Source organism: Bos mutus, chromosome 3, assembly GCF_027580195.1.
Source record: "Bos mutus isolate GX-2022 chromosome 3, NWIPB_WYAK_1.1, whole genome shotgun sequence".
Taxonomy (NCBI): domain Eukaryota; kingdom Metazoa; phylum Chordata; class Mammalia; order Artiodactyla; family Bovidae; genus Bos; species Bos mutus.
This window is the reverse complement of record NC_091619.1, coordinates 3,842,403-3,895,518: the sequence shown is the minus strand read 5'-3', so window position 1 is coordinate 3,895,518 and position 53,116 is coordinate 3,842,403. Positions and strand designations below refer to the sequence as shown.

At 39.2% G+C, this 53,116-nt stretch overlaps 1 pseudogene; it reads right to left on the bottom strand.

Moving 5' to 3' along the window:
* Window positions 1-32,821: 32,821 nt before the first annotated feature.
* LOC102275923 (small ribosomal subunit protein uS14-like) lies at window positions 32,822-32,991 on the bottom strand (annotated as a pseudogene).
* Window positions 32,992-53,116: the final 20,125 nt, after the last annotated feature.

Below are 53,116 nucleotides of genomic sequence, written 5' to 3'. Positions count from 1 at the left end.
CATTTCTAATTTTGTTGATTTGATTCTTCTCCCTTTGTTTCTTTTTCTTATTTTTTTAAATTTTTATTAAATAAATAAATCCTTTGTTTTTGATGAGTCTGGCTAATGGTTTATCAATTTTCTTTATCTTCTCAAAGAACAAGCTTTTAGCTTTGTTGATTTTCGCTATGGTCTCTTTTGTTTCTTTTGGATTTATCTCTGCCCTAATTTTTAAGATTTCTTTCCTTCTACTAACCCTGGGGTTCTTCATTTCTCCCTTTTCTAGTTGTTTTATGTGTAGAGTTAGGTTATTTATTTTACTTTTTTCTTGTTTCTTGAGGTAAGCCTGTATTATTATGAACCCTCCCCTTGGCACTGCTTTTACAGTGTTCCGTAAGTTGGAGTCATTGTGTTTTCATTTTCATTCATTTCTGTGCATATTTTGATTTCTTTTTTGATTTCTTCTATGGTTTGTTGGTTTTTCAGAAGCATGTTGTTTAGCCTCCATATGTTGGAATTTTTAATAGTTTTTTTTCCTGTAATTGAGATCTAATCTTACTGCATTGTGGTCAGAAAAAGTGATTGGAATAATTTCAATATTTTTTTTAATTTACCAAAGCTAGATTTATGGCCCAGGATGTGATATATCCTGGAGAAGGTTCCATGTGCACTTCAGAAAAAGGTGAAATTCTTCAGAAAAAGAAAATTGTTTTGGGGTAAAGTGTCCTATAGATACCAATTAGGCCTAGCTTGTCCATTGTGTCATTTAAAGTTTTTGTTTCCTTGTTGATTTTATGTTTAGTTGATCTATCCATAGGTGTGAGTGGGGTATTAAAGTCTCCCACTATTATTGTGTTATTGTTAATTTTCCCTTTCATGCTTGTTAGCATTTGCCTTACATATTGCAGTGCTCCTATGTTGGGTGCATATATATTTATAATTGTTATATCTTCTTCTTGGATTGATCCTTTGATCATTATCTAGTGTCTTTCTTTGTCTCTTTTCACAGCCTTTGTTTTAAAGTCTATTTTATCTGATATGAGTATTGCTACTCCTGCTTTTTTTTGGTCTCCATTTGCATGAAATATCTTTTTGCAGCCCTTCACTTTCAGTCTGTATGTGTCTCCTGTTTTGAGGTGGGTCTCTTGTAGACAGCATATATTGGGGTCTTGTTTTTGTATCCATTTAGCTAGTCTTTGTCTTTTGGTTGGGGCATTCAACCCATTTACATTTAAGGTAATTATTGATAAGTATCGTCCTGTTGCCACCTACTTTGTTGTTTTGAGTTCAAGTTAATACACCCTTTCTGTGTTTCCTGTCTAGAGAAGATCCTTTAGCATTTGTTGAAGAGCTGGTTTGGTGGTGCTGAAGTCTCTAAGCTTTTGCTTGTCTGTGAAGCTTTTGAATTTTCCTTCATATCTGAATGAGATCCTTGCTGGGTACAGTAATCTGGGTTGTAGGTTTTTCTCTTTCATAACTTTAAATATGTCCTGCCATTCCCTTCTGGCCTCAAGCATTTCTATTGAAAGATCAGCTGTCATCCTTATGGGAATCCCTTTGTGTGTTATTTGTTGTTTTTTCCTTGCTGCTTTTAATATTTGTTCTTTGTGTTTGATCTTTGTTAATTTGATTAATATGTGTCTTCGGGTGTTTCACCTTGGGTTTCTCCTGTTTTGGACTCTCTGGGTTTCTTGCACTTGTGTGACTATTTCCTTCCCCATTTTAGGAAAGTTTTCAACTATTATCTCCTCGAGTATTTTCTCATGGTCTTTCTTTTTGTCTTCTTCTTCTGGGACTCCTGTGATTCAAATGTTGGGGCGTTTAACATTGTCCCAGAGGTCCCTGAGGTTGTCCTCATTTCTTTCAATTCTTTTTTCCTCTCTGCTTCATTTATTTCCACCATTCTATCTTCTACCTCACTTATCCTATCTTCTGCCTCCATTATTCTACTGTTGGTTCCCTCCAGAGTGTTTTTTTTATCTCATTTATTGCATTATTCATTATTGATTGACTCTTTTTTATTTCTTGTAGGTCCTTGTTAAACATTTCTTGCATCTTCTCAATCCTTTTCTCCAGGCTATTTATCTGTAACTCCATTTTGTTTTCAAGGTTTGGGATCATTTTTATTATCATTATTCTGAATTCTTTTTCAGGTAGACTCCCTATCTCCTCCTCTTTTGTTTGGTTTGGTGGGCATTTATCATGTTCCTTTACCTGCTGAGTATTTCTCTGCCTTTTCATCTTATTTAGACTGCTGTGTTTGGCATGGCCTTTCTGTATTATGGTAGTTTGTGGTTCCTCTTTATTGTGGAGGCTCCTCCCTGTGGGTGGGGTTGGACGAGTGGCTTGTCAAGGTTTCCTGGTTAGCGGAGCTTGCATCGGTGTTCTGCTGGGTGGAGCTGGATTTCTTCTATCTGGAATGAAATAAAGTGTCCAGTAGTGAGTTTTGAGATGTTTATAGGTTTGGTGTGACTTTGGGCAGCCTGTATATTGAAGCTCAGGACTATGTTCCTGCATTGCTGGAGGATTTACATGGTATGTCTTGCTCTGGAACTTATTGGCTCTTGGGTGGTGCTTGGTTTCAGTGTAGGTATGGAGGCTTTTGGATGAGCTCTTGTTGATTAATGGTCCCTGGAGTCAGGAGTTCTCTGGTGTTCTCAGGTTTGGGGCTTAAGCCTCCTGCCTCTGGTTTTCAGTCTTATTCTTAGAGTAGCCTCAAGACTTCTCCATTCATATAGCCCTGATAATCAAACTTCTATGTTAAGGGTGAAAAGATTCTCCACAGTGAGGGACACCCAGAGAGGTTCACAGAGTTACATGAAGAAGAGGAGAGGGACATGGGCGATAGAGGTGACCAGGAGGAGAAGAGGGGGAATCAAAAAGGGGGAGAGCAATCTAGCCAGTAAACAATTCCCTATGTGCTCTCCACAGTCTGGAACCCTCAGAGAGGTTCACGGAGTTACATAAAGAAGAGAAGAGGGAAGAAGGAGATAGAGGTGAGGAGGAGGAGCAAAGGAAGAATCAAAAGGAGAGAGATAGATCTAGTCAGTGCTCTGTCCCCTAAGTGTTCTCTGCAGCCCGGAACACCCGCAGAGATTCACAGAGTTGGGTTGAGAAGAGAAGGGGGAGGGAGGAGATAGAGGTAACCTGGGGGAGAAAAAGGAGAGTCAAAAGGGGGAGAGAGTAATCAAGCCAGTAATCACACTCCTAAGTAAAAATGGGTACTGAAGATTGGATTCTTAAATATACAAAACTGATAACAAATACTATAAAGCAAAGATTAAAAATCTAGAGCAGAAGTTAGACTCTCAAAAATACAATATTAAAAAAAATCACAAAAAGTATAAGAAATATATATGAAGTTTGCTTTAAAAATAAGGTCTTATTTTTTTTTTGCAAGGTAATAGTTATACGAAGAAGGCAATGGCACCGCACTCCAGTACTCTTGCCTGGAAAATCCCATGGATGGAGGAGCCTGGTCAGCTGCAGTCCATGGGGTCGCTAAGAGTCAGATATGACTGAGCGCCTTCCCTTTCACTTTTCACTTTCATGCATTGGGGAAGGAAATGGCAACCCACTCCACTGTTCTTGCCTGGAGACTCCCAGGGATGGGGGAGCCCGGTGGGCTGCCATCTATGGGTTCGCACAGAGTCGAACACGACTGAAGCAACTTAGCAGTAGGTTATAAAAATGAAAATTAAAGGAGTAATTGAGGGCTTAAAAAAAAGAAAAAAAATTAAAAATTAAAAAAAAATGATAATAGTAAAAATATATCTAGGAATTGCTCTGGTGCTGTTGCAGGCAGTGTGGGGTCAGTTCAGTTTCAGATAGTTCTTGTTTCAGCTTATACTTCTCAAGATCTATAGGCCCCTTCCGATGTAGTCAGTGTTAACTACAGGGTTTTAATCTGTTGCACCTGTCACTTCCAAAGCGGTTCCCTCTGTTTATTCAGCGTCTTCTGTTTGCAGGAGTCTTCAGTGTCTAATTTCCGCCCTGACACAAGGGGGCGGAGATGGTCTCTTGTTTAGGCTCACTTGTTCAGTCGTGCTGTGGGGAGGGAGGAACACTGCAAACAAATATCACTGGCGTGTGTGGGGAGTGCTCGCAGTGTCTCAGCCAGACTGGGTTTGCCCCCGCTCACGGCGTGCGTACTTTCCCAGTCTACACTGCTTAGGCTTCAGGTTGCTCTGCGGGGAACGGGCCCTGGATTGTGTGCACTTCCCAGGTCTAAGCCGGTCAGGTTCAGGTTCTTGGGTACTCCACAAAGGCGCAGACTCGGTTGGGCCTGCGTTTTGTGCCATTCCCCAGTTAGAGCAGCTCAGGCGACCAGGTGCCGTGGCGAGCACACTTTCCTCAGGTGCAGTGCATCTTATCACCTCCCTGGTCCCAGCTGCTCGGGTTTCCGGGAGTGCCCGTCTCTGGTGTGCCATGTGTCTCTTCTGGGGAGCTGATCTCTGGCTGCGACCCTCCCAGCGGATGTCAACGGTCCAGAATCCCAGGAAGTCTTTGGTTAGAAACTGGAAGCCGGTTTGTAGTTTGGTAGGGGATGCCCTCTCTGGGGCCAAGTTTGCCCCCTTCCTGCTCTGGCTGGTGCCCGCCTGCCCCCTGTGTCCGGTGAGGGATGGGCTGGTCTGCAGCCGGCTAGCTCTCCTCTGGTATTCACTCAGTCCTTTGTTCTGTGAGAGACCTGGCAGTGCCTTAGGTTAGGGCTTTTTGCAGGATAGTTCTCTCTCTCTTCCCCCTCTCTGGCTATCCTACAGTTTAGGTTGCTATCCCACGTTAGCTCCCTCAGATTGCCCTCAGGGCATTCAGGCCCAGTCCTTACCCTAAGCAATGCCACCTACTCTTCTCTGTTCAGCCCCCACTGGCTGGTGGCAGATGCGAGCGTCTGGGCTACTTCTTTGCTGGGAGTTGCCTTTAGGCATGTAATCTGTGGGTCTTATTTATTTATTTTTCCTCCCTGTTATGTTGCCCTCGAAGATTCGAAAACTTACCCCAGACCCGCCCATGAGAGGGTTTCCTGGTGTTTGGAAACTTCTCTATTAAGACTCCCTTCCCTGGACGGATCTCCATCCCTAACTCTTTGTCTCTCTTTTTATCTTTTACATTTTGTTCTACCTCCTTTCGAAGATGATGAGCTGCTTTTCTGGGTGCCTCGTGTCCCCTGCCAGTGTTCAGAAGTTGTTTTGTGGAGTTTGCTCAGCGTTCAAATATTCTTTCAATGAATTTGTAGGGTAGAAAGTGGTCTCCCTGTCCTAGTCCTCCGCCATCTTAGGACCCCCCCCCCCACCATTACAGAGTATTGAGTAGTTTCCTGTGCTATTCAGTAGGTTCTTATTAGTTATGCATTTTATATAGAGTAGTGTGGTTATATCAGTCACAATCTTCCAATTTATCACTCCCTTCTCCTAATCTCCTGGTAACCATAAGTTTACTATCTACAACTATACCACTTCTGTTTTGTAGATAAGTTCATTTGTACTTTTTTTTTTTTTTTTTTACAATCCACATATAAGTGATACTATCTGATATTTGTCTTTCTGTGTCTGACTTACTTCAGTCAGTTTAACAATCTCTAGGTCCAACCACATTGCTGCAAATGGTATTATTTTGTTCTTTTTACGACTGAGAAGGAAAGTTATGACCAACCTAGATAGCATATTCAAAAGCAGAGACATTACTTTGCCAACAAAGGTCCATCTAGTCAAGGCTATTTTTCCAGTAGTCGTGTATGGATGTGAGAGTTGGACTGTGAAGAAAGCTGGGCGCTGAAGAACTGACGCTTTTGAACTGTGGTGTTGAAGAAGACTCTTGAGAGTCCCTTGGACTGCAAGGAGATACAACCAGTCCATTCTGAAGGAGATCAGTCCTGGGTGTTCTTTGGAAGGACTGATGCTAAAGCTGAAGCTCCAGTACTTTGGCCACCTCATGCGAAGAGTTGACTCATTGGAAAAGACTCTGATGCTGGGAGGGATTGAGGGCAGGAGGAGAAGGGGACGACAGGATGAGATGGCTGGATAACATCACCGACTCAATGGACGTAAGTTTGAGTGAACTCTGGGAGTTGGTGATGGACAGGGAGGCCTGGCGTGCTGCAATTCATGGGGTCGCAAAGAGTCGGACACGAGTGAGAGACTGAACTGAACTGAATATTCCATTGTATATATGTACCATATCTTCTTTATCTATTCCTCTGTTGATTGAGTTCAATGGAACAGGTTAGAAAGCACAGAGATAAACCCAAGCAACTATGGTCACCTAACCTATGACAAAAGAGGTAAGAAAATATAATGGAGGAAAGACAGTCTCTTTAATAAGTGGTGCTGGGAAAACTGGACAGCTACAAGTAAAAGAATGAAATTAGAACACGTCCTAAATTCAAAATGGATTAAGGGCTTAAATGTAAGGCTAGATACTACAAAATTCTTAAAGGAAAACATAGAACACTCTTTTTTAAAAAATAATTTTTATTTATTTATTTTTATTTTTGGCTGCACTGAGTGTTGCTGTGCAGGCTTTTTTCTAGTTTCAGAGAGTGGGGGCCACACTCTAGTTGCAGTTTGCGGGCTTCTCACTGCAGGGGTTTCTCTTGTTTCAGAGCCTGGACTTTAGGGTGCACAAGCTTCAGTAGTTGTGGCACATAGATTCAGTAGTTTCAGCTCTCAGGCTCTAAATCACAGGCTCGGTAGTTGTGGTGCATGGACTTAGTTGCTCCATGGCATGTGGGATCTTCCCAGATCAGGGAACGAACCCCTGTCTCCTGCACTGGCAGGTGGATTCTTACCACTGAGCCACCAGGGAAGCCCTGGCAGAACACTCTCTGACATAAATCACAAGAAAACCTTTTTTTGACTCACCTCCTATAGTAATAATAAAAAAAAATAGATAAACAAATGGGGCACAAACTGAAAAGCTTATGTACAGCAAAAGAAATCACAGACAATATGGAAAGACAACCCTCAGAATGGGAGAAACTATTTGCAAAAGAAGTCATTGACGAGGGATTAATATCCAAAATACACAAATAGCTCATGCAGCTCAATATCTAAAAAACAAACAACCCGGTCAAAAAAGAATTGGAAGACCTAAAGAGACATTTCTCCAGAGAAAACATGAAGATGGCCAAAAAGTACATGAAAAGATGTTCAACATCATTAATTATTAGAGAAATGAAAATCCCAAAGCTACAATGAAGTATCACCTCACACCAGTCAGAATGGCCATCACCAAAAAATCTACAAACTATAATACTGGAGAGGGTGTGGAAAAGGGGAACCCTGCTACACTGTTGGTGGAAATGTAAACTTGTGCAGTCACTATGGAGAACAGTATGCTATAAAAAGCTAAAAAGAGAGTTACCATATGATCCTACAACATATATCCAGAGAAAACCATGATTCAAATAGATACATGCACCCCAGTGTTCACTACAGCGCTATCTACAATAGTCAGGACATGAAAGCAACCTAAATGTCCATCAACAGAAAAATGGATTAGGAATGTGTGATATAGATATATAGCTGGAATATTACTCAGCCATAAAAAAGAACAAACTCTTCACTTTATTATTTGTGCTTTTTATATTTTGGTTAAAAAATTTCCTCACTCTCAGAGCTATAAATATATTCTTCTATTTCATCATCTAATAGGTTTAGTACATCAAATTAATTTTTAATAGATTCAAATTCTCTATTGAAGTTCTTCAATTTTTCACCTATTATGTACATTTTCCCCTCTACTTTCTTCAAAATATTAATCATAGTTGTTTTTAAGTCTTTAACCTATATATGTAAATCTGTTTCTAATGTCCACTTTCTCTCTTTATTATCAATTATAGCTGTGTCTGCCTAGAATATTTTCAGTGTCATGTATTCTCATTTAGTTGCTAAATGGTATCTGACTCTTTGTAGCCCACCGGGCTTTTCTGTCCATGGAATTTCCCATGGAAGAATACTGGGCTGGCTTGCCATTTCCTTCTCCAGGTGAACTTCCTGACCCAGGGATCAAACTTGCATCTCCTGCATTGGCAGGCTGAGCCACCAGTTTTTGTAAAAGAACCAAAGAGGCTTCAGATTATGTTATCTTTCAGCAGAAAGGGTTCCCTTGACTTCCTGTTAGCCAGGCAGGGTAAAAGGCTGATTACCTCAGTGCAATCAGGGAGTTAGTTTGTTTGGGCTGGATTTCAATTTAAACAAGACAATTTATCTCTGCTTTACCCTATTCTTGGGTGTGGCTCCTACAGGTCTCTGATCGAGGGACTGTCAGGTATCACTCTGCACCCCATGGACTGTAACATACCAGAAAGGACAGGAGTCACAAAGAGTCGGATACAACTGAGCGACTGAACAACAACAGGTATCAATCTCCTCAGATCCGAGAGACAATCAGAAGATCTAGTTTTCAGCCTCCATCCCACTCAGTTTCAAAATCTGGAAAGTGAATTAGGGAAAAGACCATCACAGTAGGTCTCCTTCATAGAACTGCAGGACTGAAAGAGTTCACTCTTCTTTAAGAAGATGTCAGTCTAACTCATCATCATCCAAGGCACTCCTGGAAATAAGCAAATGTCTGTTGAGAAAATCAGCCATGTATTAGAGACTGCCTCAGTTTTCCAATTTTCCATTTAGATTTACAGAGTAAAAAAAAAAAAAAAAAACTTTCTGTCCCTAGCTTGCTCAACTTGGACCAAATTCAATATTTAGCTTGTGAATGGAGTAGGTCAATCTACCCTACCTCCAGGTAGAAAAATGGCTGGTGATGATCAGCTCACCTCAGAAAAGTCCTACCTCTCTGGAATTTTATGTCATGGAATCCCATTGTTTTCACAGTTCACTGATACCTCTAAGAATAAGATTTTTGTAATTCATCTGGCCTTTTAAAATTTGTTTAAAATTTTTGCAGCATTGACCTGGTTCAAACTGCTACATCCCACTTAGCGATGTAAGGTGGAAGACATGTTTTGTAACGTCCTCACTTCTACAAAGAATTTCTGAGTCAAATTCTTATTTTCAATTGGATATATTTTTACTATACCAGACTCGAATGGAATTAATAAGGCCTATAATTTTGTAGCATTTAACTTTAGCAAAATAACCAAAGACTTATAACCAGACACAATGTATTTGACATTATATCATTCTGTACTCCAAGGCCAAATTTGCCTGTTACCTCAGGTGTTTCTTGACTTCCTACTTTTGCATTCCACTCCCCTATAATGAAAGGGCATCTTTTTGGGTTGTTAGTCGTAGAAGGTCTTGTAGGTCTTCATAGAACCATTCAACTTTAGCTTCTTCAGCATTACTAGTCGGGGCATAGACTTGGAAAACAAATAGGTCTTTCAGAAGGGACAATACGGTGAGTGAAAAGTCAATCTTCATTCTTGTTCTCTGGACTCTATCCTTTTCTCCCCTCCCCAGCCTGCATCATCAACTTCTGCCTCATTACTGAGGTAATGTAGACACACAAATATGCTTTATAAAAAAAAAATCACCACAGTATCATATCCTGACCTCATATCCTCTACCATATACCATTTCATTTTCTTTCCTCCTATTAAAAACAAAACTTATTGAGCTATGAAAATATTCTACTTAATTTCCATGATTATGTCTTTTTTGTAAGTCACATAACTATAATAACATATAGAATAATTATTCCTGGTACATAGTCACAAAATTTCATCAGTTTTTCATTTGTATCTGTTTCTAATTCCAGGTTGCTGGAATTTTTTAGAAGAATATATATTCTAAACTAGCATTGATCTTATGGTTTTAAATTAGTTCTTTTCTCTTCAAATAATTTTTGAAAAAAAATAGAAGAGAAAAAGAATAAGAGAGATGAGGAGAGAAGAAGAAAAAAACGAGTTTTACCTGAGAATTGAATCTGTCCCTATGCACTAAAAGTACGGATTAGATGCTAATAATGGACTCTGAGCAAATACCTTAAGGAGGATGTGCACATGAGTGTGTGTATATGTTTGTGTAGGGGGGCTTGCTGTTTTTCACATGAATTTTTCTCAATTAGAGAGAGCACTTGTGAACTTTAGGTGTTTCACACACTCTCTCTCTGATTAATAGTTAAACATAAGCATCTTTGTTTTTTATGACCCTAAACTAGATTTCAATATGTTGATATAAAAAGTTATTGATTCTTTTCTATTTCAGCCTGAAAGCTGAGAATATCAAAACTGTTGCAGAATTTATCCCCTCCTCCACTGATATTTATCATTTTAGGTTACCCACAGGCTGCTGATGATTTTTAAAGCCAAGTTTAAAAACAAAATCTATTAGATAAACAACTTCTAAGTTCATGGCATCACACACTAGGTAGCTGGGAGAATTTCATAACAATGAAACAGAGAATTTAAAAACTTTGGGTACATTCATGATTCAACTACAAAATGAGACATTTCCACAATTACATCTGCCTTCCAGAGGTCCAGGTGAAGTCCTTGTGGAATGAAATGCTTGTAAGTAGACACGGGGTTGGGGAGAGGGGGGAGAGGCGATCTGAATGTTGAACTGAAGTCAGCTTCCTGGAACCAGATCCTTTGTGACTAGTTTGGCCTTATAGACACACCTTGGTGCCATCATCCAAACAAAAGGTTTTCAAATATCTGACCATAGTTATTACGCTGTTTCACTTGTTGCCTCAATCCCAGCCCTTCTCACCATATTTCCTCTTTTCCAAGCTAATCACCTCCAATTTCTTCAACCGTTTCTCACTAGGAAGTATTTAACATAGCTTTGAAACAAATTCTACAATCAATAAATGATAATTATCTTTCTTAGTGTTACCAGTGCCTAATATTTCACCATCAGTTACCCTCTGGTGGACAGTTCCCTGATCATTAATGTTGTTCAAATGCTATTTATTATTCATTTCTTATCATGATAATATTAAGAACTAACATTTATGGAAAGCTGACAGTGTATCAAGCACTTTGCTTGTAAACAATTTGTTTACAGACAAATTGTAAAAACAATGTGTTTACAAACATTCTAAATGAATGTGCAGAACACACATGGGGTACTATTATGGTTGTCCTCATTTTACAACCAGGAAACCAAGGCCTCAGTTCAGTTCAGTTCAGTCACTCAGTCGTGTCCAACTCTTTGCGACCCCATGAATTGCAGCATGCCAGGCCTCCCTGTCCATCACCAACTCCCGGAGTTCACCCAGACTCACATCCATTGAGTCAGTGATGCCATCCAGCCATCTCATCCTCTGTCGTCCCCTTCTCCTCCTGTCCCTAATCCCTCCCAGCATCAAAGTCTTTTCCAATGAGTCAACTCTTCACATGAGGTGGCCAAAGTACTGGAGTTTCAGCTCTAGCATCATTCCTTCCAAAGAAATCCCAGGGCTGATCGCCTTCAGAATGGACTGGTTGGATCTCCTTGCAGTCCAAGGGACTCTCAAGAGTCTTCTCCAATACCACAGTTCAAAAGCATCAATTCTTTGGCGCTCGGCCTTCTTCACAGTCCAACTCGCACATCCATACATGACCACAGGAAAAACCATAGCCTTGACTAGACGAACCTTTGTTGGCAAAGTAATGTCTCTGCTTTTCAATATGCTATCTAGGTTGGTCATAACTTTTCTTCCAAGGAGTAAGTGTCTTTTAATTTCATGGCTGCAGTCGCCATCTGCAGTGATTTGGGAGCCCCAAAAATAAAACACTGTTTCTACTGTTTCACCATCTGTTTGCCATGAAGTGATGGGACCACATGCCATGATCTTCGTTTTCTGAATGTTGAGCTTTAAGCCAACTTTTTCACTCTCCTCTTTCACCTTCATCAAGAGGCTTTGTAGTTCCTCTTCACTTTCTGCCATAAGGGTGGTGTCATCTGCATATCTGAGGTTATTGATACTTCTCCCGGCAAGCTTGATTCCAGGTTGTGTTTCTTCCAGTCCAACGTTTCTCATGATGTACTCTGCATATAAGTTAAATAAGCAGGCTGACAATATACAGCCTTGATGGACTCCTTTTCCTATTTGGAACCAGTCTGTTGTTCCATGTCCAGTTCTAACTGCTGCTTCTTGACCTGCATACAGATTTCTCAAGAGTCAGGTCAGGTGGTCTGGTATTCCCATCTCTTTCAGAATTTTCCACAGTTTATTGTGATCCACACAGTCAAAGGCTTTGGCATAGTCGATAAAACAGAAATAAATGTTTTTCTGGAACTCTTGCTTTTTCCATGATCCAGCGGATGTTGGCAATTTGATCTCTGGTTCCTCTGCCTTTTCTAAAACCAGCTTGAACATCTGGAAGTTCACGGTTCACGTATTGCTGAAGCCTGGCTTGGCGAATTTTGAGCATTACTTTACTAACGTGTGAGATGAGTGCAAACAGATGCTAAAGCTGTTTGAGCATTCTTTGGCATTGCCTTTCTTTGGGATTGGAATGAAAAGTGACCTTTTCCAGTCCTGTGGCCACTGCTGAGTTTTCCAAATTTGCTGGCATATTGAGTGCAGCACTTTCACAGCATCATCTTTCAGGATTTGAAATAGCTCAACTCGAATTCCATCACCTCCACTAGTTTTGTTCGTAGTGATGCTTTCTAAGGCCCACTTGACTTCACATTCCAGAATGTCTGGCTCTAGATGAGTGATCACACCATCGTGATTATCTGGGTCGTGAAGATTTTTTGTACAGTTCTTCTGTGTATTCTTGCCACCTCTTCTTAATATCTTCTGCTTCTGTTAGGTCCATACCATTTCTGTCTTTTATTGAGCTCATGTTTGCATGAAATGTTCCCTTGGTATTTCTAATTTTCTTGAAGAGATCTCTAGTCTTTCCCATTCTGTTGTTTTCCTCTATTTCTTTGCACTGATCGCTGAGGAAGGCTTTCTTATCTCTTCTTGCTATTCTTTGGAACTCTGCATTCAGATGCTTATATCTTTCTTTTTCTCCTTTGCTTTTCGTTTCTCTTCTTTTCACAGCTATTTGTAAGTCCTCCCCAGACAGCCATTTTGCTTTTTTTGCATTTCTTTTCCATGGGGATGGTCTTGATCCCTGTCTCCTGTACAATGTCACGAACCTCATTCCATAGTTCATCAGGCACTCTATCTATCAGATCTAGTCCCTTAAATCTATTTCACACTTCCACTGTATAATCATAAGGGATTTTATTTAGGTCATACCTGAATGGTCTAGTGGTTTTCCCTACTTTCTTCCATTTAAGTCTGAATTTGGCAATAAGGAATTCATGATCTGAGCCACAGTCAGCTCCTGGTCTTGTTTTTGCTGACTGTGTAGAGCTTGTTCATCTTTGGCTGCAAAGAATATAATCAATCTGATTTTGGTGTTGACCATCTGGTGATGTCCATGTATAGAGTCTTCTCTTGTGTTGTTGGAAGAGGGTGTTTGCTATGACGAGTGCATTTTCTTGGAAAAACTCTGTTAGTCTTTGCCTTGCTTCATTCTGTATTCCAAGGCTGCAACCGCGCACTAAGTGTGGCAGAAAAGAGCTACCCCACGTCCGAGGTCAGGGGCAGAAGCCGGGAGGACCCCATTCCTGAAGGGCGGCAGCCAAGAGGAGTTACCCCACGTCCGAGGTCAGGGGCAATGGCCAAGAGTGCCAGACTGCGATGGCACAGGAACGGCTGAGAGGAGCTACCCCGCGTCCAAGGTCAGGGGTGACGACGAGAGGAGTTACCCCGCATCTGAGGTCAGGGGCGGTGGCCGGGAGGAGCTACCCCACGTCCAAGGAGCCGTGGCTGCGTGGGCACAGGAGGGCCTAGAGGAGCTATCCCACATTGAAGGTTAGGAAGGGCAGCGGTGAGGAGATACCCCTCATCCAAGGTAAGGAGCAGCGGCTGCGCTTTGCTGGAGCAGCCATGAAGAGATACCCCACGCCCAAAGTAAGAGAAACCCAAGTAAGACGGTAGGTGTTGTAAGAGGGCATCAGAGGGCAGACATACTGAAACCATACTCACAGAAAACTAGTCAGTCTAATCACACTAGGATCACAGCCTTGTCTCACTCAATGAAACTAAGCCGTGCCCATGGGGCAACTCAAGATGGGCGGGTCATGGTGGAGAGATCTGACAGAATGTGGTCCACTGGAGAAGGGAATGGCAAACCACTTCAGTATTCTTGCCTTGAGAACACCATGAACAGTATGAAAAGGCAAAATGATAGGATACTGAAAGAGGAACTCCCCAGGTCAGTAGGTGCTCAATATGCTACTGGAGATCAGTGGAGAAATAACTCCAGAAAGAATGAAGGGATGGAGCCAAAGCAAAAACAATACCCAGCTGTGGATGTGACTGGTGATAGAAGCAAGGTCCGATGCTGTAAAGAGCAATATTGCATAGGAACCTGGAATGTCAGGTCCATGAATCAAGGCAAGTTGGAAGTGGTCAAACAGGAGATGGCAAGAGTGAACATTGACATTCTAGGAATCAGCGAACTAAAATGGACTGGAATGGGTGAATTTAACTCAGATGACCATTATATCTACTACTGCAGGCAGGAATCCCTCAGAAGAAATGGAGTAGCCATCATGGTCAACAAAAGAATCCAAAATGCAGTACTTGGATGCAATCTCCAAAATGACAGAATCATCTGTGTGCGTTTCCAAGGCAAACCATTCAGTATCACAGTAATCCAAGTCTATGCCCCAACAAGTAACGCTGAAGAAGCTGAAGTTGAACAGTTCTATGAACACCTACAAGACCTTTTAGAACTAACCAAGGCCTAGAATCGTTAACAGAGAAGGCAGTGGCACCCCACTCCAGTACTCTTGCCTGGAAAATCCCATGGATGGAGGAGCCTGGTAGGCTGCAGTCCATGGGGTCGCTGAGGGTCGGACATGACTGAGCAACTTCACTTTCACTTTTCACTTTCATACATTGGAGAAGGAAATAGAAACCCACTCCAGTGTTCTTACCTGGAGAATCCCAGGGACAGGGGAGCCTGGTGGGCTGCCCTCTATGGAGTCGCACAGAGTCGGACACGACTGAAGTGACTTAGCAGCAGTAGCAGCAGCAGAATCATTAAAACAAAACAAAACAAAAAAGACTGTTGAGGTAACATAGCCAAGGGGTTGCAACTGTAGTCTTCTGCATCTTCTCCCATGCTTTCAACTATTTGTACAGCATTGCCATCTTATAACTTTCCCCTTGTTTCTCACTTAAATTGTGGTAGCCTCCATTCTCTTTCCACTTAACAGTGTTTTTGCTAAGGTCAAAACTATGGCCATATAGATAGATGGATTTGGAGCCTTTTTATGCTACTTGGTTATTTGGCTTATTTCTTTCTCAGAATCTAACTTTTGCTTGTGGTGCATGCATGCTCAGTCATGTCTGACTCTTTGTGACCCCATGGACTGTGGCCACCAGCCTCCTCTGTCCATGAAATTTTCCAAGCAAGAATACTGGAGTGGGCTGCCATTTCCTTCTGCAGGTGATCTTCCTAATCCAGGAATTGAACCCAGGTCTCTTATGTATCATGCATGAGCAGGCGGGTTCTTTACCACCAACACTACCTGGGAAGCTTACATTAGCTTAAAAATTGCATATACTCTTTCATTTCTCTTTTAATTATCTGCAGAATTAAAAATGTTTCAATATTCCTTTCTTATGTAAATCCTTCTTTATTTGAATTTTATGACATTTCCTCTCCTGTTTTCCTCTGACTACTGTAACAACTTTATCTCAGTTCCCTTCTCTTCCAATCATAGTTCTTTCCCTCAGGATTTTGTCAGTATGTTTTATTTTTTACTCTACACTTTCATTAGCATAGAGAATTTCCAAACATAGAATTAAAGATAATCATAAATCAAGAATTAAGTGTGACTGGAGGCTAAGAAAAGACTCTTGGAAATAAATTTATATTAGCAAAATTTAAAACTCAAGCAAAAAGCTGAAGATCAGTATGAATATGGTTGAAACCCATGTTTGGAAGATGTCCCATAAGATATCTATAAATAAATATATCAGATAGAGGCTGATGCATGTTGGTGTACGGCAGAAACCAACATAATATTGTAAAGCAATTATCCTTCAATTAAAAATAAGTAAATATTAAAAAGAATCATGTTGGAATGTAAAATAGAAAGACAAAAAGAGAAAACCAGGATGTAGTAATTAATCAATATGGAAGATACCTACAGATAATTTAATAGTAATTTCAGGAAGAAAAATTAGAGAGGCCAGAAAAGAAGTAATAATCAAGGAAATAGAAGAGAATTTTTCTTTATTGAAAAAAATACAATCAATGCCATACAAGAATATGTAACACACTTGAACACATTCTGGTGCAATCTTGGTTACATTCAAGTGTAACCAAGTAGGACCATACAGGCCCTTCTCAGAATAGTTCCCATCTCCACATCCTCTTCCTGCCTTTTGTCTGTAGAAAAACTTTAATCAAAGATCAAATTTAGTCAAAGAATTAATAAAACATAGAAAAAAAGGAAAATACTCAAGCAAGACAAAATATTAATACTTTAGCCATTTAGTTCCAAAAACTCAAGAACCTTTAGTTCTTCCCCAAGCACTACAGATAATATTCTGAGCCAAGTCCTTTGAGTTGTTTTGCAGATGCTGAAACCCCCACTAGGTGGAAAAAGTTAACTGTATGCTGCCCACAAGCATGTAGACCTCAGACCATTTGGAACCAGAAGGTTGATGATATTGACTCCCAATTACCTCACCACCAACCAATCAAAAGAATATCCATGAGCAGATCCCATGCCCTACAATCCTTTGCTTCACTCAGTCTTAAAAAACCTTTCCCCGAAAGCCTTCTGGGAGTTTAGACGTTTTAAGTACTAGCTACTTAGACTCCTTGTTTGGTCAGTCAGTCAGTTCAGTCGCTCAGTCGTGTCCAACTCTTTGCGACCCCATGAATTGCAGCATGCCAGGCCTTCCTGTCCATCACCAACTCCCGGAGTTCACTCAGACTCACGTCCGTTAAGTCGGTGATGCCAACCAGCCATCTCATCCTCTGTCGTCCCCTTCTCCTCCTGCCCCCAATCCCTCCCAGCATCAGAGTCTTCTCCAATAAGTCAACTCTTCGCATGAGGTGGCCAAAGTACTGGAGCTTCAGCTTTAGCATCATTCCTTCCAAAGAAATCCCAGGGCTGATCTCCTTCAGAATGGACTGGTTGGATCTCCTTGCAGTCCAAGGGACTCTCAAGAGTCTTCTCCAATACCACAGTTCAAAAGCATCAATCCTTTGGTGCTCAGCCTTCTTCACAGTCCAACTCTCACATCCATACATGACCACAGGAAAAACCATAGCCTTGACTAGACGGACCTTTGTTGGCCAAGTAATGTCTCTGCTTTTGAATATGCTATCTAGGTTGGTCATAACTTTTCTTCCAAGGAGTAAGCGTCTTTTAATTTCATGGATGCAATCACCATCTGCAGTGATTTGGGAGCCCCCCCAAATAAAGTCTGACACTGTTTCCGCTGTTTCCCCATCTATTACCCCTGAAGTGATGGGACAAGATGCCATGGTCTTCGTTTTCTGAATGTTGAGTTTTAAGCCAACTTTTTCACTCTCCTCTTTCACCTTCATCAAGAGGCTTTTTAGTTCCTCTTCACTTTCTGCCTTAAGGGTGGTGTCATCTGCATATCTGAGGTTATTGATATTTCTCCCAGCAATCTTGATTCCAGCTTGTGTTTCTTCCAGTCCAGCGTTTCTCATGATGTACTCTGTATGGAAGTTAAACAAGCAGGATTACAATATACAGCCTTGATGTACTCCTTTTCCTATTTGGAACCAGTCTGTTGTTCCATGTCCAGTTCTAACTGTTGCTTCCTAACCTGCATACAAATTTCTCAAGAGGATACCTTGTTTGGTATCCTGCAATAAATGTTGCATTTCCCTTCACCACAACCCAGAGTCAGTAAATTGGCTTTACTACACACAGGCACGTGGACCAAGTTTGGTTTGGTAACAATGTTGGCAACCCAGATGGGGCAGAAGTCCCAAGTGGGCATCTTGTCCATGACACATCAATTTCTGGATGATGGTAGTTCTTGCATACTGTCCAGAAGCTGCCTGAGCTGCTCACCTTTGTCTTGGGGACAGCCCCAAATGCTTGCCATTGACCAGGCATTGCTGGCTCACAGTGCTTTCAATTCTGAGATGAAGGAAGCAAGGCCCTGGTTTTGATTTGTCTCTACAAATGAACATTAGCAGACATTTAGGGGTTGACAGACTCAGTGTAGGAGGGTAAGTCGCTTTTGTATGTACAACCAAAACCTCCCTTCCTCTCTACCCTGGGCTTTCCTCCTCAGATAAGCCTGTTTGTTTTGTATTCATGTGGGGTACCCTGTTGGAAAGAAGAATAGCTATTGGACTTCTATCCTATTTGTGAAATGATTCCTTGCTTATTTAGATGCTAATGTTTGGCTTTGGAGCCACCATTTATGCTTTGTTTTTCATTTCTGGGGAGCATGCCCTCCAGGTCACATTTTGGAAAAATAATCTTATTATAGCTATGAACCTATGACTAAGAAATATTATTTAAAACTGTGTGGTCACAATATTGTTTAGACTCTGGAAAAAATTGGTTAAGATGAAACTCTTTGGAAATTCCAAAACTGGTTCTTTTTGCAAAAAGAAAAAGCTAGTTTGATAAAAATCAGAATTCTGACCCTGAGACAACAAAAATATTCCTAGGAAAAATCTTGAAGTTTCAATTCTAATCATGTCTTTGAAATACAAACACAGCCCACTTTGCCTGAGAACTTTGGCCTTAGAACTGCAAACCAAAGGTAAAATGTGTAAAGTGACTCTTTAAGCTCAAATAAGTAAATTTAACCTGTTCTGAATGTTATTTTTGGTTTTGCATTTGCCAGTTAAATTGCCATGATATCCATGGTCATGATTCCCCTATCTTTCTATTTACATTTTGTTTGTTCTTTAAAAGAGGGCTTCTTGCTTGAAAAACTTGAAAAAATTGCTCAACTTCGCCCTTTTGTTTTTGTCCTGAAGAAATTAGATTTTGGTCTTTGTGTGTTGCCGGGGTCCAGCCCCGGCTGGATCCAGGGATTCCCTCAGGAGGACGGCATTGGCAAAAAGGATAGAAATAAAGAAAGAGATAAGGAAAGAATTTTGCAGTTGAGAAAATAGAGGAGAGAAAAGAGGCTGATATTCCTTGGTTTACGCAGAAAGCCGATAAAGCCCCAGCACGGGACTTGCTCTGTTCACGTAGGCCGCAGGCGCCCTCTCGAATCACAGGATGTGCCCCACCTTAGGCACCTTCTCAAGTGGGTCTTAGAAGCCCAGGCAGGAAAGTGAACGCAGAGGGCCCCTGCGCTCCAGGGGATCAGCCTGAAAAGGAAAAGGAAAGAGAAAGAACAACACGGGGAGACCAAGCCTGATGAGCATGGCCCACACTTTATTTTCCAAAGTAGTTTTTATACCTTAAGTTGTGCATAGAGGATTATGGGGCAGTGGGGAGGGGTAGAGTCATGCAAGGTCAGCAGTCGTTGATCCTTATTGAAGCCAGGCTTTCTTTCTGCAAACTTATCATATGCAAAATCTTTAGGTGATTTACATCATCTTCTGGCCAGGAGGCCTGTTAACATTTTATGACCCTTTCTTCAGAAAACTTATTTTTCTCTAAAGGTGATTATTCTAAAGTCAGGCGCCACCCTCCGAAAGCATTAGATAAAGTTGCATTCCTATAGAGCAAGAGTGTGGTGGGCTATAACAAGAAAAGAATTAACTCGAGGGTCAAAGGTTACAAACATTAAAGCTACTACTTACATTTCTATACACTAACTATATTAATCAATATACTCTCAGGGACACAGTAGGTAAGGGATATGGAACCTTGGCAGCAAGCATTAGCTCAACAAAGAAATCTTCTACTAGTTCTATTCTAACAATTTTAACTCTCTGAGAAGCTCTGCATTGTTAGAATATCTTAAGCTTCCCATGCCTCTTGTGGTTGGGAGGCTGTGAATCTGAACAACCTGTCAGGCAAGCTAGAAAGTCATCAGAGGGGTTTGAATTGAAACACTCCTATTATGCCCAGGAGAATTATTAACTAGAGCTCTAAGTTAATTTTCTTCAGAGAAAGGTGGTCGGGGATAGCCCCCTGTTAATGTCAGGGGAGTTGATAAAAGTCATAAAATAGTAAAACAGACAGATTCTGGTTTTGGGGTAGACGCTCAGGCAGGTCCGGCGGGGCGGGGGCCCTTGAGCTCTGACTCGCCTTGCCCGTCAGAGCTCTCCCGCATGACTTTGTCTTGAGTGGGGACTCCCGTGCTGGCTCCCGGCAGTGTGTATGTCTGCATTTGTCTATGTGTAAGTGTGCCAGCTGTGGGAAACTCAAATTTGTTTCCCAATGCAACCCCTTGAGGTACATTTTCCAGAAATGGAGAATTTCAGCTGTAAGCCAATGAAATATGAAAAGATGATTTTCCTTTGTAATATATCCTGCCATAATACTCCCAGGATTCACGGGGAAAATATATCTCTGAACTAAGTTTATCTACTTTTGCCTTTGATTAAGAGAAAAAATTTAAGATATTTGGATTTATTAGACACATGTCTTTTACCACATTAAAAATTATTCTATAAAAATGTATGTTTTTAGAGTTAATGATATATGTTTGTTTGTTAATCCCAAAATACTGGTATGACATACAGTTCACAATTACTTGCTTCTTGATTTTAAATTGATATTAAGGCTTTTACAGGTTACAATGATAATATATGTAATTAAAGCTACTAAAATGATCAAAAAAAAGTATCTTGATGTCTAAAGAAATCAGTATATATGTTGTCAATGGTAGAAGATAGGAAGACTGGAAATATATTTGTTGGAGAATGGGTGGAAAAAATGGGAGCAATTAAAATGGATTTAGAAAGCTATGAAAATTTTGTAGAAAAAGAATCTTGAAAAAAGAGTTTTGTACATGGCCAGAATTTATTATGATTAGACTGAAATTAATTAGTTAAATGAATATTGCTATTAACAGTAAGCTAATACAGGTTGGAATTTGGTTCTATTATGAACACAAAGTTCTGTTAGAATGCTGCTTTTGATAACACACTGAATTTCTTTCTCTAGCTAACTTTAAGATACTTCAGGCAACTCAGAAAAATATTAAACTAACTGGGATTATTTGGTAGATTAAATTACAGGGGAAACATCATCAAGTAAAAGGTAACATTAAGCTTTCTTTATGCTATGTCTATAAAAATATATTTTATAGGTGTTCCAGAAATTATATGAAATTCCTGGAGATCATATATGTCCTGACATAAAATGTTGTCTGTCATCAAAATTGAGGCCCACACTAAATAGACTGAACACAAGTCTTAAGAAAATGTCCTAATTGGCTTTCATGCAAAGGCAATAACAGAATCTGTTAAGATTGTGGCACAGGTAGATAAAGTCCATTATACTCATTAAAAAAAATTAACCCCTCATGTCAGACTTTTGCCATCCTGATATCCTTGAATCATAGCAACAGTTTCTCCTAGATCAGAGGAGTTAGGATGGGTAAACAATAGCTGTGAATTAAACAGGGCTATGGCACACCCAGCATTTCTCACGATGTACTCTGCATGTAAGTTAAATAAGCAGGGTGACAATATACAGACTTGATGTATTCCTTTCCCTATTTGGAACCAGTCTGTTGTTCCATGTCCAATTCTAACTGTTGAATGCTTCTTGACTTGCATACAGATTTCTCAGGAGGCAGGTCAGGTGGTCTGGTAGTCCCATCTCTTTCAGAACTTTCCAGTTTATTGTGATCCACATTGTCAAAGGCTTTGGCATAGTCAATAAAACAGAAATAAATGTTTTTCTGGAACTCTGTTGGTTTTTCCATGATCCAGTGGATGTTGGCAATTTGATCTCTGGTTCCTCTACGTTTTCTAAAACCAGCTTGAACATCTGAAAGTTCACGGTTCACATATTGCTGAAGCCTGGCTTGGAGAATTTTGAGCATCACTTTACTAGCATGTGAGATGACTGCAATTGTGCAGTAGTTTGAGCATTCTTTGGCATTGCCTTTCTTTGGGATTGGAATGAAAAGTGACCTTTTCCAGTCCTGTGGCCATTGCTGAGTTTTCCAAATTTTCTGGCATATTGAGTGCAGCACTTTCACAGCATCATCTTTCAGGATTTGAAATAGCTCAACTAGAATTCCATCACCTCCACTAGCTTTGTTCATAGTGATGCTTTCTAAGGCCCACCTGACTTCAAATTCCAGGACGTCTGCCTCTAGGTGAGTGATCACACCATCGTGATTATCTGGGCCATGAAGATCTTTTTTGTACAGTTCTTCTGTGTATTCTTGCCACCTCTTCTTAATATCTTCTGCTTCTGTTAGGTCCCTACCATTTCTGTCCTTTATCGAGCCTATCTTTGCATGATATGTTCCCGATATCTCTAATTTTCTTGAAGAGATCTCTAGTCTTTCCCATTCTGTTGTTTTCCTCTATTTCTTTGCATTGATCACTGAGGAAGGCTTTCTTATCTCTTGTTGCTATTCTTTGGAACTCTGCATTCAAATGGGAATATCTTTCCTGTTCTCCTTTGCTTTTTGCTTCTCTTCTTTTCACAGCTATTTGTAAGGCCTCCTCAGACAGCCATTTTGCTTTTTTTGCATTTCTTTTCCATGGGGATGGTCTTGATCCCTGTTTTCTGTACAATGTCACGAACCTCCATCCATAGTTCATCAGGCACTCTATCAGATTTAGTCCCTTAAATCTATTTCTCGCTTCCACTGTATAATCATAAGGGATTTGATTTAGGTCATACCAGAATGGTCTAGTGGTTTCCCCGCTTTCTTCAATTTAAGTCTGAATTTGGCAATAAGGAGTTCACATGCTGCGATTCATGGGGTCGCAAAGAATTGGAATGACTGAGCGACTGAACTGAACTGATGGCACACCCAAGACAGTCAATTGATTCTTTCCAGCTCCCTGAACAACTCCATTTTTCTATCTGATGGGTTAAATCCTTCCCGTGATGCAAAGCCAATGCTCTCGCAGTGAAAAAGGAAATGACTTTCTACTTGGGGTATACTTTCTACAATCTCCAGTGACCAAGGCACTCACTTCACTGGACAAATTACACAAGCCTTAACAAAAACCTCACAAACTTATTAAAATTATCTGTCATTATCATCCTCAATCATGAGGCAAGGTCAACAAAACTAATGGAAAGAAACAGACTTGAGCAGAACAAAAATTAATTACATAGGATTGAATGAACAAAAAAATATAATTATAACTTGTATGACATTTTGTCTGACATATTACTGACTTGATCCTTGTTTTTCAGATTTAAAGGAACATTTGCCCTTAAGCTGATTATGATTTATAGCAACTTGGTAAATTATACCTTGTAAATAGAATTAAAATGTTTCTCTTTCCTCCCTACCTGATCCCTCCAGAAATTAGAAACTCTCAGGTGCCAGAAGCCTTATTAGTGAGTAAGGAAGGTCACCTCCTAACAAGTTCAAGAATCTCAAAGGAATTCCCTGGTGGCCTAGTGGTTCGTATTCAGTGCCATCACTGCTCTGGCCCAGCTTTGATCCTTGGTTGGGAACTGAGATCCTGCAAACTGGGATTATACATAGTACAATTATGTGTGTGTGTGTGTGTGTGTGTGTGTGTGTGTGTGTGTCTGTGTGTATATCTGAAGATATTTTGAGGACCTTGAGAAGAGAAGAATTCACCCAAATCTATAGATACTGCAGGCAGAATCTGTTACAAACCATTGGTGTGGCTTGACTGACCTTGACACTCCTTTTAAAAGTTCATTCTGAGAGGCTTTTAAAAGCTCAATGTGAGATTCCTTATGAGTTTCAGCACAGCCAATATTTTTTCAAAGTCTATGTGATCAGATAACCAGATTTATTTTGCAAACAAACTAATATTAACTTGGCTATGTTTGGTAAAAATTAGGGTAATTTTAGAGAAAAAAATGATTGTGCTTCAATATAAAATTCTGCTGCTGCTACTGATGCTGTTTAATCACTGAGTCATGTCCAACTCTTTGTGACCCCATGGACTGCAGCCCACCAGGCTCCTCTGTACGTGGGAATTTCCAGGCAAGAATACTGGAATGGGATGCCATTTCCTTCTCCAAAGGATCTTCCCGACCCAGGGACTGAACCCATGTCTCCTGCTTGGCAGGGGGTTCTTTACCACTGAGCCACGTGGGAAGCCCATGTTAAATTCTAGTTTTGCTCATTGAGATCTGTATTTACTGTCTAAACCTCATTTCCCAAGTAGCTATTTTTACTATGTTACATTGTTGTAAAGCTTAATTAATTGAGTTATTAAAAAGATATTCTAAATTTGTTTCTGAAACTGATCACTGTAATCTATTTTGGGGTGAAGATCAGATGCCCCCTGATCTATAATCAGGGGATTATGCATACTGGAAGAAGCATACTTTAAAGGACTGTCTCCAACCTAGATGAAAGATGACATCAGGTATCCTTAAGCACATCATGCACTAAGAAACTGAAGGAAATTAACTCTTAAACTTATATTTCCTACTTAAGAAGGGCCACTACATTGGGCTGGTCTGTAGAAAGGACTGCTGTCCCCAAACAATATTAATATCAGGATGAGAAGACAACAGCAGTGATATGCAACTGACCCAGACAGGCCTTAAGATCTGACGTACAAATCTAAGTGAATTGTTTACCAAATGTTTTTCTCCCTATCAACACTGAAAGTTACTGTTTCAGTCATTTCAGTAACAACTATATGTTGTCACATAATGGAAGTCTAGAAAAAATTCCAAGTAAGAACTGATTAATACCTATCATTTACTGAGTTGTATATAGAATAATGACCCTCCAAAGATAATTATATTATAATCCCAGAATTTGTGAACGTGTGAGGTTACATGGTTAAGGGAAATTAAGATCACAGATGGAATTAAGGTTGTTCCTCATCTGACTTTTTTTAAAATTGATGTTATATGTATTTTATGACAATTTTAAACATTTAAAAATACTTTCAAATGACATACAATAAATTTCACATATTAAAACTATATAATAGATTTCAGTTTTGGCATATGCATACAATTGTGACATCATCATCACAACAAACACAATGAACATATTTATCATCTCCAATATATTCAGTGTGTAATCCTGTGCTTCCCCTAGCCCCAACTCCTACTCTCAGCCAACGACTGATTTTGTAATTACTAGTGATTAATGTACGTTTTCTAGAATTATATATATATAGAATCAGTATGTAAAAAAAGAAAAGAAAGTTATTGTTTTACTTTTAAACCACACTGTTGCCCTCAGGAGTTACTACGATAGAAATAAAATTCTCTAATGAAGTTTTACAGAGTATTACCACTATGATGTGTAATACTGCTGGCTAAAATTTATTGTTGAAAGCACAAGTACAATGCTCATGTGACAATTGAGTATGACTGATAAAATGTATAGCCTATAAAATGTTTCCCCACTGACATACCTCTGAGCCTGTTTGCAATATCTGATTAGTTTTCCCCCAACATGGATAACTAGACAAATAGAAAGGAGGTCTAAAATAGAGGACATGATCTAACCCTGTGGCAGGCAGCTGAACTACCCCAGCATCAAGGGACAGATATTCTGATCATCAGTGGTTTCTACTGAAAGATTCAGAATCAAAAGGGTAAAATGACGAAAGAAATTTTTACATATTGAGGTATGTAGGGTCATTCTGGCTTTAGGCTAACCAAAATGGCCTGTTTGTGGCCTGTTAAACATGCATTGTACATCTGCTTTAACCATTAAGGAAAAAATGCATTTAAAAAATCAGAATGGAATAACTATGGTTCAAACATCCAAAATAGAGCTCGGTAGCCATTGTGGATATGAGTTCAGACACATTCCTACATTACCAAGAACTTGAGTTTTCTAAACTTTATTAGACTTAAGTATATCACCAGCTCTTCTCAAAACAATGTCTGCTAACAACTGCCAGCTGCAACCTTATGGTCTCAAGGTCTCCTTATCACTATAAAACCTTTCCCCACTTTAGAAATGGTAGTGGCAAATGGGACTACTACCAGGTTTCCTTGATGAATCAGAGGGTAAAGAATCTGTCTGCAATGCAGAAGACCCAGGTTTGATCTCTGGATCAAGAGGATCCCCTGGAAAAAGGAATAGCTACACATTCCAGTATTCTTGCCTGGAGAATCTCATGGACAGAGGAGCCTGGCAGGCTACAGTCCATGGGGTTGCAAAGAGTCAGACATGACTGAGTGACTAATACACTAGAAATAGTAGTGGCGAATGATCTCATGCTATAGTCTCCCAGAAAAAGTCACTAAATTCTTCAGTCATAGTAGCATTAGCTATTAAAATTAGTCTAAATTCTATTTTGACCAAAAAAGGGGAGAAATATATAGTGGCCAATAGCTCTTATTATATAAAATTAATACCCCTGGAAAAGTTAAAACCCAAATATACAATAATTCAAAAGGCTACTTGATTACTGAATTACATAAAGAGGAAACACTCCAAAACTTATTTTCCTGAACACCATCTAAAATAGGAGAACTCTTTTGAGAAGTACTGCAAAAACATATTTTGATCATTCTCCTCATTGTAATATGTGTACTAATTTTCAAATGTTTATCCAGTGCTACAACAAAACAATCAAAAAGAGAAGTAATGCTTTCATAATGCAAAATATTGATGCTAAGCTTGGAATTAGAAACTATTCCCAACTCTGTGTACATTTCCCAAATTAGTTAGGCCTATGCCCCCATTTCAGCAGAAAGTAGCCAGAATGGTCATCACCTCATTCCCTCAAAGAGTTAGGGAGATTGAAACAGAAAAAGAAACTAAAAGTGAGCTCCTCTGTTGAGTTTATGATTAACCTCTCAATCCAAAATGGTATTCCCTCTCTTGTTCTACACATATTCACCCTCAAGACTGAAGAGTGTTAAAGAAAAGGGGAGAATTGTAACTGAGCAAGACCTTGTGGGGCCTTCCCAGAATGGACCACTCCCATATTCTCTGCCTGCCTTTTGTCTGTAGAAAAACTTTAGTCAAAGAGTAAATTTAATAAGATAAATGAGAAAAGGAAGAAATAAAGGAAAACAGTTTGGTTCAGTAACATAGGATAAAGAGAAGACAGAGAAATTAAAGAACAAAATTTAAAATAGCATACTTTTCTTATCAGTTCAGTTCAGTTCAGTTCAGTCGCTCAGTCGTGTCCGACTCTTTGCAACCCCATGAATCACAGCACACCAGGTCTCCCTGTCCATCACCACTCCCGGAGTTCACTTTTCTTATATGCAAGCCTAAATCCTAAATAAAATAAAATAAAATAATAATGGAGTCTATGGCTAGCTAAGTTATTTACATAAGAAAGTAAGTAAAGACATTTGCAAATATTTATGGACTCAGACTATATACTTCCTGAGTACACTTAATTTACTCAATGGCATACTCTAACAAAATTTAAAACAGATTAATAACCTCAGATATGCAGATGACACCACCCTTATGGCAGAAAGTGAAGACGAACTAAAAAGCCTCTTGATGAAAGCGAAAGAGGAGAGTGAAAAGTTGACTTAAAGCTCAACATTCAGAAAACAAAGATCATGGCATCCAGTCCCATCACTTCATGGCAAATAGATGGCGAAACAGTGGAAACAGTATCAGACTTTATTTTGGGGGGCTACAAAATCCCTGCAGATGGTGACTGCAGCCATGAAATTAAAAGACACTTACTCCTTGGAAGGAAAGTTATGACCAACCTAGATAGCATATTCAAAAGCAGAGACATTACTTTGCCAACAAAGGTCCGTCTAGTCAAGGCTATGGTTTTTCCAGTGGTCATGTATGGATGCAAGAGTTGGACTGTGAAGAAGGCTGAGCGCCGAAGAATTGATGCTTTTGAACTGTGGTGTTGGAGAAGACTCTTGAGAGTCCCTTGGACTGCAAGGAGATCCAACCAGTCTATTCTAAAGGAGATCAGCCCTGGGTGTTCCTTGGAAGGAATGATGCTAAAACTGAAACTCCAGTACTTTGGCCCCCTCATGCGAAGAATTGACTCATTGGAAAAGACTCTGATGCTGGGAGGGATTGGGGGTAGAAGGAAAAGGGGACAACAGAGGATGAGATGGCTGGATGGCATCACCAACTTGATGGACATGAGTTTGAGTGAACTCTGGGAGTTGGTGATGGACAGGGAGGCCTGGCATGCTGCAATTCATGGGGTCGCGAAGAGTCAGACGTGACTGAGCAACTGAACTGAACTGAGCTGAAAACAACAAATGACCTGATTTAAAAATGGGCAGAAGTCATAAATAGACATTTTCCCAAAGATACACAGATGGCCAACAAACACATTAAAAGATGTTTAATTCACTAATTATCAAAGAAATGCCAATCAAGACCACAATGAGATATCATCTCACACCTGTCAGAACTGCTATTATCAAAAAGTCTACAAATGACAAATATTAGTGATGATGTGGGAAAAAGGGAACCCTGGTACCCTTTTGATGGGAATGTAAATTAATACAGTCACTATGGAAAACAGTATGGATTTTCCTCAAAAACCAAACTACAGCTGGGTTTGGGAATGTAAATTAATACAGTCACTATGGAAAACAGTATGGATTTTCCTGAAAAACCAAACTACAGCCAACATATGATCCCACAATTCCACTCCTGGGTATATATCTGAAAAAAAAAATGCTAGTTTGAAAAGATGTCTGCACCTCAATGTTATTAACAGCATGATTTACAATAGCTAAGATATGGAAGCAACCTAAGTGTTCATCAGCAAATAAATTGTTTTAAAAAGATGTAGTGTAACCGAGGAAACCAGAATTGAAAGAGACATGTGTACCCCCAATGTTCATTGCAGCACTGTTTACAATAGCTAGGACATGGAAGCAACCTAGATGTCCATCAGCAGACGAATGGATAAGAAAGCTGTTGTACATACACACAATGGACTATTATTCAGCTATTAAAAAGAATGCATTTGAATCATTTCTAATGAGGCGGATGAAACTGAAGCCTATTATGCAGAGTGAAGTAAGTCAGAAAGAAAAACACCAATACAGTATATTAATGCATATATATGGAATTTAGAAAGATGGTAATGATGACCCTATATGTGAAACAACAAAAGAGACACAGATGTAAAGAACAGACTTTGGACTCTGTGGGAGAAGGTGAGGGTGGGATGATTTGAGAGAACAGCATTGAAACATGTATATTACAATATGTGAAATGGATCACCAGTCCAGGTTTGATGCATGAGACAAGGTGCTCAGAGCTGGTGCACTGGGATGACCCTGAGGGATGGGAGGGGAAGGGAAGTGGGAGAGGGGTTCAGGATGGGGAACACATGTATACCCATGGCTGATTCATGTCAATGTATGGCAAAAACCATTACAATATTGTATAGCAATTAGCCTCCAAATAAAATAAATTAATTAATTAAAAAAAAAGATGTAGTGTGTATATATATAAGTCACTTCAGTCATGTCTGACTCTGTGCGACCCCATAGACGGCAGCCCACCAGGTTCCCCCGTCCCTGGGATTCTCCAGACAAGAACACTGGAGTGGTTTGCCATTTCCTTCTCCAATGCATGAAAGTGAAAAGTGAAAGTGAAGTCGCTCAGTAGTGTCTCACTCCTAGCGACCCCGTGGACTGCAGCCTACCAGGCTCTTCTGTCCATGGAATTTGCCAAGCAAGAGTACTGGAGTGGGGTGCCATTGCCTTCTCCCATATATATACACACACATGCACATATATATGTGCATGTGTGTGTAATGAAATACTACTCAGACATAAAAAAAATATAAAGTTTTGCTATTTGTAACAATATGGATGGACTTGGAGGATATTATACTAAGTAAAATAAGACAAAGAAAGGTAGACACTGGAGATTAAGTATTTGTGGAATCCAAAAATAAAACAAATGAATACAACAAAACAGATTTCCTGGCATAGAGAATAAACTGGTTGGTTACCAGAAGGGAGAGAGAATTGGGGAGAAACAGGATGCGGCATGGATTGAGAAGTACAAATGTATAAAAACAGACAGGCTACAGGGATGTATTGTACAGCACAGGGAAATATAATCATTATTTTTTGGTGACTTTCAGCGGAATATAATCTATAAAAGTGTTGAGTTGCTATGATGTACACCTGAAACTAGTATGATGTTGTAAATTAACTACACTTCAATTTTAAAAATAGAGCAAAATAAATGTTTCCAAAAAGAGGGGGAAGCTATGGAATTCAAGATATACTAGTGACCAAAGAAAACAATAGGAGTAAATTCCCAAACTGTTGAGAATAAAAATTTTAACATAAGTATTACTAGGAGATAATTAATAAAGCAGGAAATGATTTTAAAAACTAATAAAGAAATAAAACTCCAGCTTATTTCAACAAAATGAAGAGATTGAGAGAGATAAATGCTAATATTTAATCTTGCTCAGAGTTAGGAATATCAACACTAATTAATTCTCATTAATTAATAGAAAAATGGAGATTTTATAACTGATAGAAAATAATAACTGACAGAAAAATATAAATTTTATATTTATTAAATGTTTTTGTGAAACCATTAATAGAATAGATTATTTTTGAGATTTAGCCCAGTCTGTTAAGGCATTATAACATATTGATGAAAGAAAGAACTTAGCAGTAAGAAAACTGACTTCTAGGTAACCAGTTTGTGAATATAAGGCTAGATAGCTCAACAAGATAGAAATCAGAATAAATCACTGCAGTGAGCAGGACAAGAGACACCATTAAGAGATTGTTTAACTGGCCAAGTTAACTGGAATGAAAAGAAATATAACCATCTTTCTGGCAATTTCCACTTGCATTTCAAGCAATGTTTGATTTAAGAATGTAAATGTTGTATCATTAGGTGACTAAAATTTTATGATAACTATGTCTTTTAAGTAGATTGCATATGTTTTTCTCATCATGCTTTTTCTGGTTCAAACCACACAGTACAATGTGCTTACTGCACAAAGCTCACATTAAAAATGAAATTTAGAAATTATGTTGGAGGCTTGGTGACACCCAGTGTCTTGACAATTTATTATAAATTTGAGGACTTAGAACTAAATGACGTACCATTTTCCAAGGAGAGGTGAAACTAATTACTTAAAAAGTCTACTAGTAATATTGAGAGTATGACAGGTGAGGATATTCAGTCAAATTTGCATACTTAAAAATGGAAAACTGTACATTGAGTTTCAGGTACAATAGTTGCTTTCTACTAGAGAAGATAGATGTTGGAGACTCCAAAAGTTCTTTGCTTAAATGTCTGGAAACAAATTTTCACACATGTATACACAGCAAAAGGGCATCCCAGGTGGCTCAGTGGTAAAGAATCTGCTTGTAATGCAGAAGATGTAGATTTGATCCCTAAGTTGGAAAGATACCCTGGAGAAGGAAATCCATTCCAGTATTCTTACATGGCAAATCCCATGGACAGAGAAGCCTGCGGGGCTATAGTCCATAATGTCACAAAGTTGAACACAACTGCAGTGAGTTAGCACACAAACACACACACACATCTCTGATGAACACAGATGCAAAATTCCTCAACAAAATATTAGCAAACCAATTGAACAATACATTAAAAAGATCATATGCCGTGACCAGGTAGGATTTACCTCTGCAATGCAAGAATAACTTAACATCTGCAAATCAATTGGTGTGATGCATCACATTAATAGAGTAAAAATAATATGATTGTTTCAGTAGATGCAAAAATTTTTGAAAAAAATTATCATTAATTAATCATAAAAGTTCTCTAAAAATAGGCATAAAGGAAATTACCTTAACATTATACAGATCATATATGACAAGCCTACAGCTAGTGTCATACTCAACAGTGAAAACATGAGTTCCTCTAAAGTCAGGAACAAGCCACTGCCACCACTTGTATTCATCATAGTAGTGGAAGTCATAGTACTAGCCAGAGTAATTAGACAAGAAAAAGAACTAAAACGCATTACAATTGAAAAGGAAGAAGTAAAATTATCTCTGCAGATGATATACTATTACATATAGAAAACCACAAACCCTTCACACACAAAAAAAAAAAAAGCTAGAAATAATAGATTCAGTAAAAATGCAAGGTATAAAACCAATATACAAAAATCACTTGTTTTTATATACATTAATAATGAGCCATAAGAAATTAAGAAAATAATCTTACTTACAATTGAATCAAAAGAATAAAATATTAATATCTAGGGATAAATGTAATGAAGGAGGTGAAAGTTCTGTACACAAAAACCATAATACAGTGATGAAATAACTGCATTCATGTATATCTTAGAGAAAGCAGTGATACCTCCTTTCTTGAGGTCAGTTATTAAGGATTCTGAGTGACTGAGTGACTGAACTGAACTGAACTGAAACATTCAACATTTCAGTTCAGTTCAGTCACTCAGTCGTGTCCAACTCTGCAACCCCATGAATCACAGCACGCCAGGCCTTCCTGTCCATCACCAACTCCCAGAGTTTACCCAAACTCATGTCCATCAAGTTGGTGATGCCATCCAGCCATCTCATCCTCTGTCGTCCCCTTCTCCTCCTGCCCCTAATCCCTCCCAGCATCAGGGTCGTTTCCAATGAGTCAACTCTTCGCATGAGGTGGCCAAAGTATTGGAGTTTCAGTTCTATTTAACATCAAAAAGTATGCTGTAAATGTCTTCAAATTTCCTGGAAGTAAAACGAACAGATCAGGAATGCTGCTATTTTTTTTTTTTTTTTGAAGTTTTTAAAGCTTTTCTTTTATATACAAAGAGCTAGTACTGTTTCTGCATAAGGCTAATGTGCTGCATAATGTTGATGTGTTCCTTCCATTTAAGGAAGTTCGGTTAGCACAACTTAATGAAGCCGATGTTCTTAGCATGCGGCTGGAAACACTGGCCGCACGTATTGTGGCGTATTTCCAAATCAGACCATGCTGGTTTGAGCAGACCCAGCAAGAGTGAGAACTCTGGCCAAATTTTCTCAGGTGGCTCCTGTAGAGCTGTTGGTGACCCATGTGGCTTTCTCAGCTGCAACGAGATAAAAGGTGTTATTTCTTATCAATGCATACGACCTATACAACTGGTAGGACACATCTGAACTAAATTTAAATGTTCCATCACATGTCCGGTACTCATATCTAACCAAATCATCCAAGCCAGATTCTGTGCCAAATACCGATATTCTACATCATGTTCTCCACTATCAAATAGAAAAACTTTCCACCATTTTCAAGAACATACTCGTCAGGAATCGTGATTTGACAGAGCTAAGGAAAGCTTCACTTTTCTTTTGTCTCCAACTTCTAATATTGCATGATACATTTGATAAAGATGGCATTAGAGAACAAGCAATTGTGCCTAAAGTAGCTAAACAATTGAGAAATAATTCTCTCAAAGAGTGTTGTAAATTACTAAACACCTCTTTTATATTTGCTATAACTTGACAAACTTTTAGTTTTAAGGGGGATTGGGGATGACTGAGCTCATGGAAGGATTTTTCAATTTTAGTTTTTGACACAGCTTTTCTCAGGACTGTATCGTAACCATCACATTGATTATGAAGAACTAGACTATGGTAGGATCTATGTGTTTGTAATTTTTACTTGTTTGATATAATCAGAGTATTTTATCATATGTATTCAGAGAAACATATATTAATTTTAAAATGTGATACAATGGTCAAAAAGAAAAAGAAAAAAAAAAAAACCCTGCTGGGCTTTTGAGTGGGATTATGTTGAATCTATAGATCAATCTGGGGAGAAGTAGCACTTTTTAAAAATGTATTTATTTTTAATTAAACCAAATTGCTTTACAGTGTTATATTGGTTTCTGCCAAACATCATCATGAATCATATGTCCCCTCCCTCTTGAACCTACATCCCACCTCCCTCCTCATCCCACTCCTCTAGGTTGTTACAGAGCACTGGTTTGAGTTCCTGGAGTCATACAGCAGATTTCAGTGAGCTATCTATTTTACATATGGTGATACTGTTTCCATGTTACTCTTTTCATACATCCCACGCTATCCTTGATCTTCCCCCTCCTCCCATCACTGTGTCCACAAGTCTGTCCTCTATATCTGTGTGTCCATTGCTACTGTGAAAATAATTTCCTTAGTACTGTCTTTCTAGATTCCATATGTATGCGTTGGAAGTGGAAGTGAAGTCGCTTAGTCGTGTCCAACTCTTTGCGACACCATGGACTGTAGCCCACCAGGCTCCTCCATCCATGGGATTCTCCATGGGATTCTCCATCCATGGGATTCTCAAGAATACTGGAGTGAGTTGCCACTTCCTTCTCCATGGGATCTTCCTGACCCAGGGATCGAACCCATGTCTTCTGCATTACAGGCAGACGCTTTAACCTCTGAGCCACCAGGGAAGCCATGGTGTATGCGTTAGTATACAATATCTGTTTTTCTCTTTCTGACTTACTTCACTCTGTAAAATAGGCTCTAGGTTCATCCACCTCATTAGAACTAACTGAAATATGTTCCTTTTTATGGCTGAGTATTATTCTGTTTGTGTATCTGTACCACAGCTTCTTTATCCATTCATCTGTCAATGGACATCTAGGTTGCTTCCATATTCTAACTATTTTAAAATGCTACAATGAATATTGGGGTACATGTGTCTTTTTCAATTTTGGTTTCCTAAGGGTATATGCCTAATAGTGGGATTGCTGGGTCATATAGTGGTTTTATTCCTAGTTTTTAAAGGAATCTCCATACTGTCTTCCATAGTGGCTGTATCAATTTACATTCCCACCAACAGCGAAAGATGGTTTCCTTTTTTCCACACCTTCTCCAAAATTAATTGTTTGTAGATTTTTTGATGATGGTCATTCTGACTGGTATGAGGTGGTATCTCACTGTAGCTTTTTCTTATTTATTTTTTTATTGAAGGATAATTGCTTTACAGAACTTCATTGTTTTCTGTAAAACCTCAACATGGATCAGCCATCCGTTCAGTTCAGTCACTCAGTCCTGTCTGACTGTTTGCAACCTCATGAACCACAGCATGCCAGGCCTCCCTGTCTATCACCACTTCCTAGAGTTCACCCAAACCTATGTCCATTGAGTTGGTGATGCCATCCAACCATCTCATCCTCTGTCGTCCCCTTCTCCTCCTGCCCTCAATCTTTCCCAGCGTCAGGGTATTTTCAAATGAGCCAGCTCTTCACATCAAGTGGCCAAAGTATTGGAGTTCCAGCTTCAACATCAGTCCCACCAATGAACACCCAGGACTGATCTCCTTTAGGATGGACAGATTGGATCTCCTTGCAGTCCAAGGGACTCTCAAGAGTCTTCTCTAACACTACAATTCAAAAGCATCAATTCTTCGGCTCTCAGTTCTCTTTATAGTCCAACTCTCACGTCTATACATGACCACTGGAATCAGCCATACGTATACATATATCCCCTCCCTTTTGAACCTTTCTCCCATCTCCTGCCCCATCACACTCCTCTAGGTTTATACAGAGCTCTGTTTGAGTTTCATGAGTCATACAGCAAATTCCCATTGGCTATCTATTTTACATATGGTAATGTAAGTTTCCATGTTACTCTTTCCATGCATCAAACCCTCTCCTCCCCTCTCCCCACGTCCGTAAGTCTATTCTCTATGTCTATTTCTCCATTGCTGCCCTGTAAATAAATTTTTCAGAACCATCTTTCTAGATTCTGTATATGTTCATTAGAATACCATATTTATCTTTCTCTTTCTGACTCACTTCACTCTGTATAATAGATTCGAGGTTCATCCACCTCATAACTGACTCAAATGTGTTCTTTTTTATGGCTGAGTAATATTTCATTGTGTGTATATACCACAACTTCTTTATCCTTTCATCTGTTGATGGGCATCTAGTTGCTTCCATATTCTAGCTATTGTAAATAGTGCTGCAGTGAAAGATGGGATACGTGTGTCTTTCAACCCTGGATTCCTCAGGGCATATGCCTAGGAGTGGGATTGCTTGGTCATGTGGTGGTTTTATTCCTAGTTTTTTAAGTAATCTCCATACTGTCTCCCATAGTGGCTGGATCAATTTACATTCCCACCAATAGTGCAGGAGCTTTCCCTTTTCTCCACACCCTCTCCAGCATTTATTGTTTGTAGACTTTTTGGTGATGGTCATTCTGACAGGTGTGAGGTGATATCTCATTGGGGTTTTGATTTGCATTTCTCTAATAATGAATGATGGTGAGCATCTTTTCATCTGTTTTTTAGCCATCTGCATGTTTTCTTTAGAGAAATGTCTGTTTAGGTCTTTTCCCCACTTTTTGACTGGATTGTTTGTTTTCGTGGTATTGAGTTGTATGAGATGCTTGTATATTTTGGAAATTAATCCTTTGTCAGTTTTTTCATTTGCTATTACTTTCTCCCATTCCAAGGGTTGTCTTTTCACCTTGCTTATAGTTTGCTTTGCTGTGCAAAAGCTTTTAAGTTTAATCAGGTCCTGCTTGTTTACTTTTGTTTTTATTTCCATTACTCTAAGAGGTGGGTCTTGTCATCAAGTGTTCTGCCAGTTTTCCTCTAAGAGTTTTATAGTTTCTGGTCTTATATTTAGGTCTTTAATCCATTTCGAGTTTATCTCTGTGTATGGTGTTAGAAGTGTTCTCATTTCATTCTTTTACATGTAGCTGTCCAGTTTTCCCAGCACCATTTATTGAAGCTTCTGTCTTTGTCTCATTGTATATTCTTGCCTTCTTTGTCAAAAATAAGGTACCCATAGGTGTATGGGTTTATTTCTGGGCTTTCTGTCTTGTTTCATTGGCCTATATTTCTGTTTTTGTGCCAGTACCATACTGTCTTGATGACTGGAGCTTTGTAGTATAATCTGAAGTCAGGAAGGTTGATTCCTTCAGCTCCATCCTCCTTTCTCAAGACTGCTTTGGATGTTCAGGGTCTTTTGTGTTTCCATATGAATTGTGAAATTTTTTGTTCTAGTCCTGTAGAAAAATGCCACTGGTAATTTGATAGCGATCACATTGAATTGGTAGATTGTGTTTGGTTCAGTTCAGTTCAGTTCAGTCACTCAGTCATGTCCGACTCTTTGCAACACCATGAACTGCAGCACGCCAGGCCTCCCTGTCCTTTACCAACTCCCAGAGTTTACTCAAACTCATGCCCATTGAGTCAGTGATACTGTCCAACTATCTCATCCTCTGTTGTTCCCTTCTGCTGCTGCCTTCAGTCTTTCCCAGCATCAGGGTCTTTTCAAATGAGTCAGCTCTTCACATCAGGTGGCCAAGTATTAGAGTTTCAGCTTCAACATCAGTCCTTCCAATGAATATTCAGGACTTATTTCCTTTAGGATGGACTAGTTGAATCTCCTTGCTGTCCAAGGGACTCTCAAGAGTCTTCTCTAACACCACAGTTCAAAGGCATTTTCACAATGTTGATTCTTCCTACCCAGGAACATGGAATACCTCTCCATCTGTTTATTTCATCTTTGATTTCTTTCATCAGTGTCTTATAATTTTCTGTGTACAGTTCTTTGGTCTCCGTAGGTAAGTTTATTCCTAGATATTTAGTTTTTTTGTTGTTGCAGTGGTAAATGGGATTGATTCCTTAATTTATCTTTCTGATTTTTCATTGTTAGTGTATAGAAATGCAAGTGATTTTTGTGTCTTGATTTTGTATCATGAACTTTGCTGAATTCACTGACTAGCTCTAGTACTTTTCTGATACTATCTTTAGGGTTTTTATGTACAATATCATGTCATCTGCAAACAGTGAGAGCTTTACTTCTTTTCTGATCTTGATTCCTTTTTATTCTCTGATTGCTGTAGCTAGGACTTCCAGAACTATGTTGAATAATAGTGGTGAAAGTGGACACACTTGTCTTGTTCCTGATCTTAGGGGGAATGCTTCAGTTTCTTATCATTGAGAATAATGTTTTTTGCAGGTTTATCATATATGGCCTTTACTATGTTGAGGTAGGTTCCTTCTATGCCTATTTTTTGAAGAGTTTTAATCATAAATGGGTGCTGAATTTTGTCAAAGGTTTTTTCTGCATCTATTGAGATGATCATATAGTTTTATCTTTCAATTTGTTAATATGGTATATCACATTGATTGATTCATATATGTTGAAGAATCCTTGCATTCCTGGAATAAACCCAACTTAATCATAGTGTATGAGCTTTTTGATGTGTTGCTGAATTCTGTTTGCTAAAATTTTGTTGAGGGTTTTTGCATCTATGTTCATCAGTAATATTAGCCTGTAGTTTTCTTTTTTGTGTGTTGTCTTTGTCTCATTTTGGTATCAGGGTGATGGTGGCCTCATAGAATGAGTTTGGAAGGTTTCCTTCCTCTGCAATTTTTAAAAAGAATTTTAGAAGGATAAGCATTAGCTCTTCTCTAAATGTTTAATAGAATTATCCTGTGAAACCATCTGGCCCTGGGCTTTTGTTTTTTGGGGGAGACTTTTGATCACAGCTTCAATTTCAGTGCTTGTAATTGGGTTGTTAATAATTTCTATTTCTTCCTGGTTCAGTCTTAGAAGATTGAACTTTTCTAAGAATCTGTCCATTTCTTCTAGGTTATCCATTTTATTGCCATATAGTTGTTCATAATAGTCTCTTACAATCATTTGTATTTCTGCTTTGTCTGTTGTAACCTCTCCTTTTTCATTTCTAATTTTGTTGATTTGATTCTTCTGTCTTTTTTTCTTAATGGGTCTGGATAAAGGTTTGTCAATTTTATCTTCTCAAAGAACCAGCTTTTAGTTTTGTTAATCTTTACTATTGTGTCTTTCATTTCTTTTTCATTTATTTTTGTTCAGATCTTTATGATTTCTTTCCTTCTCCTAATTTTTTGTTCTTCTTTTTCCAGTTGTTTAAGGTATAAAGTTAGGCTGTCTATTGCATGTTTTTCTTGTTCACTGAGGTAGGACTGTATTGCTATAAACTTCCCTCTCAGAACTGCTTTTACTGCATCCCATAGGTTTTGAGTTTTCATTGTCACTTGTTTCTAGAAATTTTTTGATTTCCCTTTTGATTTCTTCAGTAACCTGTTGGTTATTTTGAAATATATTGTTTAATCTCCATGTGTTTGTGTTTTTTATAGTTTTTTTTCTTGTAATTAATATCTATTCTCATAGCATTGTGGTTGGAGAAGATGCTTGATATGATTTCAATTTTCTTAAATTTACTGAGGTTTGATTTGTGACCCAAGATGTGGTCTATCCTGGAGAATGTTCCATGTGCATTTGAGAAGGTGTATTCTTCTGCATTTGGATGGAATGTCCTGAAGATATCAATGAGATCCATCTCATCTAATGTATCGTTTAAAACTTGTGTTTCCTTATTAATTTTCTGTTTTGATGATCTGTCCATTGGTGTGAGTGGAGTATTAAAGCCTTCTACTGTTATTGTGTAACTGTCAATTTCTTCTTTTATGTCTGTTAGTGTTTGTCTTATGTATTGAGGTGCCCCTATGTTGGGTGCATAGATATTTACAATTGTTATGTCCTACTAACAGGTCCAGTCCTACTAACACTCCCATCTTTCCCCCTTGTTCCTTCATCCTCCCGAGTTTTCCATGGGTCTATAATTCTTTTCCACTGGTCAGGTTCTCCTGTCTGCTCTCAGCTGGTGTTCTGCATGCACTTCTGTGTCTGAAGGTGTGTTCCTGATGTATCCGTGGAGAGAGATGTATTCCACGTCCACCTACTCCTCTGCCATCCTGTTCCCCCAATGAGTGATGTCAAGCATCTTTTCATGTGTTTATTAGTCATCTGTATGTCTTCTTTGGATAAATATCTGTCTAGGTCTTTTTCTCACTTTTTTATTGGGTTGTTTGTTTTTCTGATATTTGAGTTACATGAGCTGCTTGTATATTTTGGAAATCAATCCTTTGTCAGTTGTTTCATTTGTTATTATTTTCTCCCATTCTGAGAGCTATCTTTTCACCTTGTTTGTAGTTTCCTTTGCTGTGCAAAAGCTTTTAAGTTTAATTAGGTCCCACCTGTTTATTTTTGTTTTTATTTCCATCACTCTAGGAAGTGGGTCATAGAGGATCTTGCTGTGATTTATGTCATGGAGTGTTCTCCCTAGGTTTTCCTCTAAGAGTTTCATGGATTCTGGCCTTATATTTAGGTCTTTAATCCATTTGGAGTTTATCTTTGTATGCTGTTAGGAAGTGTTCTAGTTTTTTTCTTTTACATGTAACTTTCCAGTTTTCCCAGCACCACTTATTGAAGAGGCTTTCTTTGCCCCATTGTGTATTCCTCCCACCTTTGTCAAAAATAAGGCACCCAGAGGTGTGTGGGTTTATCTCCGGACTTTCTATCTTGTTCCATTGGCCTATATTTCTGTTTTTGTGCCAGTACCATACTTTCTTGATGACTGTAGCTTTGTAGTATAGTCTGAAGTCAGGAAGGTTGATTTCTCCAGTTCCATTCTTCTTTCTCAAGATTGTTTTGGCTCTTTGGGGTCTTTTGTGTTTCCGTATGAATTGTGAGGTTTTTTATTCAGTTCTGTGAAAAATGTCACTGGTACTTTGATAAGGATTTTATTGAACCTGTAGGTTGCATTTGATGGTATAGTCATTTTCACAATATTGATTCTTTCAACTCAGGAACATGGAATATCTCTCCATCTGTTTGTGTTGTCTTCAATTCCTTTCATCAGGGTCTTTAAGTTTTCTGTATATAGCTCTTTTTCTCCTTAGGTAGGTTTATTCCTCAATATTTTATTCTTTTTGCTGCCATGGTAAATGGGATTGACTCCTTAGTTTCTCTTTATGATTTTTAATTGTTAGTATATAGGAATGGAAGTATTTCTGTGTATTGATTTTGTATCCAGTGACTTTGCTAAATTCACTGAATACCTCTAGTAATTTTCTACTAGTATCTTTAGGGTTTTCTATATATAGTATCATGTCAGCTGCAAACAGTGAGTGTTTTGCTTCTTCTTTTCCAGTCTGGATTCCTTTTATTTCTTTTTCTTTTTTGATTGCCATAGCTAGGACTTCAAAAACTGTGTTGAATTATAGTGATGAGAGTGGGCTTCCTTGTCTTGTTCCTGTTTTTAGAGGGAATGCTTTCAGTTTTTCAACACTGAGAATAATGTTTGCTGTGGGTTTATTATATACAGCCTTTACTATGTTGAGATAGGTCCCTTCTATGCAGGTTTTTGAAGAGTTTCTATCATAAATGGTTGCTGAATTTTGTCAAAAGTCTTTTTCTGCATCCATTGAGATTACCATATGTTTTTATCTTTCAATTTGTTAATATACTGTATCACATTGATTGATTTGCATATATTGAAAAATCTTTCCATCCCTGGGATAATCCTGGGTTGGTCATGGTGTATGATCTTTTTAATATGTTTTTGAATTTTGTTTGCTAGAATTTTGTTGAGGATTTTTGCATCTATTTTAATCAGTGATATTGGCCTGTAATTTACCTTTTTTGTGTTGTCTTTGCCCAGTTTTGGTATCAGGGTGATGATGGCCTCATAGAAAGAGTTTGGAAGTGTTCCTTCCTCTGCAATTTTAGGAAAGCACTTTAAAAGGATAGGCATTATCTCTTCTCTAAATGTTTGATAGAATTCATCTGTGAAGCCAGCCGGCCTTGGGTTTTGTTTTAGGGGAGATTTTTAATCAACGTTTCAATTTAAGTGCTTGTAATTGACTTGTTTTGGAGAAGGCAATGGCACCCCACTCCAGTACACTTGCCTGGAAAATCGCATGGATGGAGGAGCCTGGTAGGCTGCAGTCCATGGGGTCGCTAAGAGTCAGGCACGACTGAGCGACTTCACTTTCACTTTTCACTTTCATGCATTGGAGAAGGAAATGGCAACCCACTCCAGTGTTCTTGCCTGGAGAATCCCAGGGACAGGGGAGCCTGGTGGGCTGCCGTCTATGGGATCGCACAGAGTCGGACACGACTGAAGCGACTTAGCAGCAGCAGCAGCAATTGACTTGTTTATAGTTTCTATTTCTTCTTGGTTCAGTCTTAGAAAATTGAACTTTTCTAAGAATCTGTCCATTTCTTATAGGTTGTCCATTTTATTAGCATATAGTTGCTGATAATAGTTTCTTATGATCCTTTGTATTTCTGAATTGTCTGTTGTAACCTCTCCTTTTTCATTTCTAATTTTGTTGATTTGATTCTTCTCTCTTTTTTTCTTGACGAATCTGGATAAAGGCTTGTCAATTTATCTTCTTAAAGAACCAGTTTTTAGTTTTATTAGTCTGTATTATTATTTCTTTCAATCCCAAAGAAAGGCAATGCCAAACAATGTTCAAACTACCGCACAATTACACTCATCTCACATGCTAGCAATATAATGCTCAAAAGTCTCCAAGCCAGGTTTCAACAGTCCGTGAACCATGAGCTTCCAGATGTTCAAGCTGGATTTAGAAAAGGCAGAGGAACCAGAGATCAAATTGCCAACATCCGTTGGATCATAGAAAAAGAAAGAGAGTTCCAGAAAAACATCTACTTCTTTATTGAGTATGCCAAAGCCTTTGACAGTCTGGATCACAACAAACTGTGGAAAGTCCTTCAAGACATGGGAATACCAGACCACCTGACCTGCCTTCTGAGAAATCTGTATGCAGGTCAGGAAGCAACAGTTAGACCTGGACATGGAACAACAGACTGGTTCCAAATAGGAAAAGGAGTACGTCAAGGCTGGATATTGTCACCCTGCTTATTTAACTTATATGCAGAGTACATCATGCAAAATGCCGGGATGAATGAAGCACAAGCTGCAATCAAGATTGCCGGGAGAAATATCAATAACCTCAGACACGCAAATGTCACCACCCTTATGGCAGAAACAGAGTAGGAACTAAAGAGTCTCTTGATGAAAGTGAAAGAGGAGAGTGAGAAAGCTGGGTTAAAACTCAACATTCAGAAAACCAAGATCATGGCATCCTGTCCCATCATTTCATGGTAAATAGATGGGAAAACAATGGAAACAGTGACAGACTTTTTTTTTTTTTTTTTGGCTCCAAAATCACTGCAGAAGTGACTGCAGCCTTGAAATTAAAAGACCCTTTCTTTTTGGAAGAAAAGCTTTGACCAACCTAGATAGCATATTGAAAAGCAGAGACATTACTTTGCCAACTAAGGTCCATCTAGTCAAAGCTATGGTTTTTCCAGTAGTCATGTATGGATGTAAGGGTTGGACTATAAAGAAAGCTGAGTGCCAAAGAATTGATGCTTTTGAACTGTGGTGCTGGAGAAGACTCTTGAGAGCCCCTTGGACTGCAAGGATTTCCTAAAGAAAATCAGTCCTGAATATTCATTGGAAAGACTGATGCTGAAGCTGAAACTCCAAAATTTTGGCCACCTGATGCAAAGAGCTGACTCATTTGAAGACCCTGATGCTGGGAAAGATTGAAGGTGGGAGGAGAAGGGGACACCAGAGGATGAGATAGTTGGATGGCATCACTTGCTCGATAGACATGAGTTTGTGCAAGCTTCAGGAGTTGGTGATGCAGGGAGGCCTGGCATGCTGCAGTCCATGGGGTCACAAAGAGTCAGACATGACTGAGTGACTGTACTGAACTGATTATTTCTTATTTCTTTTCATTTATTTCTACTCTGATCTTAATTACTCCTTTACTTCTGCTAACTTTCAGGTTTTGTTCTTCTTCTTTTCCAGTTGTTTTAGGTATAAAGTTATCCTGTCTATTCTATGTTTTTCTTGTTTCTTGAGGTAGTATTGTATTGTTATAAACTTCCCTCTTAGAACTGCTTTTGCTGCATCCCTTAGGTATTGAATTGTCATGTTTTAATTGTCATTTGTTTCTAGGAATTTTTTGATTTCCCTTTTGATTTTTCAATAACCTGTTCATTATTTAGAAATGTATTATTTAATCTCCATATGTTTGTGGGTTTTTTTTTTTTTACAGTTTTTTTTTTTTTCCTGTAACTGATATCTAGTCTCATAGTGCTGTGGTCAGAAAAGATGCTTGGTATGATTTCAATTTTCGTAGATTTAGTGAGATTTGATCTGTGACCCAAGATGTGGTCTATTTTGGAGAATGTTCATGTGCAGTTGAGAAAAAGTGCATTCTTCTTCATTTGGATGCAATGTCCTGACGATATAAATGAGATTCATCTGGTCTAATATGTCATTTATGTCTTGTGTTTCCTTATTAATTTGCTGCTTTAAATAACTGGCCATTGGTGTAAGTGGGGTGTTAAAGTCCCCTACTATTATTGTGTTACTGTCAGTTTCCCCCTTTTATGTCTGTTAGTGTTTGCTTTATGTATTGAGGTGCTCCTATGTTGGATGCATAAATATTTACAATTGTATGTCTTCCTCTTGGATTTGTCCCTTGATCATTATATAGTGTCCTTCCTGTCTCTTGTAATCTTTATTTTAAGGTCTATTTTGTCTGATATGAGGATTGCTACTCCAGCTTTCTTTTGATTTCCATTAGCATGGAATATCTTTTTCCACCCTCTCACTTTCAGTCAGTATGTGTCTCTAGTTATGAAATAGGTCGTGTAGACAGCATATATACGGGTCTTTTTTTTGTTTCCATTCAGCCAGTCTGTGTCTTTTGGTTGGAGCATTTAATCCATTTACATTTAAAGTAATTATTGATATATATGTTCCTATTGCCATTTTCTTAATTGTTTGGGGTTTGTTTTTGTAGGTCTTTTTCTTCTTTTGTGTTTCCTGTCTATGTAAGTCCCATTAACATTTGTTGTAAAGCTGGTTTTGCAGTACTAAATTCTCTTAACTTTTGCTTGTTGTAAAGCTTTTGACTTCTCCATCAATTCTGAATTAGATCCTTGCCAGGTAATGTAATCTTGGATGTAGGTTTTTCCCTTTTAGTGCTTTAAATATATCCTGCCATTTCCTTCTGGCCTGCAGAGTTTCTGCTGAAAGATCAGCCATTAATCATATGGTTTCCCTTGTATGTTACTTGTTGCTTTTTCCTTGTTGCTTTTTGTTCTTTCTTTGTGTTTAATCTTTGTTAGTTTGATTAGTATGTGCCTTGGCATGTTTCTATTTGGTTCTATCTTGTATGAGGCTCTCTGAGCTTTTTGGACTTGATTGACTATTTCCTTTCCTGTGTTGGGGAAATTTTCAACTATAATCTCTTCAAACATTTTCTCATACCCTTTGTTTTTCTCTTCGTCTTCTGGAACCCCTATAATTAGAATGTTGGTGCACTTAATATTGTTCAAGAAGTCTCTGAGACTATCCTCAGCTCTTTGCATTCCTTTTCCTTTATATTGCTCTTCAGCAGTTATTTCCATCATTCTGTTGGAGAAGGCAATGGCACCCCACTCCAGTACTCTTGCCTGGAAAATCCCATGGACGGAGGAGCCTGGAAGGCTGCAGTCTATGGGGTCGCTGAGGGTCTGACACGACTGAGCGACTTCACTTTCACTTTTCACTTTCATGCATTGGAGATGGAAATGGCAACCCACTCCAGTGTTCTTGCCTGGAGAATCCCAGGGACAGCAGAGTCTGGTGGGCTCTGCCTGGTGGGTAGCACAGAGTCGGACACGACTGAAGCAACTTAGCAGCAGCAGCAGTCTTCCAGCTCACTTATCCGTTCTTCTGTCTCAGATATTTTGCTATTGATTTCTTCTCAAGTATTTTTAATTTCAGTAATTGTGCTTTTTTTCACCATTTGTTTATTCTTTATTTCTTCTAAGTCTTTGTTAAATGTGTTAATTGATTCTTGCATTTTCTCCATTCTATTTTCAAGGTTTTGGATAATTTTTACTATCATTATCCTGAATTATTTTTCTGTTAGGTTGTCTATTTCCTCTTTGTTTATTTGGACTTACGTGTTTCTAGGTTGTTCCTTCATCTTCACAATATTTCTCTGTCTTTTCAATTTTTTTAACTTATTGTGTTTGAGGTCTTCTTTTTTCAAGCCTTCGAGGTCTTCTTTTTTCAAGCCTTCAAGGTCAAATTCCTTCTTCCTTTTGGTTTCTGCCCACATGGGTAAGGTTTGTGCAGTAGTTCGTGTGGGCTTCGTGTAGGGTGTGGCTTGTGCTTGCATTCTGGTGGAAGGAGGTGAGCTTTTTTTGTGCCCTCTGATGGGCAGGGCTGTGTGAGGTGGTAATACTGTCTGCTGATGATTGGGTTTGTTTCTGTCTTGTTTGTTTGGATTAGGCATTCTGCACTGGGTGCTGCCAGCAGTTGGGTGATGCAGGGTCTTGTATACAAGTGGATGCCTTTGTGGGAGTTCTCACTAATTAATACTCCCTAGGGTTAGGGGTTCTCTGGCAGTATAGGGTCTTGGAGTCCGCACCCCCATTCCAAAGGCTCATGGCCCGATCTCTAGCTGGGGAGTGGAGCTTGCACAGGTAATTTGTTATGGCCTTAAAGAGGATTAAAACAAACACACAAAAACAAGAAACAAGAGATTCATCTCATACAAATGGCAAATACAAAATCAGGCAAACAATAACAAAAATAACGGAATATGCACACACACAAACACCTATAAACAAAACCAAAAGAGTCCAAAAAAAAAAAAAAAGAAGTACAGTAGATTTCCCAGTGAGCAAAGGAAACAAAAAAATACCAACCAGTTAAAAACAAAACGAACTAAAGCACAAACTGGGAAACAAAACCAAAGCAAGCTGCCAATTGTGGAACAAAGCAATGAAAACAAAACAAACAAACATGGTGAGAAAAAGAAATAAAAGGAAGAAAATAAAGAATAGAAATGCAAAGTTAAATAAAGGTAAATGAAGAAGATTTATATGTATTAAAAAGAATAACTACCATAGGAAAAGCAAACAAAAGAATAAGTGTTGAAGCAAAATAATACATTTTAAAAATTAAAATAAGGAAAACCCACAGAACCACAAAAGACCAGTGTAGAGGCAGAAGTATATAAAAGAAATAAAAATTGTGATTAAAAAAATTGTCAAAAGTTTAAATAGTTTTAATAGTACTAGTTAAATCAACAACTATGGCAACAGAAGGAAAAAAAACTGTGAAAAAGAAAAAATACAGAAGCAACTACAGAACAAGTCAAAATATAAGAATAATAAATGTTTTTCTTGAATTTCTGCTGTCAGCATCCTTTCCCTTGCTGTGAGTCACAGTCCACTTCACCTGCATAGGGCACCCTTCAATACTGGGCTGGTCTCTGTAGACTCTAATCTGGTCCTCATCCTGTGTGTTCTAGCCTCCAATGTCCACAGTTGTCAGAACTAGTGCATTTTCTTTTGTGGGAACTCTTATTGTCCTTTTATATATTCTAGGCAGACAGAGAGTCTGCTTAGTTGATTATGTGGATTTAATCTGAAGCTTGTACAGCTGGTGGGAAGGTTTTAGGTCCTCTTCCTTAGCCACACAGCCCCTGGGTTTCAACTGTGTTTTTATCTCCACCTCTCCATATAAGATATCCATAGGGGTTTGCTTCTGAGGCTGCCCTGGAATACTTGGGTCTGCCCTAATGAGGACCAAGTGTGGAGGTGGCACAGCTGTTTGGATTGCAGGGAACCTGGCAGCATCAGGTACTCAGGGGAGCTGGCAGCTAGGGCAGCAGGAAATATGGTGTTCTTAGGGTTTTTTCTGCTGCTGCTGCTAAGTCACGGAGAAGGCAATGGCACCCCACTCCAGGGTTTTTTCTAGCCTCTGACAACTCTGTCCCAGTGGGTTTGAGGATGGAGGTGGCACAGTTTCTTGGATCACAGGGACCCTGACAATGTCAGCTACACAAGGGTGCTTGCAGCTATTGTCACAGAAGATATGACACTATTAGGGCTTGTTTTAGCCCCTGGCAACTCTGCCCCAGTGAAAATTGAGTGTGAATGTGACACAGCTGTTTGGATCGTGGGGACCCTAGTGTGATGGGACACCAACTGCCTCAGTCACAGGAGATATGGCCCTTTAAGTGTCTTTCTAGCCTCTGGAAACTGGTGATCAGAAGGCCTCTTTGGCTGGTCCTTCTCTGTTGCTTGGCATGTCAGGAGCTTAAAAGGCCAGTCTCTCTGGGGTCTTTCTCTATTGTCCAGCTGTCAGTGCTGGTGTGTGGGGAGAGAGAGAGCAACGGTGATGGCTGCACACCCTACGTGTGACTCAACAGTATCACCTTGCCTCCATGGTTGCCTGGTTTTCTTCCACAGGCATTTCCCATGGTGATCTCCCTCATGTCCCCTCTGGCTGTATCCCTGCCATCAAAAGCATGGGACTGCACTCCAATCCCTATGCTTCAGCTCCCAGCTATTGTGCTTTCTAGGGGACTCGCATCCCTGTCTGGGGTACGTATGGCTACAGTAAGGATTGTCTGTGTGATTCTCATTCCATTTAGACTGTCACAGATCAGCTGCTTCACTCTCAGCCTCAAATGTTTCTCCTCTGTCCCAAACAATTGCCTTTATGTGGAGATTAGAGCCCTGCTTCAGTTCCCCCACCCACCAAGGCAAGGTCCAATCCTGCTTACTCTCCTCTTTTTCCCCCTACTTCCTCATCCTACTGAATTTTGCTTGGTTCTATGTATTCTTTTCCAGGGGTCAGGTACTCCTGCCTGCTCTCAGTTGGTGTTCTTCAAGATCTTCTGTGTCTGAAGGTGAATTTGTGATGTATCCATGGAGAGAGATGTACTCCACATCTACCTACTGCTCTGCCATCTTGAGAACCAACATCTTAACAATACTGAATATTCCAACACATCAATAGGCATTCCTTCCCATTTACTTCTAGTCTCCAGTGCCTTTGTCAGATTCATCCTTACACTTTCATCAGATTTATTTGTAAATATTTCATGTTTTTGGTCCCCTCTTTACTTCAGTTTGAAGAGTTTTTATTATTTTGACATTCACTGACCCTTTCTTCGACAGTGTCTATTCTGATATTTATTAAGTCCATCAAATTAACTTTTGTTTCACATATTGTATTTTTTACATTTTAGAATTCCCAGTTAGTTCTTCATTTGAATTTTCATTTCTCTCTAGAATGAGCCATCTTTTCAAATTTTCAACAACTTGTCCTATAAATTCTTAAAAATATTTACAATTGTTGTTTTAGTCTTTATCTATTTCCAAAAACTGCTCATCTGTAGTTTGTTTCTATTAACTGAGCTTTCTCTTAATTATGTATCATGTTTTCTTGCTTCTTAACAATTCTTATAACTTTGATTGCATTCTAATAGTTGTATAAAAATGGTATATTTTTAAGTATAATACTTTTTGTTTTGTTTTACTTTGTTTTCATGGAAATGCAATCCCTTCCCTCTGCCTGGCATTTTGAGTGAGACTCTGATTATTAATATTTTTCTTAGAATTAAATTGAACTGGGATAGTGTCGTTGCTTTAGTTAGATTGAGTTTGCTTAAAATCAGCCTAATCCCCAATATCCTTCCCCATCCCTGCCTCTTAGATCGTATCAATATTTGAAGTGGAAAGGGGTTGGGCTGTAGTTTTATTATTTTTGGTTCACTTTTATATTAAAATTCCAGCTATATATGTCATACAATCTGCCTTTGTTTTCCAGATCCTGTCAATGCCACTTTCCCAGAAAAATTCTGCAGGGCATGGGAATTTTGGGACCAAAAAAAAAAAAAGTTTTAGCATTGGAGACTTTTCCAGCTTCCAGCCTAGCCTGCCAACCCACAGGGCCACCTGATTTTATCTAATTTGTCCTTCTTCTCAAAGTTTCTGTCTATAGCAGTCTTTCTCTTCTATTGGTCTGTACCCCAGACCAGCTTCCTGTCCCAGATCTCAAGCTATTTGGCACTCTGCTCAACTGCAAATGGCACAACAAGAGATTTCTCAAAAGCTAGAATCTTTTTTCCCAAAGGAATCAGTCTTTTTTATTTTACTTCAGTGTTTTAGGACATAATAAAAAGTAAGGTTTATGGCACCCCACTCCAGTACTCTTGCCTGGAAAATCCCATGGACAGAGGAGCCTGGTAGGCTGCAGTCCATGGGGTCGCTAAGAGTTGGACACGACTGAGTGACTTCACTTTGACTTTTCACTTTCATGCATTGGAGAAGGAAATGGCAACCCACTCCAGTGTTCTTGCCTTGAGAATCCCAGGGATGGGGAAGCCTGGTGGGAGGCCGTCTATGGGGTCACACAGAGTCAGACACGACTGAAGCGACTTAGCAGCAGCAGCAGCAGCAGCAGCAGCAAACATGTTGAAATTAGTTTCAAGGCAGTAGAAATTGTCACATGGTAGAAAGAGTAATCAAATAATTGTCACTGTTCCATTATCTAGTGAATTATCCTTCCCTTTTCTTTGTTCCAGGTAATCAAGAGGAGGTACTGGAAGAAAAAGCAATACGTAAGTATATGACTGCCTTTTGAAGAAAAAGCAATAATAATAATAATACTGGGGTTGATAGTTGAGTTGCCATACAGTGTAGTGACTAATACATCCTTGACATAATCCTTTTCCTATTTGGAACCAGTCTGTTGTTCCATGTTCAGTTCTAACTGTTGCTTCCTGACCTGCATATAGATTCTCAAGAAGCAGGTCAGGTGGTCTGGTATTCCTATCTCTTGAAGAATTTCCCCCAGTTTATTGTGATCCACATAGTCAAAGGCTTTGGCATAGTCAATAAAGCAAACATAGATGTTTTTCTGGAACTCTCTTGCTTTTTTGATGATCCAGCAGATGTTGGCAATTTGATCTCGGGTTCCTCGGCCTTTCCTAAAACCACCTTGAATATCTGGAAGTTCATGGTTCACATACTGCTGAAGCCTGGCTTGGAGAATTTTGAGCATCACTTTACTAGCGTGTGCGGTAGTTTGAGCATTCTTTGGCATTGCCTTTCTTTGGGATTGGAATGAAAAGTGACCTTTTCCAGTCCTGTGGCCACTGCTGAGTTTTCCAAATTTGCTGGCATATTGAGTGCAGCACTTTCACAGCATCATCTTTCAGGATTTGAAATAGCTCAACTAGAATTCCATCACCTCCACTAGCTTTGTTCGTAGTGATGCTTTCTAAGGCCCACTTGACTTCACATTCCAGGATGTCTGGCTCTAGGTGAGTGATCATACCATCGTGATTATCTGGGTTGTGAAGATCTTTTTTGTACAGTCACCATGCTTATTTAACTTATATGCAGAGTACATCATGAGAAATGCTGGGCTGGAAGAAGCACAAGCTGGAATCAAGATTGCCAGAAGAAATATTAATAACCTCAGATATGCAGATGACACCACCCTTATGGCAGAAAGTGAAGAGGAAATGAAAAGCCTCTTGATGAAAGGAAAAGAGGAGCATGAAAAAGTTGGCTTAAAGCTCAACATTCAGAAAATGAAGATCATGGCATCCGGTCCCATCACTTCATGGGAAATAGATGGGGAAACAGTGGAAACAGTGTCAGACTTTATTTTTCTGGGCTCCAAAATCACTGCAGATGGTGACTGCAGCCATGAAATTAAAAGACGCTTACTCCTTGGAAGGAAAGTTATGACCAACCTAGATAGCATATTGAAAAGCAGAGACATTACTTTGTCAACAAAGGTTCGTCTAGTCAAGGCTATGGTTTTTCCAGTGGTCATGTATGGATGTGAGAGTTGGACTGTGAAGAAAGCTGAGCGCCGAAGAATTGATGCTTTTGAACTGTGGTGTTGGAGAAGACTCCTGAGAGTGCCTTGGACTGCAAGGAGATCCAACCAGTCCGTTCTAAAGGAGATCAGCCCTGGGATTTCTATGGAAGGAATGATGCTAAAGCTGAAACTCCAGTACTTTGGCCACCTCATGCAAAGAGTTGACTCATTGGAAAAGACTCTGACGCTGAGAGGGATCAAGGGCAGGAGGAGAAGGGGACAACAGAGGATGACCTGGCTGGATGGCATCACTGACTCGATGGAGGTGAGTTTGAGTGAACTCTGGGAGTTGGTGATGGACAGGGAGGCCTGGCATGCTGCAATTCATGGGGTCACAAAGAGTTGGACACGACTGAGCAACTGAACTGAACTGAACTGAACTGAAAATTCTTTGTCTGTATTTTAACAAGAAGATAACAATATGCTCTTAAGATGAATGTTGTTATAGAATTTAAGAAGCCTGAAAGAAGAAAAAGTGCACTGTGAGCTGAAATCAGAAAAGGCAGGTCTGTTACTGATCCTTCACTCTTGGAATCTCATTAACTATCAGATGAAACTTGATGACTGCCAGCCATTCAACATTTCCCCCATTCTAGGCTGTTTAATTGCCCAAAACCACCACATACAGATTAGTCTGAAATGTACTTATTGTTCCTGCTGGAGGTGTTTTAAAAATCAACAAAAGCTAGTATCTTCTTTTTTCAATTTATTTATTTTTAATTGAGGAATAATTGCTTTACAGTATTATGTTGGTTTCTGCCAAACATCAATATGAATCAGCCATAGGTATAATATGTCCCTTCCTTCTTGAAATTCCCACCCACCTCCCTCCCATCCCACCCCTCTAAATTGTTACAGAGCCTTGGTTTGAGTTCCCTGAGTCATGTAGCAAATTCCCATTAGCTATCTATTTTATATATGGTAATGTCTGTTTCCATGTTATTCTATCCATATCTCCCATCCTCTCCTTCCTTCTCACCACCACCTCCGTGTTCATAAGTCTGTTCTCTGTGTCTGTGTATCCACTGCTGTCCTGCAAATAATTTCATCAGTATCATCTTCTTTCTAGATTCCATGTATATATATGAAAGAAATGGCAACCCACTCCAGTATTCTTGCCTGGAGAATTCCGTGGACAGAGGAGTCTGGCAGGTTATAGTCCATGGAGTCACAGAGTTGAACATGACTGAGTGACTATCACTACATTTTATATATATATACATACACACATTAGTATACAATATTTGTTTTTCTCTTTCTGACTTACTTCACTCTGTATATAGGCTCTAGGTTCATCCACCTCATTAGAACTGACTGAACTGTTTCTTTTTTATGACTGAGAATTATTCATTGTATATATGTACCACAGCTTCTGTATCCATTCGTCTGTTGATGGACATCTAGGTTGCTTCCATGTCCTAGCTCTTATCAATGGTGCTGCAATGAACACTGGTGTACATGTGTCTTTTTGGTTCAGTTTTGGTTTCCTCAGGGTTTATGCTGCAATGAACACTGGTGTACATGTGTCTTTTTGGTTCAGTTTGGTTTCCTCAGGATTTATGCCTAGCAGTGAGATTGTTGGGTCATATGGTGGTTTGTTTTTAGGTTTTAAAAGAATCTCCATACTA